Raw genomic sequence first — 72089 nt, 5'->3', positions numbered from 1 at the left:
TAAATGTTTCTAGTATCACGTTTTCTTAGTCGCCTGTACATGTTTTTTGCGGGCATCAGGCAGGTAATGGAATGCACAAGTAGAATCGATTTGTCGTTAGAATTTTTGCTGAGCTGTAATTTCATGAAATTATAATCTTCAGCCGAGAAATAAAATGACCATTTTGAAAAGTAATCACAAATTCCCAATTATACTTTTAAAATGTCTGCTGGAATTTGATGGGGTTTTTTTCTGGATTTATATTGTATCCATATAAATAGTTTTAACTGACAAAGCACACTTCGAATATAGGGAATTTTTAGTAAGGCCATAGTAACGTTAAATAATATCTTAACGGCAATTATATAATTAGAAAGTCTTTAATATCAAGATCAATTTTCACATTATCATAGAACTAGATCTGATACACCTATCTGTATGAAATCATGATAACCTAACTGGAAACCAAACATTATGATGACTACTAACACAGAAAAGCACATGTGGGTCAGTGTATGAATACATAGAAATGCAAGGATAATATGAACCAGAAAATAGCATGAATGCTAGTCAAGTCTGGGGGTGTTTCATAAAGCTGTTCGTAAGATACAAATGACTTTACGCACGATTGGAACATGTTCTTAGGTCATAACTCAATTACATAGGAGTATCACATAGCACAAGAAGGGATCACCAGTCGTGCGTAAAGTCATTCGTATCTTACGAGCAGCTTTATGAAACACCCACCTGGCCCCTTCTAGTCTAGATAGATAGAAACGTGTTTTTAAGAATTAAAAATCGTGAGTTTACTAATATACTCTAGTATTAATATAGCTTAGAAAAATACCCGACATTCATTGGAATTCGGTGCTTATTTTTGTAATTTCCCAGCAATTACACATTCTCTTCCAGAGCCATTCAGTACTCTCTTTTTTATAATTCAAACACCTGCATGACCTGGTGGGTGTTTCATAAAGCTGTTCGTAAGATAAGAACGACTTTAAGAACGACTGGTGATCCTTTCTTGTGGTAAATGGTATACACAAAAACGTTAATTGGCGAGGGTTTTGCGAGTAAGAAAGCATCACCAGTCGTTCTTGAAGTTACTCTTAACTTACGAACAGCTTTATGAAACGGCCCCCTGGGTGGTCATTTTATTGGATTCTGTTTGAGCTCATTTTGAGATCGTTACCACAACTGGCGTTTGTCTTTACCGTAATTTGTCATAAACCTATTCAAATACTTACTACGATCCATCTTGATTACTTCCTCGATGCTCAGGTGATCTCCACCAAAACCCTGAGCAAGTACCCTGAACGAATAACCGTGAAGATGAAAAGGGTGGAGAACTAAAAACCGCTTACCCTCGTCAACTAACACAATCTCAACCGTCTGCAGTGGACATGAAGAGTAAAAAGAAATATTGTACAAAAATGGCGACAAGATAGTTAAATGACAAATGTGGTGACTTGTTTTACCTGATTGCTAAGGAAGCCTAAAATGCTTTTAATCAAGCAACCGGAGAACTAGTAGCTTTAAGTCCTCTCCGAGGGACTTTGTAATAAAGACAAATGCCTCACCAAAGGGCACCATTAGCAATAGTGGTGGTGGTAGTCGTAGTACTGTAGTAGTAGTAGTGATAGTAGTGGTAGTACTAGTAGTAGCAGCAGCAGTAATAGAGTAGTAGAAGTACAAGGAGTAACAGTAGTAGTAGTAGTAGTAGTAGAAGTAGTAGTAGACGTAGTAGTACCAGCAGCATTAATAGTAGTAGTAGTAGTAGTAGTAGTAGTAGTAGTAGTAGTAGTAGTAGTAGTAGTAGTAGTAGTAGTAGTAGTAGTAGTAGTAGTAGTAGTAGTAGTGATAGTAATATAATAGTGGTAGTACGAGTAATAGCAGCAGCAGTAGTAGAGTAGTAGAAGTACAAGGAGTAACAGTAGTGTAGTAGTAGTAGTAGTAGTAGTAGTAGTAGCAGCAGCAGCAGTAACAGTAGTAGTAGTAGTAGTAGTAGTAGTAGTAGTAGTAGTAGTAGCAGCAGTAGCAGCAGTAGTAGTAGTAGTAGTAGTAGTAGTAGTAGTAGTAGTAGTAGTAGTAGTAGTAGTAGTGGCAGTAATAAAAGTAATAGTATACATTCTTGTTATTATCATTTGTGTTGTTGTTGTTGTTGTTGTTGCTGCTGCTGCTTTTGTTATCATTATATCCATCATCATCGTCGTCATAACTGCCGTCGTCTCAGGAAATCGTCATAATATAAACCCATGCTAACCTGATTAATTTTCACTTGAAGAACTTGGGTACAGTGACAGAACTCGGTCTTGCATCTCTCATTCATCTCCTCATCTTCAAAAAGGCAGATATCATCGCCGTCGGTCTCGTCATGGTATTCAGAAAGAAGCGAGTAACTTGGCAGTTTGAACGAACGATCGTTGAGCATTGGGCTGTAAACATCGTCCCAGTAACGTTCATCAGAAAACTATAGGGAAAATTCAGACGTCCAATTACTGACTGAGATTATTAGGATAATAGGGCGTCTTTGCTCCCAGTGTCTGCAATGACCAGGGCCCCGTCTTACAAAGTGTTACGATTGTATGGAAATCCATCAATACCATCTTTTTTCTACAGGAAATCTTCTTAATCAACAAAGAAAATCACACTGAATCTTCAGGAAATGATGAATGTATGAATACACATCATAACTAGACAATAGTTTTAACAAATATGCATTTTAGATGTTGCTGGCCGTCCATGGTTGTGGTTGTTCCGATCAATCGTAATTCTTTGTAAGATAGGGCCCTGAGGTGAATACGGGGTTTTCACTGAGCGCGAGATTAATGTATTGTCATACGACAGAGAGTGTTTATCAAGACCTACTATCTGTCGAAAGTTGGAGAATTGACATTTCGTCCAAAGTTTTGATTGGAGAAGAAATGGTTGCGAAGCTAGGGGAACTTCTACTCGGCTGGAGATGAGAAGGGTGGCAAAACTGGAGAGGGGTGACGAAGCTGAAAAGAAGAGCGATAAAGGTCGTGACGAGAAAAGAAGACGGCGAAGCAGCAGAAGAGGGTGTCAAAGGTCCCAAAGAGGAGGGAAGGATGACGAACGGGAACAGAAGGGTGGCGATGCCGCAGAGGATAAGGGTGGTGGAGCCGCAGTGAAAAGTGTGGCGGAGTATACTGTGATAAGGGTGGTGGAGCCGCAGTGAAAAGTGTGGCGTAATATACAAGGTCAACGATTGCAAAGTTAAAAGTAAAAAGGATGTATATGTAATTAAAAAAAAGAGAGAGATGGATGAAGAACAGAAATAGATGGCATGAGTGGAGTGGGAGGGATAGCAAACAAATGGAGCGTAAATGGTATCTTTACCGGAAAGAAGAGAGAGAAACAACTAAATGACATCATGGAAATACAGCCCTTAAAAAGGGAATGACGAAAAATATGAATGAGAGCTTGCAAGAACAGACAGATAACAAATACGAAAGATTGTTAAGAAAAGAAAATGTTCCAATGATTACGATAAAAATAATCGCATCTCAACCGAAGTGCAATAGTTTATTATAATGATATTGATTATTATAGTTGCATCTATAGTCAAAGTATCTGAGCACATGCATAACAATCAAAGTGAATAAATGGTTTTTAAAAAATTAGTATTCTTTAGTCAAATTAAAGGATGAGTAAGTGGGAAACCTCTGAATAAATTTCACTAACCCAAGCACCTGTACTGATTTGACTTTACTTACTTCATTAAAGTCTCTTTTCATGTAGAAAGTTCGTTTATTCTCTTGCGGTAAGGTTGCATTTTCTAAATAAAATAAAAGTGATGCGTGATAGGACATGACACTCAGCTAAAACGGAAAGACGAAGGCTACATTACATTTTTGTTCATGTTTGGCATGGATTAAAAAGCTAGACCATCAATTGTTATGTGTGACTTAATCAAAGGATAGCTCAGAGGTCCATATGTACAATAAGCGTCAGGGAAATCTTATTCACCAACAATTTGCAAGTACAAAAACTGCTTTGAATTCTTTTGTGATAGTTTGTATCGAATAATTGGCATAAGTTACCACGAAGCATCAGATCCAGTCCAACATTGACAAAATTAAAATTTATTTGAGAGATTACAAAATATCTTAAAACTGAATCTTGATAAACCGTGTGTGTGTGTGTGTGTATCTGGATGCATCAGGGATGTTCGTGTGGGTGCGGGTGTGTGTGTGTGGGTGAGTAGATTTCTTTATGTACTTTTCCTATTTACTCTCTAGATTGCAACTATTTTTTCATCAGTATTCTTGTTTCAATATCTAACATTTAACAAAAGGGGCCCCTTTCACAAGCTCTGCTTCTTTGGGGTCCTAATCCTATCATGTCATGGTTTTTTTTTTGTCAAACTGTGAAAATATGTCTCTTGTTTGAACTCCTGACAAACGATATATTTGCAATATTTGTCAGCTCCGAAACTTGGGACGAAAATGCTTTCGACCTCCCACCGGTTCTTGTCAGACTTGGTTGTTGGGCATTTTTAAAACATTTACTGCTTTCATGAATCTATCGTAACAGAAAAACGAGAAACCCATGTAAAGAAAGATTTTTGTTTCCACGACATAGGGGTCCCCTTACCGATGGCAACCAATTCATTGACAGTAAGGACGTCTGCAGAAGCAGGACTGTTGAATTTCTGGTAGATAATGCCTTCTGGGGTTGGAGAGGGGCTCGATGAAGGGTTCTCCTTGCGAGCGCCGCTGTACCTAATGATTGCCAGACCATGATTTACGACTGGTCCTCCGTACAATTCTTGAAACTTCATCCAGTAATTAAATCCATTCCTCTGTGAGGCATTGAGGACGACATCGTATCTTTTTTGAAAAGGTTCGATAAAACAAATCAATTGAAGAAATAATTGAAGAGAGTTAACGATGAAATATAGGAGTTGCAACTTTTTGATTCCGCGAGATCTGCTTAGATTGAATCGAATACGTTTGAATATTTAACTACTCTTATTCTAATCATCATGTTTTTCTTAAACAAATCTCCCGAAGGACCCCTGTCATAAACAGCATGCCTCCTGAAGAAAGGAGGGAAATTGGCCTCGTCCGGAGGAAGGGTCGGAATAGTGCCCCTCGGAACAAGGTCCTGACAAGCTCCGGTCGGGAGCTTACCACGACCTCGTCCTCTGATTAAGACACTCATTTCTTATGCACAAATATCAAGCTACCACAAATACTCAGAATGTTCAAATTTTCAGGTTCTTAAAGCAGAGGATATCCAAAAATTTGACCTCGCACTTCTGGCTCGCATTTCGACCTTATAACTTATCTTGTTTGTAAGAATAAACCCTAGATGTATTTAAAGGTAAATGCTAGTTTTGGTAACGATATCAAAATGAGTTCGTACAGAATCCAATGAAATGACCACCAAAGTGTCTGTTTCTATAAATAAAAAGCATGTGCCAAAGGATTCTGGAAGAAATTGTGTAATTGCTGAGAAATCAGCAAATAAGCACAGGATTCGGGTAGAGCGTCGGGCCCGACACTCTAAGCAATAATTATACATTGTCCCACGTGCGCTTATCTGTGTTGGGGATCTTCGGTGTGAACATTTTTCAGCGTAGATTTCAAGATTTCACAAAGTTCAGTTAATGTAACTGTACCAGATCTAGATCCTCGATGATATACTGTCAATTATGCCTTGTTTTACAGACTTTCTCATGAAATCAGTGTTTACTGCAACTACTGGAATTTCTCTTTAAGATGTCAGACTTTAGTGGGGACTACCCTCTATTTTTTGTCATCAACTTTTACCGACCCATTGGGAAAAACATGGATGAAAATATTTCTTCATTCCTTCGTACTTTTTTTTTCAATGAAGCAATAATATCATTGTTAAAATGGTTGAATTTACTCGTTCTATTAAATGAATAGTAGAAACGTCAATGTCATATCTTCCTTCTCCCTTGTAAAAAAACAGTTTTGCTCCCATGTTGTAACAATGACTAACCTTTCTCCTTCATAAATGACTAGGGCGTCGACCTCTTGTGGTTGTACATATGCCCCATCGCTGGCAATAATTGTTAGGGTATGGTTTTCTACGGACACCGTGAAGGCTTCACTACTGCTTGCCGTACTTATCAACCGGAAGCGATACCTCTTGCCCTGGATCAGAACGAAAGGTCAAAGTTCAGTGTTTTAAGAACGAGCCATTAGAACTAAACATCACCAGATTTTTCTTAGTAAAATTGTATGTATTATAATTATGTGGAGCGTTGAATGAAACTGCTGCCTTCGAAACAGAGAATTATTGGTTCGAATCTAAGCCATGCGTAAGTTCCTTCCACAAGAAATCGATCAACATTTTGCTTCACTCAAACCAGGTGTGGTAAATTGGTACCTGGCAGAGGTATATTCCTTGAAATGCCACCGCGCTGTGAAAGGCTGCGAGGCTTAAGTGGCCATGGTAACAATATCTAGGTCCTTTGGAAGCGCATAGGGAAATTATGATATAATGCAATATTCGCTATACAAGAGCTGCGTTATCTTTATAATAAAGCAAATAAACGGTATAACGTCCATTTCTTTATTCATTTATTCATATATGAATGAATATATTTATGCATTCATATTTCGTCCGGGAAGTCGATAAAGAAAATTTGTTCAGGTCTTGTAGTTTTTTTAGGGGGCATTTATGTCCTTACACTTAGATGTATAGTGTATATCATTGTATTATTTGTTTACTTTTATGTTTCCTATATTTAATTATTTTCCATACATCTATAGATAACCAGCTACAATGCCGTCAGGTGATAGGATATTTATAAAATTATACACGGCGTATCAAAAAAAACGGGACAGATTTGAAAAGTCTATAAAATTTTTGTTTCAAATTATGATGTCTATATTTTGGTGTTAATAGGTGCTCTAAGGTCTTATCTTTCAAATGCTATTAAAACAAATTTGTTTCGTTCATGCTTGAGCGAACACGGAATATTTTTGTCAGGGGTTACAAAGGAGGCTTGCGCCAAAATGGCATAAAATAATAAATATGATGATCGGACTTCTTGATAATTAGCAGACTTCCTCTTATCCTTTTCATTATCTTTGCCATAATTTTCAAATCATGGGGTCAAAATTCATTTTCAGATCTATTTATTTACTTAAATTGTTCTGTTGTTGTTTCTTTTTAATATGCTCTCTGTTAGCTTTGAATATTCCTTCTTCAAGCTAAAACAATTTTCAACCGAAGTATGGGAGAGCGTGGATTTTTTTTTCAAATCCTTTCATTGTGTGCTACAAAGGTTTTTGAACAGTGCAGCACAGATGGGCGGGGGCTCGGGATGCCCCCCCCCCTCAATTAAAAAAAATGAAGACAAAAAAAGTGGGCAGGAAATAAAAGGAAAGATAGAAAGTAAAATATGATATGATTTTCTGAATATTATGTCAAAATCTATCACAAAGTTTGATATTATGATAAAAAAGTAGGAATATTTGCATGCTCACTTTGCTCGCTCACAACTTTTTAATACATTTTACCCGATCTGCCATATCTAGCTCCTTCAAAATTGACGCAATACACCATTGTCATTGAAAGACATGAATCCCTTCCTGTGTTTCCTGTCAAGCAATTTAACATGATCAAAGAATCAATGACCCCTTGAAAAATAGATTCATGTCTTTTAAAGGTACATAACATAATTTTTTTCATATAATAAAAGGATTTGAATAATCACAAGTTTTTCCAATTAATAATGCAAATCTTCTTGCTTGGGTTGACAAAAAATCTTTTTTTCTCAGTTACTTATGAAGGGAAATTAAAAGGTAAGAGAAGTTTCAATGAAAAAAACAATATAATTCAAGTAAATAAATAAATTTGTAAATAAAATTTGACAGCATAATTCGAAAATTGTGGCACAAATAATCAAAAGGTCCAGAGGAACTCTCCTGATTAGCAAGAAGTCAGATCAACATATTACTTAAATTCTGCAATTCTGGCGCAAGCCTCTTTTTCAACCCCCAACAAAAACGTCCTGTGTTCGCTCAAGCATGAACAAAATTTATTTTTTTTTTAATTGCATTTTAAAGATAAGACCTTAGAGCACCTATTAGCACCAAAATATAGACATCATAATTTCAAACAAAAATTTTATAGACTTTTCAAATCTGTCCCGTTTTTATTTGATACGCACTGTATTACACTGAAACAAACAAATACTAGCATTCTATAAATTATGGGTCGATTTTTTTTTTGGTTGGATTAAAAACAAATACAGAGAAATCAACAGAGCTCAAATATCGCCGTCAAATAAATGAATATTGTCGTTGTTCATTGTACCATCATATGTTTTATTTACAAACATTTATGTATAATACCAAGGCAAGCAGATAATCATCATGACCTTAGAACTTAGAAGGAAGTGGTTGCATAGATAGTTGGGCCTACCAAATTCATGTCTCCTGAGAGAAAGAGGAGATTTTGAATGGTTACCCCGGAATTGGAATATTTATATCTTCCTAAATTGGGCAAAATTCCCTGAGCAAGATGCTGAAATCTCATCAAAATCCGATAAAAAACGAATTATTGAATTTTAAAGTTTAGCAATATTTCGTGCTTGAAAGTCTCCCTTGTATTCTAAGTTGCAGCAATGATTTTCTTACGTTTTAGATCTGTTATAGATCGAATTTTATGAATTAGGCAAAATTGGACTGAATTTATTTTCATATAATAAAAAAATATACGTATGTATAACATTATCAGCTTGCACGTTGCATATTCATGAATACATGCTTAGACTGTATCACTTAAATAATGCAAAGCTTTGAAATGTCATAAACTTATTTTTCCTTGTGTGGGTATATGAAATTGTCAGTATTTTGTTTTTGTCTGGCTTTACCTTATCTGTCAAAGTCATATTATTTCAATCCTGGAGTACCCCCTTACAAAACCGGGTCTTGTCAGAATAGTGTCCCAAAAGGATCCAGATAACTTACTTCTTCTACTTCAAAGACTTCTCTAGGAGTGGCATGTGAGGTACCGTCACTCTCTGCAGTGTACCCGACAAGTTGTGCCTTCCCATTGATAAGAATATGAGGTGGAGTGATCCATTCCCCCGCATGGTGTGACAATACGAACAACTCCACCGCAGTTTCGTGCGACCAGTCGCTTATCATGATAGTATGTTCTGAAAGGTCATAATCGTAGAGGGCACTGTGGGGGTTGTCCTGAGGTTAAAAAATCAAATAATTCATTTATGTAAAACTTTTTTGTATGAGTATGTTTGTATGACAATGTAGGCCTACAACTTAAATAAATTAAAATTCTATGCCCGCTTACCTCTATTATATTATGATGTACTTAATTTTTGACAAGGCAAAAAAGTTCTACAAAAGTGGAAGCAGAAAAGTAGAGACATTAGTTTTAGTACAGATAAAACTGAAGTTAATTTATTTTGTACCCTGAAAACGGGAATGTATGAATACATAAATACACTACACACACACACGCGCGCGCATACATTATTTTTTTATTTAGACGCGCTGTATATATCTATGTTGGCCATATTCCCCCCCCCCCCCTCCTTATTAAATCAATTGCATTTTTATTGGACTGTATTATGTTCGAAGTGTTAATAATTACAGGCTCCCTTTAAAGCAGATCTCAAGCTTGAATGAAACTACCCTGGAAAGGGGAACGAATGACTAAACCATCATCTTCATCACAAACATCAACGTCACAGCACCATCATCATCACATCAATCATCACAATTACCATCATGATAGCACCGGTAGCATCACCACCACCACCATTATCATCATCATCATTTTACCAAGCTTACCGCTTCTGGTTCCCGAACAATGAGAGGACCAAAGAGACCATTAGCCCGCTGAAAACCTGTATGAGAGTGCCACCAGTGGGTGCCCGTCCGATCGGCAATGAAGTCATAAGTGAACGAAGAAAATGGCGTAATTGGGCATTGTGTGATCAGGGTGGCGCCATCCATGTATGGTGTGTTTCGTTGGAGGAGCCCGTGCCAGTGGATCGAAACGCCTTCGGCATCGTCGAGTTCATTGTGTACTTCTACGATGATGCGATCTCCCTTGCAAACCTGGCGTATGACATACATGTAATCAAACACACGTTTGCATGTTTCTGTCTGTCTTATCTTACCAAGTGTGTAATTCGAATCAGGAGATTATTCAAGCTCTGGCTTCCTAAAACAGTACAAACTTCTATATAAGGTTACCTAATGGAAATCGTTTATGCCTTGGTCACATTTGCTCTACGGCGGCCGTACGGCGAGTTGAAAACAGCCGTTTTAACATTTTATGTACGAGCTACATGTAGGTGGTTTGCATAAAAATGAATAAAACGGCTGTTTCGACTCGCCGTACGGCCGCCGTAGAGCAAATGTGACCAAGGTATTAATAGTTAAATCGGAAACAGGTTTGATGGCCCCAAAGAAGTGTTCTTTTTATAGATAACTGGCAACTTAGACAAATTTGATTGTTGAAGTAGTAGCCTATGAGACAAACCACGGTGACCCCCAAAACTTGAAAATGAGATATAACATGTCAAAATTTACCAACAATAACGCACAAAAGTACTTAATTGTATGTTAAAAAAGTGGGTGAGAGCTTCAAAGAATAAGGAGAAAAAAGAAAGATTTTGGGTTCACTCAGTCATGAGATGGGCACAATATGCAATCTCATGTGCACACTATGCAATCTCAGTGAAGCTTCCAAGTAGTCGGGGGAAATGTTGTCAATTATTGTATCTCGTTTTTATCGCATTTTACATCTTCAAATTTTGATTATGTCAAGAAAAACAAATATTTTTAAATTTTAGGATTTCAGAAATATTTAATTATTCCATATTGTGATCCTTACCCGTAAACATTTCAACTAAAATTTATTGTCCATCATTTCCTGAACAATTTCTGTTGTAATGTCTTGTCAAGCTATTTTATATCATTGAGAACAAAAAATAATATGTAATGTGCCACCAATAATTTCCCAATTTTTTTGTTTACATGTCAGCAATTTAATGTACTATTAGGTTCGAGCTGACAGGGTACAAAATCCAAATAAGCAAACCGCCTTTTGCCTCAATATTTCACCACGATATTCTATGATTTTTTTTTATCATAGATTATTTAGTTTAGACGAGAGTTTTTTGTGTTGGAAATGATTGAATAGTATTTGGTTTTCAAATTCAATTAAGTGAATGTATATTAACATGATTTTCATCTGTTGTGACGACTAGTTCAATTCGGAAAGGAATGTCCATGGAAATTATGACATATTTTTTCCCAATTGCTTTTGTTTTTCTTATGTCACATTCATTCTGTTACAGCGACTTATGCTTTAATCATTCCTGAATGGAATAAATTTTAGAGAAAGTTCTTGCTCCCCAATGTACGAAAGTTTAAAAAAAAATGTAATGAAAATGCCTGTCAAGTAACAAGGATAAGAAAAATGTCTTTGTCGAAAATTGGTACGCCCGAAATGCAGTTTCGGCACTGACGAAAAAGTGTAAATATTTCGTTGGTCCAGAGTAGAGGACAAAGCTGCTTTTTTGGTGCATCCATTTCGATAAAGACTTCTTGGTTGGTCTTTGTCATGAATTGAAGTGTATTTGACAACATATTTTTTGTTCTTGAATCCTCCTTCAGTCGCAGAGCAAAACGTCCTATTGTCACAGTCGCACCAACAAAACCGAATGTAATATGAACGATGGATGGCCATCAAAAGACCGTAATAGCTTTGACCGATATGGATTCGGTTTCATTGGTATGACTGCGATCGTGGAGAATTGAGAAAAGGATGCAATTCAAATTCCACCCTCTCTATCTGCCCCCCCCCCCCCCCTCCCTCCTTTTTTTCTCCCACTCTCTCTATCTCTCTCTCTCTCTTTCTCTATATCTCACCTCAATTGCAGGACCAGGAAGCTGGCGATTGGCCACAACGATTGGGCGACGGAAACCATCTGCCGCCACGCACCGTTCGCGTTCACAGTCACTCTGATTGCACGGGCAGTCGAAACAAGCTCTCGACATCGTTGAATACCATTCGATGTCGAAGGTATATCGGCATGTCATCGGTTCCGACGCGACGCATTCTCGGAAGCATTCGTGATGTTCTGAAGTTGAAGAGAATTACATGAAACATAAGGAAGAAAATATAGAGTCAAGGAACTTTTATGGGCACTGTATTATCTTCTAAGAGCCTATCCAAGAGGCAACGGGAAAACAGAGTAATTATGTTAAGTGACACTAAAATGGGCAATCCTTTCGATTATTTAAAGTGATTGGTTAACATTGGTATGACTTGTAAAAAAATTGAGCTAGAAGGTCACACTTGTCACCTGTGTCTGTGATGTGTTACAAAAATGAAACCCAGAAAAAATTTCGTTCGAAAATAATTATTTAGTGCTTCAAAAATTGAATATAAAGTGACCGGAAACACCATCTTAATTTCACACAATACACTTATGTGTACTATTTAGGTGTCTATAAGACGCCTATTTAAAAAAATCAGGGTTTGCCTTGTAGTTTTAGCTTTTCATTCTCAATAATGAATGTTTTCAGGGTTTATTAGTTCTAATACATGCACTTGTACACATGTTTCATCTTGGTTTGAGAAGTTTTTAAATCGGCTGCTCACAAAGTTAAACAATACCTTTAATCTATTCAACATATTTGCAATTCATTTTGTTTATTTCAATTTATGCCATCTATCTTATTTATTAATGTTACATTTTTATTTATTGCGTTTTTATTAATCGGAAAATGAATAAACAAAACAAACAAATAATCTCTGTGATGTGGTTCCTTGATTTGATAGTGGTACTGGCGTTGAGATAGGGAAATTGGGGCCCTTCCCCTCACCACCCCAGAAAAAAAAAGGTTCACGACCAAGAAAAGCATATCAAAAATTAAAAGAAAGAAAAATTGCGATATATTATATTTTTTTCTGAAAATTTGGTGTCCAAGTCAATCAGAAAATAGATCTGTCCAATCAAAAGGTGAAAAAAAATACTTGCTCTCTTTAATTTTTGCGGCCTTATTGAACGTTTGTCCCATCTGCTGTGCCCGGTTCCAATGATTTGTTTGTTCATGAAACCCCTCAAAACAGAACTTAAATGATTTCTTCAAAAACTACTCGCCAAAATTTGTTATGCTATCAATGATCTTGATAGATTTTATGTGTGTCATGAGGAGAGTTGACAAACACGAATATGATTTAATTCACAATAAAGTTGAGTAAATCTATCCAATTGATAACAAACCACCTTATTGGGTAAATTGTTACATACAAGCCCGGGGGGGCCACTTCCATTCACGAGTGGATACCATGCGCGACCGTGGGGTCTCGAAAAGCACCCTAAACACGTAATTTCCATATTCTGAAAATGCACCCCTTAACAAGTATTGGCGTGTGAAACCCTACCCTTAACAAGTATTGAAAACAAAACAACACTCTTGGCAAATATTCCCTGAAATGAACCCCTAAACAAGTACAGGAATGTTTTATTGTTACGGGTCCTTCGGTCGTCGGCTTTACCTTATTTGGTTTAGTACGACCTCACCTTCTACACCTCGCCCAAATCGGACTCTAAACACGTAGTGTTGGGGCAAAAAGGACATCCTTTATAAAACATTTAATTTTGTTTTATCATCCCCGCAAATTCGACCCTAAACACGTAATTTTCCTAGCGAAATAGATACCCTTTTTTCATTATATTTGTGTTTTTGACACCCTTATCACGTTACGTACGTAACGTGCCCTATCGTGAAAAAGACATCCTTTTTACGTGTTTTTTGGTCGCGCATGGTATCCACTCGTCAATGTAAGTGGCCCATACAAGGCGAAACGCATATCCTATTTCTAGAATTCAACGCTAAATTGGGTAATATTCTTACACAGTTTTTGGTATCATTTCACCAAATAAACATACATGTTCCCTTTTCATTTGGGCAAACCTCTTTTCAAAGTGTCCCTACATCGTATCCGTATGAGATGTAATCTTCCCTCTCATCCCTTTATATCCTCTTTCCTCTCCTTGATAAACATTAAGACTTTATTAACATGTACATTGTACGGGACAACTGTCCCTTTTCTAACCTATAGGCCTTACGTATTGACGTCATCGTTCCTCCATCTTAGAGGCTGAATTCATTGCTTTGTATGATATTTGTATTATGGTAATCTGCCGCTGTCGCATTTCTGACAGCATCGTTTGCGCATATTCTTATATCCTCTATCCTCTGAGTAAGGGCAACATTACATTATTGCGTCATTACTATTCCCAAGTAAACAAACATTTAGAAAAGTATGTTATTTTAGCCGTATTGAATTCATGATTATTTGAATAAGTGGAGTTTTATAATCGTTTTGCGCGTTGGGTGGTTGTGTGTGCATGTGAAACTGTGCGTGTGCGTGCACCTAAAAGTGGTATGAGAGTGGTTTTTGCGTTAAAATGTTTATGAAGTTATGTGCAGGTGCATGGGTTTGCGTATGCGTTTGCGTGTGGGTGTGTGTGTGTGTGTAAGTGTGAGTCCCTACGGGCACATGGTGCGTGTGTATATGTTAGTGTGAAGTTATGGAAGTCAAATTTACGGCAAGTGATATTGCAATTATAATTCAAGGTCACACAGAAGACTGTTCATGTTCTGCTTATTGTGTATCCCTTGCAATAACAAAAGCCTCACACATTCCAAAACGTTTTCATCGGCACTCATTTACAGGAGCAGAGGGAGATATATTTGGAACCTTGAACAGATATTTTATAAAGTATTTGTCATTTTAAAGACATAGGTTAGCATTACAAATATTTAAACCCAAAATTCCGACGTATGATTAACGTTGTAATGATTTTTTTTTTAATCAGATTCATGCAAACACTTTCAAGATAGCTCACGCTGATTATATATCATGTATCAATTAGGGATGGTGTTTTCTCCACTTTTTATTTCTTCATTTTTTGAAACACAAAATTGTGATTTTTTTGGGGGGGTCCACACTTTTTACTAGAGCGTTATATCTACAGCATATAGATAAGATAAGATTTATTTTATTTATACACGGCTAAAAAGCCCAAACAGTTCGCAGACTGATTTCCGTTGGGGCCGTGTGGAACATATCACTGGCACGGGTGAGATTTGTATAAATCAAATCAATGTTAGCCAATGCATTGCCAAATTCCCCTCAGCTTGGCCAGGGTGATAGCATCTTCATGCTTTCATCTGTACTTATATTTTTAGTTTGTTATTCGGCTAAGCCTGCAGCAAAACAGAATTGCACAGCTTCACAAGGTCTCAATTTCAACATATTTTTCCAATTTAAATCATTCGCATAGACATTGCTTAAAAAATCCTCTGGCAGCACATATAAGAAATTACATGAAATAATTCAATGTAAGCAAAAATCATTGGAGCTGAGAAAAGTGTGATCCTCCGACGTGTCGAACAACTAGGACGATCAAATAAACATTTGGTTGAACAGAGAAAAAAAGTCGGTAGCCGCAAAAAATCGAAAAACAAAATAATGAAATAAACAAGTCCGTTATTACGAATAATACCGTATTTCGAGGAATAATCCATTCTCCTGGGGGTGAAATGTTCTATAGAATCCTGGTTCCAGGTCAATGGCCTTTTATTTTGGCGTGGGAGGAGTGAGTTTCGCAAGATAAGTCATATGCAGTATGTACAATGACATGCTAGATCGAGTTTTGTTCAAGATAATGTAGCAAACAAATATGTACATGACATTTCATTTCATTCCGTTTATTTTTCTTTTTTTAACGTTTTACTTTTCAACACAATTTCAATCTACATGTAGATATAAGCAATAAAACATACGTGTAGAGACCAGAGGAACGTTTCATGAACATTTTTGTTCGACAAGTTGTCAGATCTGACAACTTTCCTTGATCATGATTGGCTGGGAGACACTGTAACTATGGTATCTGTCGGATAGATCAGGGCTTATCAAATAAAACGTTTGAAAAATCCTTTCATGAAACGCTCCCCATGTCCATCTTTGAATACTAAATAGATGCTCTCTTTCACAATGTAACCTACCTTTCATAGGTGAAGCCTGAGTCGATTGGTTGAAGTTCCGATTTGTAGAATCTAACGTGACGTTTCGTACACAGTGTTCTAGCAAAAAAAAATTAAATGTGAATTTTGTCATGTGCAGAAAAGCCACACTCCTCAAAACATGTAATTTCAATAAGTAATGTTTTCTAGACCCCCCCCCCCCTCTCTTTGCCCCCAGTTTTCTAAATATTTCTGTTCACTTTTTGGACTGCTCAAGTCATGGTGAATTCAGAGCATTCACAAATTGTATATGAACGAGAAAACATTGGGTTACTTATGGCGAATAGTCCCCCCCACCCCCTGTACTACCATCTACTCAGGAACACTGCTCGCATATGAACTTGCGGCAATAAATTAATCTCATTAGAACAGAAAAAGGTTCATTTCAAAATGGTCCAACATATGGGGCGTCGAAAGTATAACCTTGAACTTCAAAGAAGCACTCTGACTCCCAAAAAGCGTACACGCTGCCCTGGAGAGGGATGTGCTGTGTAAGGTGCTGCCAGTGCTTCATATGGTGGAATTCTTGGTATACTATATAATGCAGTGTGCTAGGTGCGGTGTGCGAGTGGTGCGTGTGTGTCACTCTTCCAGCATCTTAAGGGGAAGCAACATTTGTTGAATGATAGGCAACGTTGCCCTCCCGGATGCCAGCTAAAGAGGTTCAAGTTACACCAGCGTTTGGGAGGCTCTTGGGAACATACCAAGCATGTAGCAATTCGCTCTGCAAAAAGGCTGGGTATACTTTAGCTGATGCCCCGTGTGTTGTTAACGTTGTGGACGAGAATTGCTGCTTAGCTTAATCTGATGTGGCATGCTTATGTTAACAAAATTTGTGATGACTCTTGTAGAACATCTCACATTGGCCAAAAAAGATTTCTGTCTTGGAGAGTATCCTAGTGAAGAGTTGACAACATCGTGTTACACTGGATTCTCTGCTCATGAAGGACAAACCTAGCACCCTGACGCTGAAGGTTCTCAATAATGTTTACATCTTTCTGTATTATGTGAGGATTCCGTGCACATGACGCATACTCAAATTTAGATCTGACAAGTTGCTTTTACGCTTAGCCAAGGCACGACGTTTGATTCCAAGAGTACGAGCTGCTTTGGAGGATATCTTCTGTGTATTAGAGTTCCAACTCAGGTTGTCTGTGATGGTCACATCGAGTTATTTACAGGAGGGTGCCGTTTGAACAGGTTGGTCACTGATGGTAGAGTTGCAAGCCGAGGATTGTCATATCAAAGAGATCACATGTGGGCATACTTCTGGACATTGAAGGAATGTCCCACAGCTTTGCCCAGTCCGATGATTTTTGAAGACCTGAGAATTGCGTGGTCATATCTTGTCTCTAACTTGCTATACAACACACATCATCACCGATACAACATCACCAATCAGCGAAGAGTATGATTGGTGATGGGATGCATTCATAAATATTAATGATGTACATCAGGAATAACACCGGCGCAAGTATAGAGCCTTGCGGCACGCCTGAGAAAACACTGGTTCGCGGTGAGGATGTTCCATCATTATGAACTGACTGAGATCTGCCCGATAGGAAAGCTTTCATCCAACCATGTGTTTGACCAGTAATGGATTGTTATACATGTTGGAGCTGATTAAGTGTGTCTGTCTCTCTTGCTGCTATTTTCCAACGGTGGAGGAGGAATAATTTCTTTTCCGTGGCCGGGGAACTGTTTATGGTGTTACACCATTATCAGCACCCCTTGGAAATTAGTTTGGTATGCTGAAATACAGGTAATTGGCCCAAATAACCTTCAGTTCATGTAAAAAAAAATAACCTTCATTTAGGAGCGAAAGCCTTTCGGGGTTGTAAAGGGGTTTTTTACCAAATCAACTCTATTTTGTAGTGAAAACCTATCCTTTTCTTTCTTTTTTGCATGTCAACTTTTTTCTTACTTAAATTATTTTCATTTTGGAATAAAAAAAACTTTTAGTTGGTTGGGGAGGTTTGGGTGTTTGCTTGTTAGCAATCAGCACCACCTCTGTAAAAATCGTTCCCAGGCCTGGGCTCATTCCAAAGGTGATACAATATAATATAATGATTCCACGCCGATTTCCATTGCGGATTTTCTTTCGACTAACTGATGTCTCTTCAAATCAATTACAAACGGGAATGAACAATGTTTTTTCAGTTTCACACAAAGTTCATTTCTTTATTCAGAGTGAATTCACCTTTCGCGCCGTTGCTGTTATTGATAAGGACTGTTAAGGATGAGATACTCCTTTATTTAGAATGACAAATGAAATTTAAACAGGGATGAAATGAGCATTCCATTTATTCATTCTTGGAATCAAAGCCTTTTTATTTTTAGGGGGAGGGTTGTTTGACCTACATCACCTTCGTTTTGGAGGAGTTTGCATTATTTTTGCTGTAATTATGTGTGATGCAACAGATGTGCAAATTTCTCAGGCCTCTTTACACTGAAAATATACCCTGAAATATCGGGGGGAGGGTTAATTCATATGATTATACAAACTATTGTCAGTGATGGAACCTCCCATTGACAGAAATCACCTGGTCCCTGGATATTCTTGATCAAACTGAGAATTCAATGAAGATATGTTGTAAAGTAGTTTGGGTGTTGTAAAACTGTCATATCACATATGTTGATCACTACACGTTATGCGGGAGCATGCGCACATCTTTAGCGATATTAACATTCAAATGCTCATCGCTTTTTTTTCAAACTTGAATTGATTTATTTCTTTGATTTTCTAGGTTCTCAACAGGCTAACCTGTTCCCAGTGTTTCATTGTCCTTTTAAATGATCTGTTTGCGAACCAAATTTTCATTTGGCAGTGCTAAATAGTAGGTAGACGAAGTGAAAATTAGACTATCTGGGCTTTAGACAAATAGCCCAAGTGAGACCATCTGCTAGAAGACCAAGTGGGTTTAGCAATGATGACAGCAGATGATCTGAGAATTAGATCATCTGCCAGTAGGCCAAGTGGGTTTAGCCATACAGATGTTAGATGATCTGAGAATTAGACCATTTGCTCCTTGACCAAGTGGGTGTAACAAGGATGACAGTAGATGATCTCTTCACGGTAGAAGTCACATTAACAAAACCAAATCAAAGCCAAGCACATCGTGATGGTATGTATATATTTTGAAATAATTGTCCATGCATGTATTATTAGTAAGCTAGATTACTGCCATTATCTGCTGTATGGACATCCCACACCTCAAACAGGGCTTCTTTACCGAGTAAAAACACATGTGCACGGCTGATTTGTCATGTTTGTAGTCGACCTAGATTTTACAGGATCACCGGCTTCCAGTTCGCCGACGAATATCTTTCGAGATTGTCTTAATTGTATACAACGAACTAATTTGCAAAATCCCTTGTTTTATTTCTGAGCTATTGCAAAGGAAAGTCCACAAGCACATCCACAACCTCCGCAGTTCTAGTAATACTTTGCTTCTCAAAAAAAACCCACTTGTAAAGCAAGGATTACTGTAGGAGATCGTGCATTGGCCTGCGCAACCCTCAATTATAGTACAATCTGCCAAATAAAATGAGGACTTCTCGTTCAATAGAAACGTTCAAACTAAGACTAATAAAGAGGTGTCTTTGTCGTTAATTTCCAAACATACTTTTTTCCTTCTTTTAACTATGTTTTCCAAGCTTTTCAGGAGCTCTTACAGCGCTGAATGATATATATATATATATATATATATATATATATATATTTATATTTGCTCTTTATAAAGTAATATATCATATATAATGGCTTTAATTGGAAAGGAGTAAGTTTTCTTATTGTGACTAATTGCCTAAGGAAACTGACTCAGAATCGACCGATAAGTAGTCATTGGAAATAACGTAAGAGACTTTGTCAAGCTGGAATCGGTTTCACCTGTATGTATGTAGGATCATCCATTCGGTATTCCCCTTTTATTCCATTTTATTTTCCGTTCTATTTAATCAGGGTGGCCTCATCAGCTTCAAAAAGATGCTGTCCTTGAGGGCCCCCGAGAAGAAGAAAAAATCAATATGAACAATATTTACGAATGAAAAGGGCATATGCATCTATTATTAATAAAGAAAGAGATATATTAAAACACGATCAAATAAAAGATCAAAATTAGATTGCAAAAAAGGTTACTGTAAAGTTAAGACAAGTGGAAAAGTTACGGCAATTGGAAACCGCTAAATACAATTTAACAGGAAAAGGAGGGATGACTGGTAACAGAGCAGTGTTCAATTGATTAAGAAATAATTTGAGTAGAGATAATAATGTTGCCAAATTAGAATATTAATCAATTACTCAATGTTGCATGCATCTCTTGTATTGCAATGCTTATGATTGTTATTTTTTCATTCATTAAATGAGGCACGAAATGAAATAAGGGACATTGTCTGGCGCTGATCTGTCCTAAAGCTGCACTTACGGATGCATAGAGGATGTCTACAACGGAGAAGAATCTTGCCATCCATTGGAAGACGTTATGTATCTGTTGTGTACTCTTTGCAGACGTGTTTCATACGTTCTATGTCCATCGAGCATCCGTCCACTGTGATTTCATGGTAAGCCCATTTTGTCCATTGTCTGGAGCGGATGAAAACGGATGGAGCCAACCGCGAAATATTACTCGTCCGCTGTATCCGTTAACAGTTAAGAATGCGTTTTTTGTCAGTCGGCCAGTGGGACATAGGGCCGATTGCACGAAATGGTCTTTCCAAGGACCGTCTTTCGTGTCGCCCATCTTTTATGATACGCTATAAGCGGGGTGTTTCTGAAATTTATGATAAAGAATTAAATTCGTTAGCTTGCTTTTAAATCAAATTTCATACAATTTCATGATATATTACATCATTTTATAAACAAATATTTTGTTTATTTTAATGGACGAATGAGATATGTTTGCAGATGATTTATTTAAAATGCGTTTCACATGGCGCATCATAAAAGATGGGCGACACGAAAGACGGTCCTTGCAAAGACCCTTTCGTGCAATCGGCCCCAGGCCTCTTAGGATATTCCACTCCGTGGTTCCGATGTACTGAAAAGTCCTCTTGCCGCTATAATCATGTTTTGAGCTCTTTGATCATCAGACATAAGGGAGTATGCCCTCCACGATGAAAGGCGGATACAAGAACATGAAAAATATATTTTCAAATGCCTTTCACGAAAAGGAAAAGTCAGAAGGTCTATCAAAAATTGATGGATCAAAGTAACAGTTTCGTCCTGGACTCTGGACAAACGACATATTTTCAATTTTTCGTCAGCTCCGAAAATTAGGACGAAGCTGTTGTTCCTGTTTACCGATATCATCAAAAGTCACTTTCGAGCTGTTCTTTGTTATTTGACGGACATTTTTAATGTATTTACTATATTTTTTTAATCTGTCGTGCGGTGCGGAGCGCAGGCTCTCTTTTGACAAAACCTCTTTCTGGTTCGGTAACGTTGCAAATAGCCAAAACGAATAACTCATTCAATCATTATTTCAATAGTTCACTGGACATTACAAACATTGGAGCCGTGATATCACCAAAACCGTTTTAGTCAATTAAAAAAAATAGAAGGGATTATGAAAATGAGTATCTGAATATGAGAACAAAGTTTTGAAAATGATCAAAAGCACAATCATGGCAATGCAATTTTTATCTATATAAGTATTTACGCTGTGTAGATTAAGCATAAATAAGATATAACGTGATCGAAAGACAAATTTTAACGATATTGTTGCTGGATTTTTTTTTAATATTCATTCTGACAGAAGCAACATGTTATAACTTACCTTCTGCAAATGCATATGCGAGCAATAAAATGTGACAAACAACTCCGATTAATGAAGCTCTGGCCATTTCTTTTGATTAAGTCCCGTCTTAACTTCAATTGGGTTGATCCATTAACGGGGATAATGTTCAGCAAAGATGAAACCGTTCATTTTCATATGTCAATAAACATTGAGTAAAGACTTGCAGTGTGCCTTGAGAGCGCATGTCAGAGCCTGCTGAAAAAAGAGTTAACCGAGCGAAACGGGTGGATCTTTAGAAACGAAAAATACCAATCACACATGAACAAAGTTCGAATATTACGGTTCACACAACATTTGGGTTATTCTCTTTCCTATTTGTATGTTCCCAGGTTTGTACGCTGGGTTGTCCTTCATTAGGTATGATTAAAAAACTTTCAATCATTTTCCTACATGTTTTAATGCTTACTTTGTAGATGTCTTATTCACGGGCATATTCCCAATGTGCTTCCGCTTTTTTGATTGATCCTTTTTGTGTTATTTTTTTTCTTTCATTTTGTTGATATGTATTGATTTTTCTGTATGTTGTATTAAGTAGCAATCAAAATCCAAAAAAGAAGGATGATAAACCAAAACAAAGAAAATGACGATCAAGAACTTAGTTGGTAGGGTGACGAAACCAGAGAAAGTAGAGTGACGAACAAGACAGTAGAAGGTAGCATTGGCGGCGGAAGCCAATAAATTTAGGGGGTGTCCACCTGAAATTTTGGGATGGACACATGTAAAAAATAGGACAAGCGCCCCAAAAATTTTTGAGAAGCAAAAAAAAAAAAAAAAAAAAAAAAAAAAAAAAGGTTATCAAAACAAAATTTAGGGGGGGACCGTCCCCCCCACCTAAAATTTAGGGGGGGACACGTCCCCCCCGTCCCCCCCGCTTCCGCCGCCTATGGAAGGTAGGGTAACGAAAACAGAGAAAGAGAGTGACGAAGAACATCGGAGAAATGCTAGAGTGATGAAACCAAAGGAAATAAACTGAGGAAAATAAACGAAGGGTGGCGGAACAAGAGAAAATATGGTGACTAACAAGACAATCGAAGATAGGATAACGAAAGCAGAGCAAATAGGGTAATGCAAAAACAGTGGAAGGTAGGGTTACAAAACAGAAATGCGGTTATAAAGAAGACAGTAGAAGATAGGGTGACGAAATTATAAGAAAGTGGGATGACGAACAAGGTAATAGAATGTAGGGTAAGGAAAAAACAAAAGGGAGAGTGACGTAGTAAGAGAAAATGTAACGGAATGCTGGGGCGAGATGGTCGGTGGTCACCTAACCACCTCGCCTGCCCACGTTATAAGAAACGACACACACAGACGTAAATTGTGACTGCAGACGAAAAGTAAATAATGTTGCAAACAAAGTTTATTTCCAAGGTCAACTTCTAATTTGTGACGGCAGTGGCTCAAATGCATACCGTCTGGGCAACTGTTGACCTTCTTCAGCCCCGAATCGACCAAGGTTACATGACGTTAATAACATCCAACATATCTGAATTCAACATAACTACTTTGCCAAAGGGTCCCTTCTTTACTTCATACGTCCCCAAAATGGCGCCAATTGGTGCCCCTTCCATAAACGGCCTATCACTGCGACGCAATGCGTCAAATTTATCATCATCATACTTCCCACAGATTCAACCGGTGAATTAGCGGATTTTTACTTCCAAACTTGATTCATTCGCTTGTCATTGCTCTTCCCTCTATTGTAACTCTCTAATGCACAACCCCCTCCCTCCTCTCTCTCTCTCTCTCTTTTGATGTGTTCAAAGTCTTCGATTTTCTCTCATAGGATAACTGCCCCCACAAAACTTGATATCTTTTTTTTGCAGTATTCCTCAATTTCATCCTCTCCTTGAAACTTTTTGTCCTTTTATGTACTGTATGCACGTGTACATCTTCATATAAATGTTTGTTCTTTCTATTATTATGTTATCATGCCCATAATTTATGTATTTCTCTGCACATTTCTTCATTATCGGAATCGGAAATAAATGAATTAATTGAAATGAGCAAAAAGAAGATGACGAGGAAGATAATTGAAGGTAGGCCGGTGATGAAACAAGAAGAAATATGACGACAGACGAAAAAGACAATAAAACGTAGGGTGATAAAACAAGAGAGGGTGACGAACAAGATATAAGGAATAGGGCGACAAAACCAGAGAATATGAGGCGACGAGTAAGATAAGAAAAGGGTATGGAGAAGGAAGCATCGAAAAGAGAATGACGAATAAGACTGTGTATGGTAGGGTAACGAAAGCAGTGAAAAGAGAGTGACGAATAAGTCGAAGCTAGAATAAACAGGGTGACGAAAAAGACGGTACAGAAAAGATGTTGTCTAAGTCAGAGATATGCGGAGTGGCAAAGCTAGAAGACAAAGATTAAGAGCCATACGAATATAAACAAAGACGAAGAAGAAGAAGGAAAGGAAACTCAATAAGAGAATGGGGGAAAGATAAATAAAAGGGAAAATAAATTTGTTCTGAGGACATATAAGATAACGAAGTAGTTATTTCTTTCAAAAAATAGCGATATTCTTGAGCGATAACAGCTGCAATGGTTATTCATATAGATACGGCATACAACGACAATAATTCATATTTTGTATGTCATTTATTCTTAAACAAAGGCATTCGGATTTGTTTATTGTGGCAAATAGGTATAACGAATTATAAAGATAATGATTATAGGTTTGAAGTTTATCAAACAAATATTACATCGTCACCCAATGTATTTAATAATCATTATCATAAAGTATATCAAACAATTTAAAAATTATCATTATATACAGACAATGACCGACTCTTAATCTTAAAATAACACATGATCTATTAAAAAAAGCCATGAATTATTTTTAAGGGAGATATTTACGCTACATAAATCCGTCTTATGACGGGAAAGGACAAAATGCATTGTTACCCTCCAAAGATAATTAAAAACAAAACAGCAATATTACAAACGCATAAAATGCCAACGAGTAGAAACTAAAACATTTCATTGAACTTCTACTAGCAAGTAGTATATCATTGTATTTCTAGATCCCTTGCCTAGCTTACTCGATAAAACGCATAGCCTGAAACATCTGGTATTAAACCAATTATGTAATCTATAACAAAGGAATCTATTACGTTTCCCACATGACATATAAACGCAAAATATATATATATTTCAGTTACCAATTTGAAACCACATAACTTATAAGTTGATTTATAGTACTATGCAACGTAAAAAGATGTACACGTTTTGTATTTGAATACTGCATTGCTAAAATATCAAAACAATGATACTTCAGAAGATCATAAGTCGGTGATAATGACGATTTCGTGGTGTTTGTAGGTCGATATCTATCGGTGCATTGTTGATCAATATTGTTTCTTAAACGAACATTCCAATATACCTCCCAACTTATTTTATTTAAAATGAAATTACTAGTACCTCTTCGTTTCTAAAATGCAAAAAAGGCTAATCTCGTCTCTAACTACATTCCTCCCAGTGTGATACTTGAAATCAATCTATTAGAATAAACGGTACATCACAATATAGTGCATTATAGTGAACTGAACATCTTTTTAGACATTTTTTCTCTTTCTCCAAAGGGTGTAAAAAAAAATCCACTGTCAAAATATGCAAATCTTACTCCAAATACAGTAAGATGAACTGTGCATCTGTTAAGACATTTCCTCACCAAAGGAGGTTATAAGCTATTGTGGCCCTGATGGGATATCGCAAATAGACCAAACCGCGAATATTCACGAAATTTGCGACGTCGTGAATTTCGTCGCCAATTTGGTCGTGAATATTCGCGATTTGGTCTATTTGCAATGTCCCTTCAGGGCCACCATAATAAACATCATCCACTCTCAAAAGATGCAGATCTTACTCCAAAAAGTGTGAGATCGTCTCACTCTAAGAGAAGTTTGATTAAGGATCAGAATGGCCCCTTTTACATTTAGACATTATTTCTAACTTTGATGTTTATTTCCCGGGTGCCATTTAATAACCAAAGCGGATGTATCAAACTAAATTTTTATTTTGATATGATTAATCAATTGTATCTCTCCATGGTGCATCTTGGCCCTTTTTCCCTCCATTCGCGGTCGACGATGACGGGGCACTTGGCTCCTGACGACGACAGATGGCGTCGATGATGAGGACAATGACGAGGAGACCGAGGATGCCGACGACCACGGATAGGCCGATAACGGTAGACAGAGGGTACATGTTTGCAGGTGGTGGTGATGGTGAAGGTGGTGGTCGTGTTGGTCTGGTTGGTGGTGGTGGTCTTTCAGGGGGTTCGAAGTTGCCACACCTTGGAAAGTTGTCGGGTAATGGCGGTAGGTCAGATTGGTAGCCAGCACGGACAACAATAGCGAGACCGGTCTGTGAAAGTGATTAATAATACCACGACAACTTGAATTTATCATTTGTTCCTTTCATTCTCTTTTTTGTAAGGAGCATCTTAATGTCAGCATTCGAAATACTTGATAGAACGTTATTTCTGATGTCAATGCTAAAGAGAAAATGAGGACAATGTCGTTGGTAAGTTGCAAATTTGCCATCGGAGCAATGGTCCCCAGAGCCAATTTCATGGAAGAAACAAAGTTTACATGTTAAATGTGTGAACTGCATCCTTTAACAGACTTGATAGGAGCTTTTAAAGCATAAATTGTATTTATTGGTATCATGTGCTGGTAAAAACTGTATTTCTATTGGCACTCTATAAATATGATTTCTATTTTTAGTATCATCACAATCCTAGAGGGGATGCCTTCAACGAAAGACTTACATGAAGATGGAACTCGTTGTGGCAATGAAGGAACCACCAGCCAGGATTATCAGCAATAAACTGGATTACAGTGTAACCAGCGTTGGTCGTGATGACGGTGTCCTTCTCGGGTGGGTTGTTGAAATTTCTTTTGATTGTTCCATCTAGTAATACAATGATACTTGATCGAATCAAAATGAGGCATGCAAAACTTGATTAAGTTATTCCTAAATCAAAGACATAACGTTTCATGGGTGAGATCACGGGCAATGATATGGGATTAGGATCATAGCCCCCCCCCCCCAAAAAAGACCCCAAAAAGGGGAGAAAGGGAAAGAAAGTGAAAGACAAGAGGTGAAATGTAATATTATCTTCTGAATACTATGCCAAAATCTATCACGAGATTCGATTTCCATATTTAAATTGCCAATTTGTTTGTTAATGAAAAATTGCCTCATGTTTTATGTTTGACCACCTCAACATTTTTGGTTCAGTGCGCTACTTGGTGAAAGTCTTTCGCGAATGAAAAAATGACAGATCTGACAACTCTTCTTGGTTTCTACGGGCTAGAAGCACCGCTTGTGATACTTACTACGGTCCATGGCGATTACTTCGTCTACTCCAAGGCGATCACCGCCGAACCCTTGGGCCAGAACTCTGAACGTGAAACCGTGCAGATGAAATGGATGTACAGCTAAATACAGGTCACCTTCGTCAACTAGAACGATCTCAATCGTCTGCAAAGTGGACATGGTGAGAACGGAAGAATGAATATTAGAAAGTTACGATTAAACAGTCCTGTCTTAACTTTTGGTTGGTATTTGTTGAAGGGTAAGGAATAACAGCAGGTTTCATTGTAACTCTCATTAACTCTATAACCATGATAACATAAGATTTTCCCATCGAAGCTTGGCATATAATCTTTATTGCCATTGGATTGTCATGGTAGTGGTAAAGGTGGAGAGGTTTAATTGAGCCTATTTTCAGACTATCGTGACACTCTAACGTTTTACGATGTTCCGATTCAACAATCCCCAGGCGTAAATCCCACATGAATGATGCGAATATTTGAATGGACTCAGACTTATACTGAAGATGTGTAACTCTAAAGAAACCTCATCACTTTCCACTAACTATACCAAGTACGCAGTCTCATTTTTTCGGGGTTTTTTTTTCGTTTTTCTTTTCTTTGAAGCATTATTCCCAATAATAATCAGTTTTTCTCAAGGCCTGTGGAAGACCAATAATCAGTTTTGTTTATTAGTTTTCATCATGAAAGAATACATGTATTTCAGAGTACATGGATAATAGTTATGACAGTGATCATGGTACTTTTATGGATAATAATATTGATAATATTAATTTTACCACTGTTGTTGTTCATGTTGTCATTAGTTTTATTACTGTTGGTTTTGCTGCTGCCATAGTTATCATTATTCAATGCTATCAATTATTATACAATTATCATTGTTAAATATCATTATCAATATCATAGACCTGTTACTATCCGTCATCATGATGCTGTTTAATCCTTTTATAATTATAAACAATATTATGATTATCATCTACATTCTAATCGTCGTCACAGTTATCATCATAATATTAATCCTTACTAACCTCATTCATTTCCACTTGAAGAACCTGGGTACAGCGACAGAACTCTGTCTTGCATCTCTCATTCATCTCCTCATCTTCAAAAAGGCAGATATCACCGCCGTCGGTCTCGTCACGGTACTCGGAAAGAAGCGAGTAACTTGGCAGTTTGAACGCTCGGTCGTTGAGCAGTGGGTTGTATTCGTCGTCCCAGTAACGTTCATCAGCAAACTGCAGGGAAGATTCGGGCATTCGAGTAAATTTGCAACAGGGAGTTTTCGCACAGAAACGCAGGAGGAATTCAATAGTACAGTAAATTTATTGAAAATGCCAGTCAAATGACAATGAACAGTTCGGTTGCCTTGTCGAAAATTTCGGAACAGCAGTTCCATCCAAGATTTCGGGGGGAAAATTGAAAAATTGCAAATATGTCGTTTGCCCAGACTCCAGGACGACACTGTAGCTAAGATTCATTAACAAAGACTGATTGGTTTCTCTTTGTAAAATTTCAAAAATGAAAGTTTTTTAAAAACGATGATAACAAGAAGAAAAACCGTATGCTGGTATTTCTTAGGCAGATGCAATGAAGAGAAAGAAGAATTAAGCAAAAATGTGAAAATACAAGAGTAAAATTTTTTGAATGAGGAACCATAAGATACTTTCCATTATCCCCACCACCCGTACTGATATACATTCATTGCTATGTACTTACATCATTAAAGTCTGTAGTCATGTAGAATGTACGTTTATTCTCTTGTGGAAGTGTCGCATTTTCTATAATAAAAATATATTAAAACGGTATAGAACATCAAAATTATTTCAAATGGATATACTCAGGCTACGTTACTTAGCCTTAGGGACGTTCGACATCATTCGTACCGTTTAACTTATTTGGAGGAATGTAGAAAGCCAACAACATATACCACATTTACAGAGATTAATTGGGAGGGCATCTAACATTGATGCATGTGAAGATATTCCTTTCTTTAAATACAGATTTATTTGATGGTTCTCTGTCGACCTATCGCCATAGTCTCTCTGCATAAGACATGTAAAATATGAGTTAATTATTTCACATTTAGCAATTTTCTCTTCATCGGCCATGTGATTTCCTGAGGTTTATTTTTTTCTTTTGAGGAAAAGACGATCATCCGCCATATCTGTTTCGGTTTCTGTTTATGGTAACTCCCGTAGGAACTCGGCAGGACAGCTTTTTCTCTTAAACACCAACCTGGTACATATTTTATGCCTAGGTTAATCAGTCATGGTGGCTGACGTTATAGACGACACATATTACTCTCGGGTCTTTTTATCAAAGTAGAGACAATGGCAGAGTGGGGATTCGAACTCACAACCTAGCGATTATGAGACCAATGCTCTAACCATTGGACCACAAGACCCGTGTGTAGAAAATTCGATTTGGATTTGTCCCCGTCCCTATACATACCCCTACCCCCTTCCCACACGTTTCGCTCTTTAAAACTATCAAACTATCCTATTTACATATTTTTATTGAATGTCCTGTTGTGAAACCTATTTGGGATGAAATAATGAAAGCTATTATAAAGGAAACCAAAAAGCATGATTTACAGAATGCTTCAAAATTTGAAAAGATGTTCGGTTATATTGATGATAAATTCCTTACGCATTCGTTTCTTTTGCTTAAGTATTGTATTTTATATTTGTAAATTTCAGAACAAACCACCAACTTTTGATGGTTATAAAGCATATTTGACCTTTAACAAGGATATTGAATATCGTATTGCCAAGAAAAATAATGAACTTACGAGCCATTTTCGGAAATGGAGATTTAAGTTGCAAAATATTCTATCATCAATTTTTGTAACTGAAAAAATCTTAAGATGCCTTCTGAGGATCGAATTTTGTTAATTTTTAATAATAGGTGAATCCCTTGATTTTTATCCCTTTGTTATTACATTCTGACCTTTACTATACTATATAGGGGATGAGGAATACTTAGAAGAGACTGCTTTTACTACATGTTTATCAACTAATATCTGTTGATAAGCTGTACTTGTTTCTAATGTAAACTAATAATGTGTATGCTGCTTTCTTTCTTTTCTTATTTATTTATTCTTTTATATTTTGAATTACTTGTATTAATTATATGTGATTTGTTATACAAAATTATAAAATTATGAAAACCCAATAAAAACTTTAAAAATATCCAGTAACTCAAGACGAGAGAAATCCTCTCAACTCGTGCAACGAAAGATTACTGTCAACACCATAGTATATAGAGTACCTTACCGACGGCAACGAGTTCATTGACTGTAATGACGTCTTCGGAAGCAGGCGAGTTGAATTTCTGGTATATCACTCCCTCTCGATTAGAAGAGGGATTCAATGAGGGGTTCTCCTCGGGGGCACCGCGGTACCGTACGATTGCCAATCCCTGGTTGTCGACTCTACCTCGACCCAACTCTTGAAACTTCATCCAGTAGTTACATCCGTTCGTTTGTGCTGCGTTGAGTATGACGTCATATCTTTTTTTAAAAAGGTAGATAAATCATAAAGGTTAGAGATATAGTTATGCTGGCGTCCAGGGGATATGGCATTTGCCCCGACAGAATCGATTCGGTGGAATATCTCTAACTTATTAAGACTCTTGTTCTAGTCATCAAGGAAAATGGCGGCGCGTTTCGTGCGGATGTGATTTCCGTAGCGAGCAATTTCAGACAGGAATTATAACCGGTGACGAATCAAAGTGACATTAAAATTGTTGATTTTTAGCGATCTTTTTCTTCTGTGACACTCTGCTATACATCTATTTATTTACTGGAGCTATTTTTACGTACAATCATGGAATCTGCTTCACCTCTTTCGAAGAAGTTTAAGTTAAACGACGAGCATGTGGACGTAGCGAAACCTCTTCGTGACTGCCCCGGGATTGCCGGGGACACTGCAGCCAACATCTCCTCAGCCAAGAGGGGCATTCTGCCATGCAGCTCGCCAACGCCCGCACCGCCCGGTGAGTTATCAACGAGTGAGCAGGCACCACAGTGGTTTATTAAGTTTTTCTCAGACTTTGAGGATAGACAGGATGCACGCATAGAGTCTATTCTCGATAGAAAGTTAGGAGATCTTACCTCAAAGGTCACCGAACACGAGGAGAAGATCGAAGGTCTGGGTTTTGAGGTTGACAATCTGAAAGCGTCTCTCAATTCATTGAAAGAAGAGAATGGGAAACTGGAGCAGAAGATTGACGATCTGGAGAACCGCTCCCGTAGAAACAATCTGGTGATTTTTGGTATTCAGGAATCCAACAAGGAGAACTGCAAACAGAAGGTAGCAGATTTCCTGAGGTTCGCAAATGTGCCGGAAGGAGTCATCCAAGACATCCAGAGATGTCATCGTACGCCTACTTACCTCCCACAGCCCCAGGGAAATGTCAATTCATCAAGACATCCTAGGAGGATCCACCTAGGTTTTGCTTCTTACATGCTTAAAGAGAATGCACGGAAAGCTTGCATCGACAAGTTAAAGATGACCAAGTCAGTCTACAACGAGCAGAAGGTTTTCGTCGCAGAGGACCTGTCACACCGTGTGCTCCAGCTGAGGAAGAACAAGGCAGTCTCATTCAAGCGGCTGAAAGACGAAGGCAAAAAGCCATTCTTTGTTTTTCCTGATAAACTCTGCTACAGGGATGCGGACGGGAAGCTGATCAACGTATAACTGAACATTAAATACTACACACACTATAAGATTCCAGTTGTATTATCCAGTTTTTGTCACATTTGTTATGAAGAACTTCAACGCTGATATGAATTATTTACATGTAAACATGTATTGTGGGCAGTTTTGGCCTTACAATTTTTTGGTACTGTAGGCCTAATACTATTTCGCTTAAAAATATTTTTGTTTGTTGGTTTTTTTTACAGTAAATTTTTTGGTTAGGTTTATCTGTTCGGATTGGCCTAGAAATGTTTCTTCCTTTTGTGAAGTGAATGTTTGAAATGATTTAGATTTTATCAGATGGTCATCTGTTATACAGTATTGATTCGAAAGCTTCAGAGGTATTTTTTATGCTTGCATATGTATATACTATTGCGGTTCGAATGTCACAGTATGCATTGCTGTTCAAATGTTACAGTATACAGTTGGTAAGTCAGGTATTTTTTAAAAGAAAATCTATTTCCTGTTTGGGATTGCTATATCCCCTGTTGTTTGCATTTTTGGTTTTGGCTGTGATGTGATTTGAGGCCATCTCCTTCGATTTAGTGCAACCCATTTTTTTTTGTTTTTTGGTACTGTAATTATCTTTATTCATGTTAATTTTTCCAATTTATTTTATGTTGTGGCAGAATGTTTTTTTCATTAGGAGTAGTGTGCTCAATGCAGTTTTCTTGTCAATTTGTTTTCACAGTGGAGTTCAACATACATGTACATGTAGTATTCAAATATCTTGGCTTTTAGTATTTGTGTTTAATCCAGATCCTACACCATGGCTTTAAAGTTGCATACTTTTAATTGTCGTGGATTGCAAGATTTTCATAAAAGAAAGAAGATTTTTCACTATTTGAAAAGTTTGGGTTCAGATATTATCTTCCTACAAGAAACACATTCAGATAAAAAAGATGATATGTTATGGAAAACTCAGTGGGGCGAACTGGCTTTTTTTTCAAGTTTTAATTCTGCCAGTAGGGGAGTAGCAATCCTTATTAGAAAAACTGTCTCTGTTCAGGTTCATTCTGTATTCAGTGACCCTGATGGGTGATTTATTATATTAAAGGCATGTTTAAATGAATTACAGTTGACTTTAGTTAACATATATGCACCAAATAAGGATGACCCAGACTTCTTGTTAAAAGTTTTTGCTGAAATAGATAAATCAAGCAGTCCCTTCCTAATCATAGGTGGAGACTTCAACTTAGTAACTAGTCCACTTGACTACCAGGGTACAAGACCACAGCATTCAAACAAAAATTCTAGTGAAATGCTCTCTATTTTAATGGAAGATATTGGACTAATTGATGTGTGGAGACACTTTCATCCTAACTTACGACAGTATACTCGTCACCAAAAATCCCCGAGGGCTTTATCCAGACTTGATTTTATTTTAGTTTCTAGTAACTTTATAGATAATTGTGTCAGTTCTAAAATAATTCCTGGAATACAATCTGATCATTCTATGGTACAAATTTTATTTAATGACAATCAACCCAAAAGGGGCAGAGGTTTTTGGAAAATGAATTGTCACTACCTTCATCACGATGATGATTTTGTTAAATTAATCAAGGATACAATCAATGATTTCAAAGAAAATCATAAAAATTCTGACTGTAATCCAAACATATTGTGGGACTCCCTAAAGTGTGTTATTACAGGTGTTAGTATGGAATATTCATCTAGGAAGAAGAAAGAAAGAAATAATGAAAAAAATAAGTTACTGCTTGACATTGATAAGATTAGACTTCAAATTTCCAATAATGTTCCATCTCCCAATGATGATTTTCTTTTGACAAAGTTTGAAGAACTTGAAGAAAAATTGAATAAAATTTATGATTTTGAGACAAAAGGGTTAATTACACGTTCCAGGGCTAGATGGGTAGAGGAAGGAGAGAAAAGCACTAAATATTTCTGTAATCTAGAGAACAGGGGCTGGCATAAGAAAAATATTTCTAGGCTTAAAGACTCTAATGGTAGCCTAGTAACTGACCCAGTTGGGATTTTAGGAGAAATCCAAAATTTTTATAGTAAGCTATACTCTTTTCAGGATGATGCTAGAGGATTAATTGATGAAAAGGAAATTAATGATTCTCTCTTTGATAAAATCAATATTCCACAATTATCTGAAGACCAGAAATCATTTTTAGACACCCCTCTTACAATACAAGAACTGTATAATGTCATTAAGTCCATGAGTATGAATAAAACCCCTGGTTTTGATGGTATACCTGTTGAGTTTTACATGGTATTTTGGCCTGACATAAGCGATTTACTTTTAAAATCTCTGAATTTCTCTTTACAAAATGGTATTTTGTCCCCTTCACAAAGGAATGGAATAATCACTCTCCTCCCTAAAAAAGATAAGGACCCTCTCCTCATTAATAATTATCGACCTATTACGCTATTGACAACTGACTATAAAATTGTGGCGAAATGCTTTGCAAACCGTCTTAAGCATTGTTTACAAGATCTTATCCACATCGATCAGTCAGGTTTTCTGAAAGGTAGGAATATTGGTCACAACATTCGATTAATTTTAGACATAATTGAGTACACTGAAACAAATAGTATTCCTGGATCTATACTGTTACTAGATATTGAGAAAGCTTTTGATAGTGTCTCCCACAATTTTCTATTTCTAACCCTAGAAAAGTTCAATTTTAGCAAAGATTTTATAGACTCAATAAAGACATTATATGCTGGTCGCCAGTCATATGTTTTGAATAATGGCTTCCTTACAGAACGCATCCCTATGGAAAGAGGAATTTTTCAGGGGTGTCCTATCTCTCCATATTTATTTTTACTTGTTATAGAGATCATGTCCCTTTCCGTTCGACAAAATAATTTGATTAAGGGTATCCTGGTAAAAAATCAAGAAGTCAAGATCTCCCTGTTTGCTGATGACTCTGTTTGTTTTTTGGATGGCACAGACAGTTCGTTTTCTCAACTTTTTGAAACCTTACGTAAATTTGGTAAATTTTCAGGGTGTAAAATAAATTTTAGCAAAACTGAAGCTGTTTGGATAGGTTCAAAAAAGGGAAATCAAGTTTTCCCTTATGCAGATCGTGGTATTTCGTGGAAGAACTCTCAATTTAAGTGTCTTGGAATTACTTTTTGTCTGAATGTTTCCTTAATTTATGATCTGAACTACAAGGAGAAATTGAAAAAATTGGAGCAAACTTTAGACTGCTGGAGAATGAGAAACCTTTCATTAATTGGCAGAGTTTGTGTTATCAAAACCCTCGTGTTACCACAATTAATATATCTATTTTCGGTTCTCTCTATTAAATTACCCTGTTCCTTTTTTAAAACATTGAATAAATTGTTTTTTAAGTTTATTTGGAATGGAGGTAAAGATAGAATACAGAGAAAGATAATGTGTAATGATTATATTCAAGGAGGTCTCAAGATGGTTGACCCCCTTTCCTTCGCAACTGCTCAAAAACTTGTTTGGGTGAAATTATTACTAGATGATGATTTTGATGCTCCATGGAAACATATTGAAGTGTCGTGTTTGGAAAAGTTTAACCAAAATGTTCAATTTCTGTGGGAAACTCATGCTCCTGAGAGTGTATTAAATTCCTTGGGTAATATTCAACTAGCTGAATCTTTAAGAAGTTGGTACATTTTTAGAGAAGAAGCTACTATTGAATTTTATGACAAAAGGTTTTCTGAATTAGGCGCTTGTCAAATTCTGTGGTATAATAGATCAATTCGGTCTAAATCTAAATCTCATTTATTCTATCCATGTTGGTATAGTAAAAATGTTTTGACAGTATCTGATTTATTTGATCCACCTCTACCTGGCCATAAATTATTTGAAGAACTTATATTAGATTTTGATATCCCTGCTACAGACAGGAGGAAATTTAATTTTTTAATTAAAAATATACCAGAAGAGTGGATGAAGAATTTTGATCCTGATATGGTTGGTGTCCATGAAACAATTGTCCATAAGCTAGTAAACACTAAAAAAGTCCCCAGAAATACTTACAAATTATTGCTTGGTTCTCACACTCCAAACAAAAGATATGCTTTTTGGAATGAAAATTTACCTGTACCAGTTGGTATTGACTGGGGAAAGGTCCACAATACTAATTTCTTGTGCACTATTGATACCAAATTAAGGTCATTTTACTTCAAGATTTTCCACAAAGCAATTGCATTAAACGATTTTCTTTATAAGATTAAACGAAAAGATTCACCTAATTGCTCCCTATGTAATAAAAAGGAGGAAACAATGGTCCACCTTTTTTGTGAATGTGAAATGGTTACCCCAGTTTGGCAGAACCTTCTTGCTATAATTTCTCAGAAAAACAAATCTGTCATTATTGTAACCAACTTTGAAAAACTATTTGGAATCTGTAATGACAAATTCATTTCATATTTATTTTTGTTATTGAAATACCACATTTTCATTTGCAAATTCAAGAACCATCTTCCCAATTCATCAGCTTTCAGGTCCCTTGTTAAAAAACAGAAAGAAGTTGAATTTTACTTGGCAAAGAAGAAAAACAAACTAACTGCTCACTTTAAGAAATGGCGCTTTGAGATTTAATTTTTCCCTTGCAATCCCCTGTGTAAACCTAAAATTAATACGTATTCTGCTTAAAAGTGTCTTTTTATTTCAGTTTTTGTATAAAATGCCACATCTAATGTTTGCCTATTCCCATGATACTGATAGTGCTGCATGTATATGTTCATTTACAATGTGATACTTGTATGTACTGCTATTATGTAAACTCTCGTTTACCTCAAGGGCGAACTCCGAGCGTTTGCGCGTGACCTCCTGACCTACAATTCCCACCTTTGTTTTCGGTCGGTGAACAATTTTTAGAATGTACACATGTATTTGTAGACTTCGCATACTGAATGGGCTGGACTGAACGGGGTCGAGTGGAGGAGCGATTTTTTGGTTTACTGTATGTTGTTGGTGCGGTGTACTTAGAAGTGATGAAAAATTGTAATGCCTCGGGGGGGGGGGGGTTGAAAGGAGAAAGTGTGAGAGAGAGAGAGAGACAGTTGGGGGGGGGGGTGCCTGGGTGTTGGCGGTGGAAGGCAATTTGTATTTTTACATGAATCGCCCTGCCGTTCGACTTTGTTTATTCCGGCCATAGCTGCGCGTTGTTTACCTGTTTTTTGTAGGTCTTCGATGTCAGTGAAATAGTGACTTTCTGGAGGTTTGTAAACTAAGGTCTGTACACTGGCCATCCTTTTCTGTCTCGGAACTTCGCTTTTGATCAATGCACCATTTTGCTATTATTCTGCCTTGATTTTGTTTTCTAATCATGTAAAAATTGTTTGTATATATTGTGATCCTCGATGATTTTCCAATAAAAATATAATTAAAAAAAAAAAAAAAAAAAAGACTCTTGTTCTAGTCATCAAGTCATTCCCACAAAAAACCACTTCAACACTTTCATTAACAGCATGTCTCCTAAAGAATGGAGAGATAGAAATTATCCTCCATCCAAAGAGAAGGAGCGGACATAATTAAGGCAGCACCGAAATCCCTTATAACCGCCCTTTCACACGGTAAAAACTCAGGCTAACGGTGAAAAATAAGGCTAACTACGAAATTTTAGCACATGTGAAACCAAACTAGAACATGATCAGAATCACAAATCACAAATGATGATTCTAAAGACGAGTTGCAATCATTATTACAATGATTATTCAATGCACGTGTTAAAACTTACTTAGTGTAGGCGGATTTTTTTTTTTCAAGAAGCATTAATCTTGTTTAGTATGGTTGAATTTAATCCTTCTCGTTAATCATGTTGAAATAGAACCGTCATTGTCAAATCTCCCTTCCTAACTTGTAAAATAATGATTAGTATTGTTTTAGTTCCATAAAAATACAAGACGTTTTTCTGTTAATGTCAGTTCCTGATGATGATCTGAAATAAAAGGTCGAAAACTAAATTTGAAACTCGCGAATTATGGCTCTACTCGGAGTTTTCTTCTTGTCATTTTATTCAATGATATGTGGCAATACTGGAGTATTGATTTCGATTGTAGCAATGGCTCACCTTTCTCCTCCGTAAATAACTAGGGCGTCGACCTCTTGTGGTTGTACATATGCCCCATCGCTGGCAATGATTGTTAGGGTATGGTTGTCTACAGAAACGGTGAAGGCTTCACCACTGGTTGCCGTGCTGATCAACCGGAAACGATAGCTCTTGCCCTGGATCAGAATGAAACGTCAAACTTCAGTGTCCAAAAACTAACTGTTCAAACTAAACATCAACATATGTATAGTAGTAAGTGATTTTCAACTAGATCCAGAAAGGGTATGATGTGTACTGTACGAAATCATATAGCCATTCAAAAATGGTACATATCTCATGGCATTATATTTACATAATATTAGGAGCATGATTCAGAAAACGGTGAAGGCTTCCTCACTGGTTGCCGTGCTGATCAACCGGAGACGATAGCTCTTGCCCTCACCATAATGTAATGTAATCTGGATTTTAGAATTGTCAAACAATGGACCCGTTTGAATTCAGATAAGATGTTCTGGGAATATTTTCTCTTTTCATGGTAATTGGCCTGATGGTTGAAGGGAGTGGCTGATAATGAATTCAAATCAATTATACGAGTCTATTTGGTCCAAAACTGCCTCCTGATCATTACTGACCAATCAGTCTTGATAATTAAATTGTTAGGAATTTTGTTTAAAAGAGTGTACTGACCAAAAGAAACAAAAACACGGAGAAAAGGAACAGCAAACGGATCCATTGATTGCAATGGTATTTATATTGATTTAGAATTCAAACGATTTTGTTGGTAATCCGGAATTTTATGAAACTAAACAATGTAATTGCTAAAGCATGTAGCGATTTCTTACTTAGTACTCATGCAAAGTTGGACAACTGCTTTTCAATCTTAACTTAAAATGACTTGCATTACTGCAGGGTACGGAACATTTTAAATATGTTGCATTTCGCTTGTGTCGTCAAAGAGCTTGGTAGTCTTCTCATAGCAATTAATTCATTATATATCTGTCCTTCTTTGAGACGCAAAGGTCAAATGCCTTTTTCTTTTTTAAAAAGAGAGTTGGTCAGCTGACTTAAAAAAAAAAAAAAAGTCGGTCAACGGATTTCTAACATACATGTAGTTCATCATATTAAGAGAGTCCCCTTGATGTAATTCAAAATTTTAGGATTGTAAAATAAACAACAGATCGGTCTGCCTGGGAAGTCAGATAAAATTTTCAGGGAATATTTTCTCTTTTTATGACAATTGACCTGATGGATGAAGGGAGTGGTTGTTAACTGATGAATGCACTTCTCCAATTATATGAGTCTGTTTGAACCAATGAATAACAAACAACATTGTTTAAAGAATGCACTGGCTCAGTAGCTTTCTCATGGTGTTTAATTCGTTTTAACAATAGGTATCTGACTTTCATTTAGACACAAATGTTAATTTGCCCTCTAATGAATGTAACGGTCAACTGACTTTCTGACAAACTTTAACATACATAAAAAAAATTTCTTTGATGAAATCTGGATTTTGGAATTGTCAAACAATGGACCGGTTTTGAATTCAGATAAGATGTTCTGGGAATATTTTCTCTTTTCATGGTAATTGGCCTGATTGTTGAAGGGAGTGGCTGATAATGAATTCAAATCAATTATACGAGTCTATTTGGTCCAAAACTGCCTCCTGATTATTTCTGATCAATTAGTCTTGATATTTAAATTGTTAGGACTTTTGTTTAAAAGAATGCACAGATAAAAAAAAAAAGCAGAGAAAAAGAACAGTTTGGCGGACAGATCCATTGATTGAAAGGGTCTTTATATTGATATCGAATTCAAACGATTTTGTTTGTGGAATTTTATGAAACTAAACAATGTAATTGCTAAAGCATAGCGATTTCTTATTAAGTACTCATTAAGTGGACATTATTGTAAGTCAGTTTAGATGTGAAAGGAGATATTTTCCCCCTTTTCTTGATGGGCGGAATGTTGTGTTACCAGGTGTGTTTCTGAAAGTTAAGACTTTTGCTCAAGTATAACAAGTTCCTATTTGTAATCAAAATCTTTTCGACAACTTTTTTTTTTTTTTTTTTTTTCAATCTGAATGAACTGCATTTTGTTGAATACGGACACTTAGGATTGTGGCCTAGTCCCAAAAGCTTAGTAGCTTTCTCATGGTAATTATGTTTATCAATGGCCTATCTTGGGATACTCTTTCATCGCACATAATACTGGCCGATGTGATAGGAGTTTTTGCTTATTGAGGGAGACCGTCAATGCCGTCGAAGACTCAGAGATAACAGACACCAGAAAAGGCCGCTTTAAACTGTATAGTCAGGCAGGCTCACTACCTTATTTTATTCAATCTGTAAAGACAGAAAACGGAAAAGCATCATGTCCAATGATTTGACACAAAGAATTATCTGTTGTCATTACATACCAGAAATACTTCTTTTCTTCTTTAAAACAACTTGAAATATAAATATAAATATTCATCTGTATATAGTGGATGATGTAAACAAATGCTTAAACCTCATCTATATAATAAAAAAACGGTTTATAATTAATCCACATAATCTTTAAAACGTCTTGAAAAGAGACTAGAAATAAACCTCATTTGCATATGTATTTGCATTAAGTCTTAGTCAAATGCTTCATAAATTTCCAATAAATCAGCTTCCCGTTTACAATATCATATTTCTTAACTTATTATTAAATAACACAATTAACAAACAAATATATCCGTTATTAATTTCAGTTATATCATGAGCCTAATGATAACTTGCCAAAAAGCTTTATTAACCAGATAAATAGTTAAGCCCGACTAAATTTATAAGAAACCCTTTAAAAACATTCGATATATATTCTCAACTTAACAGGCATCCTTCTTAGCTAGCGTTTGCAAACTAATATTAAAAACACAAAAGAAAGGCAACGGGTGACCCTGAACTGACCTTGCATAAATTAAAGCTTCGTTTGTTTGACAAAACTACTGAACTAAAAGTTCCTAAAAATCGGATAATTACTCAAACTGTCATTGTACAACCTTTTAAATGTGCCTTTATACACCTCACCTATCTTTGGTAGAATTAAAACGAAAACAAACGTCAATCAATACATGAGACCACGCCCATATGCCTGCCCTAACGAATCTCGCCTATGACGTCATCACGCCGCTAAATTCAACATTTGTTCCCTTCAAAAACTCAAATATTCATACGACTCTCATATTACTTTTCCTGAATTAATCTATCAAGCTTATGTCTTTATAACGTTCAAATATACTCTTAAAACTTCACACTTCGGCTCATAAAGTACAACTACCTTGCCGAATCGAGTGCGCACCGTAACTCAAGTTCATTTCACATCCATTTACTGTACATTACACAGACACGCATACTGCGAGCGTTTATTACACGCCGCACGTGTTTATTACAGTTCAAGAATCTCTACACTATCTTAAACGTACTTTTTCTTAATACTCTGTGGAAATTATCTTTATATCTTATTACTTATATAATATATAGTATTTTAATCATCAAACTTACTTCTTGGGCGGCATTTCCTGGCCAACTTGATACAAATTAAGAGACTTTCGTCCCTCGAACGTCAGTGCTTGACAAAATCAAAATGGCATCTAAATTTACATATTCATGAGCAGAATCGGCAAAAGATAAACAAAAACTTCATGGTAGCACGAAAGTGACAAAATCGAACTTGAAAAATACAAGGAGCAAAAATCGACAAATTACAAAATATAGTTTCAAGGTTTGCTCTGCAAACCATCCTCCCCCCGCCAACTATAGCGGAAAACAGGTCAATATCCCTTCACTGTAAAAGAACAATGTTTAACAAACTTGATGAAAAATATTCACTTCAAAATTGTACTTGTCACAAATATATCCCAAGCTTCCAATTTTGAGCTTTTTAACAACTGTGCGTTAATAAAATTTTTGCTTGTACAAAATTCAACATGTTCAAACGTATCACAAAATTCACAAATTACCTCGTTTAGCGAGATAATAGAGCCAACATAATTGGATTAACTCCCTTTTTACTCATCGTCATACCCTTCTGTTGGATAGATTACAACAATCTTCGAGATTGGTCTCTTATACTCACAACCTTTAGATTTGACCTTTACTGTTCGAACCTTCCCATCAGTTCCAGGGTACACCTGGATGATTCTACCCAATGTCCACTTTCCTCGAACTGCATTATGGTCAGCCAGAATAACCACGTCATCGATTCGGACATTGCGTCTGTCATTGTTCCATTTTCGACGCGGAACCAGTAGTGGAAAGACGTCACGCATCCAACTCTTCCAGTAAGCGTCGACGATTCGCTGGACAAATTCGAAGCGATGTCTTGGGTTCTTCGTCTCTCTGAAGGGACCTTGAGGAACCGCGCTCGAAGATCTTCCAAGGAGTAGATCGTTTGGACACAGATATGTCCCATCATCAGGATCATTTGGTGCTCTTCCAATGGGTCGCTGGTTGACGAGATTAGCGACCTCTTGGAGACAGGTGTGCAGCTCGAAGGGTGTGAGCAGTTGATCCCCGATAGCTTTCTTCAGGGCAATCTTGCAGCTCTTCACTAGCGCCTCAGCACACCCATTGTGATGTGGTGCAGATGGAGTTGTGAACTTCCACGTCGTTCCTCTCTCAGCGCAGAAATCTCTTAACTCCTCAGAGCTCCAACCTTGCACCATCTCACGTAACTCTCTTTCAGTACCGACGAACTGTGTGCCGTTGTCGCTCAGTATGAATGCAGGTTGACCCCTCATGGCGAAAAACCTCCGTAGCACCTGCATGAACTCCATGGACGTGCAATCAACAGCCACTTCAAGATGTATGGCTCTTGTATTCAGGCAGGAGAAGAGGACCCCATAGTGCTTGGCGGTCTTGTTCCTCCCTACCTTAACTGATATTGGGCCGAAATAGTCCACAGATGAGAAGTAAAATGGTGGTGTAAACGGGGCAACTCTCTCATCTGGTAGATCAGACATGACTTGTGACTCCACCTGATGCTCCATGCGTCGACACATCACGCACCTATACTTCACAGTCTTTGCCAGCTTGTGAATCTGCAGGATCCAGTATTGGCGTCTTATCTTTGCTGCTGTAGCTGCCACACCACCATGTCCTAGCTGATGCATATGTCTTGTGATCAGCGTTGATATCCATGCACGATATGGCAGCAAAGCTGGATGTCTTTGCTCATAAGATATCTGAGCCTTGTCTAGCCGTCCACCGACTCTGATAATTCCCTCTTTGTCTACAAACGGGCTTAGTGTCTTGAAGTCTCCATTCTTTACCCGTTGATGCAAGGTACTCTGGGCTTCCTTAATCAAAAAGCGTTCAGCTTTCTGCAACTGGGCTGTCGATAAGCATCTTTCATCAGGATCGACATTGTCATCAGACCTTATCCAACGTGCAGCTTTCAGTTTATCGACGAACTTCAAGACATAGGCTGTCACCCGGATTAGTTTTCTCCAGCTTGAGAATTTCTTGACATCTATCACATCATTTTGTTTGGCTGAGATGTGATTGACCTTGCGTCGTTCTGATTCAACCTCTGTTTCTGTGTCTGGAACAGCCTTTTCTGACGGCCATTCCTCTTTAGGTCTGTACAGGAACGCAGGTCCTTGCTTCAATCTTTCTGAGAGCTTCTTTACTGGCAAACCTCTAGAGACGTCATCAGCTGGGTTAAGCTCTCCTGGGACATACTTCCATTGTGCAGGGTTGGTATGGCTTTGGATTTCACCAATCCTTGCTGCAACGAATGGCTTGAATCTCCTACCCTCACTTCGAATCCAAGATAGGGCGATCATGCTATCAGTCATGAAGATGACACTCTCAGGCTGCAGCCTCAGTTCTTTCATGACAGTTGTGTAGACTCTTGCAGCCATCACTGCCGCCTGAAGCTCTAGTCTAGGTACAGTAATCTTCTTCAGAGGAGCGACTCGAGATTTGGCTAGTACAAATCTAACAGCATATTTACCATCTTCTAGTTTCCACTGCAAATATACGCAGACTCCAAATGCTACCTCAGACGCATCTGCAAATATGCATAGTGTGGGTTGACCGATAGCCATCGGTGGAGTAAGACATCTCTCGTATTTGACGTTATTTAAGTCCTGCATCTCTTTCAAGAATGTCACCCACCACTTCTGTTGATCGGAAGGTAACAGTTCATCCCAATCATATCCTCTCTGCCACAGCTGCTGCATTCCAATTTTTGCACGAACTAGTACGGGAGCGGCAAAGCCTATTGGATCGAATATTCGTGCAATTCTGCTCAGGACCTTTCTCTTGGTAAGCAGACTCTCTTCATTTTTCCCATCATTAGGAGAACTGGGAACTGTCTCCTTTACTTTGTAGAAGAACATGTCTTGCTGGTTATCCCATGCTATTCCCAGCACTTTGTCTTCCAGGGCAGCTTCAAGGATTCTGGTTTCCCCTTCCTTTTTACTTTCTCCTTTCAATGCTTCATTGCTGGTCCAGCCTTTGACTTTGAAGCCACCTTCCTGAAGTACCTGGTCAATTTCACTTGTAAGCTGCTCTGCTTCACTCACTTCTCTAACTGAGTCACAAATGTCGTCCATGTAGACACTCTCCTTCAACACTTGTGCTGCTTTCGGATGTGTAGCTTCTGCTGCTTCCGCTGTCATTCTCAATGCCAGCTGGGCCATAGCTGGCGCTGGCTTGTCTCCAAACGTAACCACTTTCATAATGTAAACATCTGGCTTTCTATCGGTCTGCATGTCTCGCCACAGGTACCGGTGTACATTCATATCTCTCTCAGGAATCGAGACCCTGTGGTACATCTTAGAAATGTCTCCGCAGAATCCAACTTCATTCATCCGGAATCTCAGCAGCACCCCCAAAAGATCATTCAGGAGGTCTGGACCCTTGAACCAATAGTCATTTAAGCAATGACCGTGATATGATGATGATGAATTGAATACGATGCGTACAGGTGTGCTTCTCTTCTCAGGTCGCAGAACAGCATGGTGGGATATGTAGTGAATAGGACCCTCATACTGATCTACTTCATTCTCTGTTAACTTACGAGCAAATCCATTCTCTACCAGTTCTTTCATCTGTTTACTATAGGCATCTGCATGGTCCTGGTTTCGTGCAAGCCTTTTCTCTGTTGAACACAGTACCTTCTCTGCTTGTGCTCGATTGTCAGGAAGTAGGTTGGGATCTTTTCTCCAAGGATAAGCAATCTCCCATTTATTTCCAACCTTTTTGCTAGACTCTCTGATGATCTGCTCTTCTTCCTTCTCCTGCTTACTCAAGGGACTTGGCTCGCAATGACAGGAGCTGGACTGCACTCCCATGGATTCTGAGCTCCAGAAATCAGTCAAGTCGATAGGAGATGTCAACTTCACATGCAGCACATTCATCCTGTCACTGCTTTTCTTGGGAGCACCAAAGATAACCCAGCCCAGTGGAGATTTACGAGCTGCTAATTGTCCCTTCTGTCTTGACTTACCCATATGCATCTTTGGGTAGTCTATGCCAATGAGAAGATGAACTGACCCACTTCCTCTTCGTAGATCACCGGACTTCAGATTAAACAGCTTGGCCATTGCATCTATCTTCACCTCTGCAATGTTCTCACTAATACATGGTAATGCCACTGCTGTCACCGAATGGATGGCATTAGTAGAGAGAGACTTCACTTTCAGTTGATGTTGTTTGGTTTCCATCTGCTCTTGCTCTCCACCGACCTTGGTAATGGTGATGCTGATGTTGCTTCCCTTCAGCTTCAGTTCCTCAGCAACAGACTTCTTGATTAGACTTACTTGTGCTCCAGAGTCCAAGAGCACATTTCCCTCACAGACTGCTCCTCGCTGCCCCAAGATCTCAGCTGTGACAATAGGCAGCAGTGCTTCCGAGTTACCCGCAAAGGCAACATCTACATTTCCACCTCTGACTTCTGTTGATGCGTGTAGGAGGGGATGGTGGAAGTATTTACATGGTTCCCCAGCACTTGTTTCACTGCACCTACGTCTTCGTTTGCAGTTGGACATTCTGTGTTCTTTCCCAGCCTTCTTCAAACAGCTGAAACATGCATGGTTGGTCTTGACTAGTTGAAGCCTATCTATCTGTGACATGGCTAAGAACTTCTTGCACTGATCCAACCAATGTGACGAAGTCTCGCAGATCCAACACTTGTGAAAAGGCTGGAATTTGGTTTCTTCATTCGGTACTGCCTTTCCTACTATATGAACACCACCTGACTTACTATCACTTCTTACTGGGGCCGACGCTCTCATTCTGGACTTCAGTTCGATTGTAAGCCAGGTGAGGAACAAATCGAAGCTTGCCTTGCCACATGTTTCTTGGTGTCTAAACCAAACCAGTCGGTCTTCCGGGCTAAGCTTTTTTTCCATTATGGCAAGCATGTGGCTGTTGTCTAGGTTCCCTGGTTGGTTTATCTCCTTTAAGGTGTTGTAACTCCTTCGAACAAGGTGAACGAATTCACAGAACCTGTCAGATTCTCCCGTCTTTAATGGTCTGACCTTGGAAATATCATTGATGATGGCGTCAGCTACAAACCGCTCATCCCCGTAAATCATATCTAGTTGCTCCCAGGCTGCGGTATAGTCTTGTCCTATCCCTTTAACCAACTGCAAGGGCTTGCTCTGAAGACAAGAGCGCAGAATCATGAGGGCATCTCTATCATCGTACTGATTTCCAACAGCATGGAGAAAATCAGCCTTGAAGATACAGTAATCTCGGATGTTGCCATCGAAGCTTGGCAGTTTAGGCCTCTCCATCTTATAAGCAGATCCTTTCATTCTCCTCCCTGCATCAGCAGGCTGACCTGCCTCTCTGGGTGACTCATCTTGCTGTTCATCGGCTGACAACGTTGCTTCTAAACTCTGATAATACCTGGCCGATGCACCTTGCTGATGTTCCTGGGGTTGCGTTACTTCCCTGAAACTTTCATCAACCTTGCAATAGTCCCTTTCGATGATCTGTAGCTTCATGAACGAATTATGGCACTCGTCCATCCACAACTCTTCCTTTTCGAATTCGTCGTCATCTTCTACCACTTCGGTATAACTAGCATGCTTATTCTGAAGATCATCAAAGGCACCAGCATACTGTTCAAACATCTCCTGTACTTCTGGTACAGGTCTCTGATCATTGATCAGGCTCTGAAGGGCCTTTCCATACCTGGACAACTTGGCTTTTGCCCCTCTCCTCTGCAGGCGCAGAGACTTGACTTTCTCAACTGACATATCTTTTGAAGACTTCTGATCCCTGATGTGAAGAGTCGTCAGATCCAGACAGCAGACTTCTCGTGGTGACCTTCAGACCTCTCCCAGATCATAGAAATTGAAGAAATTGAATTAATGGATCGTCGAAGACTCAGAGATAACAGACACCAGAAAAGGCCGCTTTAAACTGTATAGTCAGGCAGGCTCACTACCTTATTTTATTCAATCTGTAAAGACAGAAAACGGAAAAGCATCATAAACATATGTCCAATGATTTGACACAAAGAATTATCTGTTGTCATTACATACCAGAAATACTTCTTTTCTTCTTTAAAACAACTTGAAATATAAATATTCATCTGTATATAGTGGATGATGTAAACAAATACTAAAACCTCATCTATATAAGAAAAAACGGTTTATAATTAATCCACATAATCTTTAAAACGTCTTGAAAAGAGACTAGAAATAAACCTCATTTGCATATGTATTTGCATTAAGTCTTAGTCAAATGCTTCATAAATTTCCAATAAATCAGCTTTCCGTTTACAATATCATATTTCTTAACTTATTATTAAATAACACAATTAACAAACAAATATATCCGTTATTAATTTCAGTTATATCATGAGCCTAATGATAACTTGCCAAAAAGCTTTATTAACCAGATAAATAGTTAAGCCCGACTAAATTTATAAGAAACCCTTTAAAAACATTCGATATATATTCTCAACTTAACAGGCATCCTTCTTAGCTAGCGTTTGCAAACTAATATTAAAAACACAAAAGAAAGGCAACGGGTGACCCTGAACTGACCTTGCATAAATTAAAGCTTCGTTTGTTTGACAAAACTACTGAACTAAAAGTTCCTAAAAATCGGATAATTACTCAAACTGTCATTGTACAACCTTTTAAATGTGCCTTTATACACCTCACCTATCTTTGGTAGAATTAAAACGAAAACAAACGTCAATCAATACATGAGACCACGCCCATATGCCTGCCCTAACGAATCTCGCCTATGACGTCATCACGCCGCTAAATTCAACATTTGTTCCCTTCAAAAACTCAAATATTCATACGACTCTCATATTACTTTTCCTGAATTAATCTATCAAGCTTATGTCTTTATAACGTTCAAATATACTCTTAAAACTTCACACTTCGGCTCATAAAGTACAACTACCTTGCCGAATCGAGTGCGCACCGTAACTCAAGTTCATTTCACATCCATTTACTGTACATTACACAGACACGCATACTGCGAGCGTTTATTACACGCCGCACGTGTTTATTACAGTTCAAGAATCTCTACACTATCTTAAACGTACTTTTTCTTAATACTCTGTGGAAATTATCTTTATATCTTATTACTTATATAATATATAGTATTTTAATCATCAAACTTACTTCTTGGGCGGCATTTCCTGGCCAACTTGATACAAATTAAGAGACTTTCGTCCCTCGAACGTCAGTGCTTGACAAAATCAAAATGGCATCTAAATTTACATATTCATGAGCAGAATCGGCAAAAGATCTTCTTCTTCTTATATTGGTTTGAGTGGCGATTAGTCATGTTTGACTATTGTCGCCATTTACTCTATTAATAAAAATCTCACTTCTCACATAATAAAATTATTACCAATAATAATTTATACATATGTGAAATATTTTTCATGTGCATCCTTCTAATATGAAAAAGGGATGATTATGGTACAGTTTGCCGTAACTCTAATCAAAATGGCATATAAACAAATCTTCGCCAAAAACAAACCGCTAGCTTCAGCTCAGTTCCAACTAGTTGATAAACAAAAACTTCAGTTCCAACTAGTAGATAAACAAAAACTTCATGGTAGCACGAAAGTGACAAAATCGAACTTGAAAAATACAAGGAGCAAAAATCGACAAATTACATAATATAGTTTCAAGGTTTGCTCTGCAAACCACTTAGTAGCTTTCTCATGGTAATTATGTTTATCAATGGCCTATCTTGGGATACTCTTTCATCGCACATAATACTGGCCGATGTGATAGGAGTTTTTGCTTATTGAGGGAGACCGTCAATGCCTAAACAGACTCTATATCTATTTTGACCAAGTCTACCTCCTGATTGTGTGTTGTCAGCTGTTTTCGCACGACACGGGCAGGGGGTGTGGAGGGGGGGGGGTGGGTTGGTTACATAGTACCACCACCACCCCCTCCACCACCTCCCTCACCAGTCGCTTTCTGCGAACACGGCTGATATTCAATCCTTGATGTTATGTTTGTATTTCAGACTCAGGATTTCAAGGAAAGAAGATGTTTATGTACTGAATGTAGATTGGAAACTATTGTATACATACTTGGCTCTATATCTTATTGATATTATCACAACAAGCTTGTTGATTTAGAAATAGAGATATCTTAATGATGATGAGCTACAGTTCATTCTGATTTTTTTTTTAAATCAAAATTCTGTTATATATAGCACATATTCATGAGTTTAAGTAGTTTGACGTATGAACTCATGGTTACCCTTGTTTACAGTGTAATGTTTGTGCAGTAACAATGCGGGACTATATAGCTTGAGCATTGTCTTTTTTTTTTTAATGTATATGTGTGTATGTGTAACTATAGATTAGAAATATTTCAAACCCTATTAAGCATGGTGAAATTTGGGCGGGATTTGGTTCTGCTTGCAAGGTCCAGTTAGCTGTCACTCAGGAAGTCACTTTCTGCAGTAGACAGTTTTCGTTTTTTTTTTATTATTAATTTTTATATATATTTATTTTTTTCTTTTATTTTCCCCCTCGGTTGAAGGGCTGTGAGGTTGATTTATTTTAGGATGGTGAATAATGTATTAAATGTATTTTCATGCCATTTCCTCACACTTAATGTAAAAGGAATACGAGACAAAACAAAACGAGGAAAAATCTTTAGTTGGTGTAAGACGAAATCCGTTGACATAGCATGCTTACAAGAAACATATAGTTCGCCAGATATTGAGGATAAATGGCAATCAGAGTGGGGTGGGAAATGTATCTTTAGTCATGGTACGCACCATGGAAGAGGAGTTCTTGTGTTAATAGACAGTAAGATAGACATTGAAATTGGCAATACCTGGGTAGATGAAAATGGTAGATATGTTTTAATTAAATGCAAGATACAAGGACAGAAGTTGCTATTTGGAAGTGTATATTTTCCCACGGGAAATAACGAAAATGACCAAATACAATTTTTAAGTGATTTAGGTCAATTATTATTAAGGAATAATTTAGAGGGAAGTTCAGTAGTACTTGGTGGTGACTTTAATGTTATTAGAGACACCAATTTAGATTATTTTGGACATGTATCAAAAAAAGATTCAAAATTCAGTAAAAAATTACAAGAGTTTATGGACATTTTTTTATTAATTGATATCTGGAGAAATAAAAATAAAGACAAAAAACAATATACGTATAAACAGCTAAATCCATTCATGCAGAGTCGCTTAGATTATTGGATTATATCAGAGAACTTGGAACGGATAACATCCAACTGTGATATCGTTCCCTCTATAGCTCCAGACCATGCTGCAGTTAATCTAGTTTTCCATAAAAGATCACAGTCAAAAAATAACAAAAGATCTTATTGGAAATTCAATAATAGTCTTTTAAACGATAATGATTATGTTCAGAAAATGAGAGAAAAAATTAAGTCTTTAAAGAAGAAATTGTCAGTGGAAATTAAAGATAAAAGAGTATTGTGGGATTTTATGAAAATGGAAATAAGGAAATTTACTATTAAAATATCAAGAGAAAGGGCGAAGGAAAGAAAAGAAAAAATTGAAAAACTGGAGGAAGAGATAAAGAACTTAGAGAGTCTATTGTCGATTGATAGTGGACATCAGAAAGACATTTTTGAAAATATAAGAACTAAGAAGCAACAACTAAGTTCACTTTACGATTATGTTAATGAAGGTTTGAAAGTCCGTTCAAGGTCCTCATGGTATGAAAGTGGAGAAAAGAATACAGCATTTTTTAAACAGTTAATACAATCAAATAGGAAAAACAGTATAATACAAAAATTAATTATAGATGGAAATATCACTACTAACGAAAAGGAAATTATTGAAGGAATAAAATCATTCTACAGGCAACTATATAAGGAAACAGATATTATAGAAGACAACACTTTAAATTTCTTTCCTGGTAACCTACCAAAATTAAATGATACATCACAAAATTTATGTGAAGGAACAATCGTTGAAAGAGAATGTGTAGAGATATTGAAAGGTATGACACTCAACAAATCTCCAGGAAATGATGGTTTAAGTGTAGAATTTTATCAGAAATTTTGGTCAGTAATTGGAGATTTAGTACTTGCATCTTTTAATGAGGCTCTGCGATTGGGAGAATTATCAGCCTCTCAAAGACAAGCAGTTATTACCTTGATACACAAAGACGGCAAAGATCCAGAATTTATTAAAAACTACAGACCGATTTCGTTACTAAACGTAGATTACAAAATTTTATCTAAGGTACTTTCAAAGAGAATACAAGAAGTTTTACCGGAAATTGTAGGTTTTGATCAGCTGGGCTATGTTGGGGAAAGAAATATTGGAGAAGCAATCCGAATAATAGATGATATGATCTTTCATACTTCTTTCTATAGAGAAAGGGCTTTTTTGGTAGCCATTGACTTCGAAAAAGCGTTTGATTCTGTGTCACATTTATTTTTACATAAGGTACTAAAATCATTTAATTTTGGACCAAGGTTTCGCAAATGGGTAAATATTTTTTATACTAATACTGAAAGTTGTGTTATAAATGGATGCGCATCGACAGGTTACATTAAGGTTGGAAGAGGAGTAAGGCAGGGAGAGATCCTCTTTCTCCATATCTGTTTGTTTTGTGTATTGAAATTTTAGCTCACATGATTAGGAATAATCATCAGGTAAAAGGGATCCGTTTTGGAAATACAGAATTAAAACAAGTTTTGTACGCAGATGATATAACGCTTTTTATTAAAGACTTACCTTCATTTAAGGAGACTGAACGCATTTTTGAAGCATTCTATAAAATATCAGGATTAAAGATAAACAACGGCAAGACGTTTATATTACTTTTAGGCCCACAGTTTGCCACTCATAACTTTCCTTTTGGGAAGCAAGTCGATATCGTTAAGATATTAGGAATTTATTTTTCGATACACGAAGATATCAAGGAAAAAATGAACTACAAAGAAATACTAAGTAAAATTAAAAAATTATTTAATTGGTGGAAGCAACGCGATTTAACATTAATGGGAAAAATTCAATTAATGAAAGTATATGGCTATTCCAAATTGATATATTTATCATCATTGATGCCAGTTCCAGAGTGGGTACATAGTGAGATTGAAGAAATAAGTTTTGATTTTTTATGGAAAGGTAGAAACAAAATAAAAAATACCATAATAACTTTAGACTATTCGCAAGGGGGGCTCAAAATGATGAATTTCAGACTGTTTGTGAAAGCACAGAGAATAATGTGGATAAAAAGGCTTGTTACAGGAAAACAAGGTATTAATTGGAAAAAATACTTCAAATATTTGATGAGACCAATGGGAGGTAATTTGATTTTTTATTGTAACTATTGGGACAAGAGTGTGAATATTAAGCTACCTACCTTCTATCGAAGTTTAATAGAAACATGGACGGATATGAAAAATTATGTTAAAGCAGAAGAGAATTACAAGGGAAATGAAATTTTGTACAACAATAAATATATTCAGCTGGATGGCAAAACATTATTTGATGAAAATTTGTTTTTGAAAAATATATATCGACTTCACCATATTTGTGATGAAAAAGGGTTATTGAAAAAGGATGCTTATTTTATTTTAAAGGGTTTAAGTAAAGAAGAAATTACAAAAATTTGAAAAATATATTCAATAATTCCTCATGAATGGAAAAGAAACGTTCAGCCGGAAAGGAAGTCTATCCACTGTGGCCTCAGCCTAGAAATAGTATTTACAAAGAAAGTTTATAAATTTGAAGAAATAAATGCAAAAATGGTTTATAGAAGTCAAATTAGCAATAATGTAGAAATTAGCTCTGCTTTTTATAACTTAATGGAAGTTTATAATATAACAGTTAAGGAAGTGGAAAAGATTTTTGTTCGACCAAGGTTGTGCACATTAGTTTGCAAATTGAGAGAGTTTCAGTTTAAATTATTGTATAGAATAGTCTATACGAACCATCATCTACACAGATTCAAACTTAAGATAAATGGGTTGTGTTCATATTGTAATACTTCAGAAGAAACATACCAACATGTATTTTTTGAATGTAATATAATTAAAAGACTGTGGGAGAAATGTGCTGATAAATTAAACTTACCGTTTCTTAGGAGAATATCTTGGAAACAAATTCATATTGGAATAAATGGGACTAATGTAAAAACAGAACAATTATTAAACCACATTATGATTTTGATAAAATTCATGATCTTCCATGGTAGGGAAAAGGGGTTACCTCCAAATGTAAATGAAATTAGAGATAAATTAATTGAAAATAGAAAAGAAGAGAAACGGCTTGCAACGGAAAGGGGAACCTTGGCATTTCATTTAAGAAAATGGGAGCACTTTGACGAATCAGCCTCACAGTCTTCCACCACTTAGGTTTTTTTTTTTTTTTTTTTTTTTTTTTATTACCATTATTATTATTCTTTATTTGTAGTTTATGGGGGTAGGGGGGTTAAGTGTAGCTAAGGGTCTGGTTTTAAGTTGTGTGTATGTTTTTTTATTAATATAACTTCCTCATTAATCAGTTTGATTGAAGAGTATGGAGAATTTTGAGTTTTATATACAGATTATAAGTTTATTTCCGTAATTTAGATTTTTGCTGTTGTACCCGGATTCTGTTCTGTATTTATCCCTTCGTGATTATAAGTTGTTAAAAAAAATTTGAGCAGATTAATTTTAAGTTTACATTTGAAATTCATATATATTCCTTTTCTCACCATGTTAAAATGTTAATGTGTTAACTTGAAACAATTAAGTTTTAATGTCATGTTATATATATATATATATTTTTTTTTACATGTGATATGAGGAAGAAATAAATATGATTTAAAACAAAAAAATAATAAAGACCTTCCGGAGGAAGACCTTAAAGATGCGGGGCTTGTCAGCACAATGTCCCAAAGACCATCAGTCTACTTACTTCTTCTACTTCAAAGACCTCCCTAGGTGTGGCATGGGAGGTGCCGTCGCTCTCTGCAGTGTACCCGATAAGCTGAGCCTTCCCATTGATGAGAACAGAAGGTGGATTGACCATTTCATCCACGTGGTGTTCCAGTACGAACAAGTCAACGGCAGTTTCGTGCGACCAGTCGCTTATCATCACAGTGTGTTCTGATAAGTCATAGTCGTAGAGGGCGCTGTGTGGGTTGTCCTAAAGTTACAAAGGGAGCAGACATTGACATTTCTCAGAGAAATCTTCAACAGTAAAAATGGCAAATAAAACTTCACGCCTCGAAATGCTGTGTGCCTTACATTGTCATTTTAATGGGTTCCAATGGAGTTTCTGGTCTTCATATTCACGATAATAGCCTAACAAACAGTGCGTCACCATAATAACTCACCATCACCATTATGCTCACTATGATAATAATAATAGGGATAATATTCCTTATTTACCAAGGATAGGCACCCAAGCTCTAATGGACTGTCCTCCCAGCGGGCCTATATATATCTTAATGATATTTGCATCTTTCTCCTACAACAGAATCTAAAGCGACAAGCGCCTGACAAGAAGGCAGGAGGTCCCATTTCCTTTCTTTAGTATAACTCAGCCCGGGATCGAACCCACGAGTGTCATTATCATCGTCACCGTCATCATTAGTATTACCGTCATCACCATCACACCATCATCAACATCATATCTGTCACCATCACGGCACCATCACAATAACAGCATCAACACTATCACCATCATCAACATCATGGAGCGTCGTGGCCCAGTGGATTACTCTCCGGACTTTGAAACAGAGGGTCGTGGGTTCAAATCCCAGCCATGGCGTAATTTCCTTCAGCAAGGAATTCATCCACAGTGTGCTGCACTTGACCCAGGTGAGGTAAATGGGTACCGGCAGGAAGTAATTCCTTAAAAAGCTGTGTGAACCTGAATAGGTAGCCTAGCTTAGCTGAGTAATAATAATAGCAGGGCCCGCTGGGAGAACAGTTTTCGAGACTGAAGTGGCTACCATGGGTAGATATGCCATTTGTATTATTATTATTATTATCATCATCACTATCATCATCGTCATAATCATCATCCTCATATTACCAAGCTTACCTCTTCCGGTTCCCTGACAACGAGGGGACCGAAGAGTCCATCTGACCGCTGAAAACCTGCATGAGAGTGCCACCACTGGGTGCCAGTCCGATCGGCAGTGAAGTCATAGGTGAAGGATGAGAAAGGTGTAATGGGACATTGGGTGATCAGGGTGGCGCCGTCCATGTATGGTGTTTTCCGTTGGAGAAGGCCGTGCCAGTGGATCGATACACCTTCGCCATCGTCGAGCTCGTTGTTGACTTCGACGATGATACGATCTCCCTTGCATACCTGACAAACGATAACACATGTAATCAATTATGGACATGTGTCAATTTTGGTGCCTGCTATCTCTGGTGAAGTATGCAATTCGAATCGCAGCGACAATTCAAACTCGATCTTCTTTCTTCATACATTCATCCCTGCCTTTTAAGCCCGGAGGGGCCACTTACATTGACGAGTGGATACCATGCGCGACCAAAAAAAACACGAAAAAGGGATGTCTTTTTTCACGACAGAGCACGTTACCCTTTTTTCATCCCCGCAAATTAGACCCTTAACACGTAATTTTCCTAGCGAAATAAATACCCTTTTTTCATTATTTTTGTATTTTTGGCACCCTTATCACGTTACGTACGTAACGTGATAAGGGTGCCAAAAATACAAAAATAATGAAAAAAGGGTATTATCATCATCGTCATAATCATCATCTTCATAGGTCACGTCACGTACGTAACGTGATAAGGGTGCCAAAAATACAAAAATAATGAAAAAAGGGTATTTATTTCGCTAGGAAAATTACGTGTTTTGGGTCTAATTTGCGGGGATGATAAAACAAAATTAATTTTTTTTGTATATAGGATGTCATTTGCCCCAACACTTCGTGTTTAGAGTCCGATTTGCGCGAGGTGTAGAAGTGGGGTCGTACTAAACCAAATAAGGTAAAGCCGACGACCGAAGGAATCGTAACAATAAAACATTCCTGTACTTGTTTAGGGGTTCATTTCAGGGAATATTTGCCAAGAGTATCGTTTTTGTTTCCAATACTTGTTAAGGGTAGGGTTTCTCACTCCAATACTTGTTAAGGGGTTCGTTTTCAGAATATGGAAATTACGTGTTTAGGGTGCTTTTCGAGACCCCTTGGTCGCGCATGGTATCCACTCGTGAATGGAAGTGGCCCCCGGGCTTTTAAGGCCACCCAAGCGAAACTGAAAGCGTGGCTAATGTAGAAAAATGGCCTTTTATAGCAAAGTCCCTTACAATTTCGATGACCACCAAAATGACAAAGACATGTTTTCATTATGGACGGGTGGCCACCGAGACAGGTTTACTGTAGAAGTAGTAGTAGTAGTAGTAGTAGTAGTAGTAGTAGTAGTAGTAGTAGTAGTAGAAGTAGTAGTAGTAGTAGTAGTAGTAGTAGTAGTAGTAGTAGTAGTAGTAGTAGTAGTAGTAGTAGTAGTAGTAGTAGTAGTAGTGGTAGTAAAAGTAGTAGTAGTAGTAGTAGTAGTAGTAGTAGTAGTAGTAGTAGTAGTAGTAGTAGTAGTAGTAGTAATGGTAGTAGAAGTAGAAGTAGTAGTAGTAGTAGTAGTAGTAGTAGTAGTAGTAGTAGTAGTAGTAGTAGTAGTAGTAGTATAGTATACATAAAGTATCTCTCTCTTTCTCTATGTCTCACCTCAATTGCTGGACCAGGAAGTTGGCGATTGGCCACAACGATTGGACGACGGAATCCATCAGCCGCCACGCACCGTTCGCGTTCGCAGTCACTCTGATTGCAAGGGCAGTCGAAACAAGCTCTCGACATCGTTGAATACCATTCGATGTTGAAGGTATATCGGCATGTCATCGGTTCCGACGCGACGCATTCTCGGAAGCATTCGTGGGGCTCTGATGGTGGAAGGAACGATAAAACAATACGAGAAAGAACGTATCCGTTAAAATTGTTTCATTTAAAAATGAAAATGTCTATTTCCTTTTGGGATGATGGAACTTCATGACTTAAAGGGACACAATTTGGCAAAGGGAACATCAAGATTCATTAACTAGACACTTCAGGCAATTAAAAAATGGTTAAAAAGTATATCATGATGGTGCACGGGAACCCCCATTTCCGACTAGACTATTTGGCATTATGGAACTTCATGATTTTGCAATGTATTATTTTGACCAAAACTACAAGCCGTATTTGTTTCTGTTATGTTATTGGTTCTCTTTATCCATTTCTCATTGCTCATGTGAAGGTGAAACACGAGCATATCATTTTATTCCTGTACAATGTACATGTTGTATGTTTATGATGTAATTTTTCACTCTCTTTCGAATTCCCTCATTCCTCATGGAAAGAACAATAAAACCTATTTTAGATGTAATGAAATAATTGATATTTGTGATGATTAAATTGATGTGATAATGAGAATTGTTCATGTTTTCCTAAGTAGATGAGATGTTGAAAAGATTCATGTTTTAATTGGTGGTAGTTACATTTATGTTCACTTTATTTACATTACATTGTATGTGAGTGTGCAATTTTATAGTGTCGGTGGGTTGGCGTGAGAATATGTTTGTGCGCATGCAGTGTGCAGAATGAATTTGAGAGTTGGTGTGTGTGTGTGTGTGTGTGAGGGTGTGTGTGAAGATGGGGTGCGTGAGTGCATGGGGGCTGCTATTAAAGGGGAAAAGGTCACATTCACATAATTATAATATGTCAAAATCTTTTTCAAAATTATATTTTCATCATAAAAAGACCAAATTACCGCTCCCTTGCAAGTTTTTTTTTTAAAGTTTGCCCCTTAGAATTATGCCATTGTGAGTGTCCGTGTGAGCGAGTGTTCATATTACTTTTTGCGTGGTGGTGGGTGCAGATGTGCGTGAGCTAGTTTCGGTGTGTAGTTAAGTCAAAAAAATATTCCAAATGATGATTATTGTTCATGTTCCGCACGTGTGCACTCCTTCCAGTAAAAATCGCTTCACAAATTCCACCATGTTTTCGTCGCCGCACATTGTGGTTGCGGAGGAGATGATTGGAGCCTTGACATGCTTGAAGAGTTACCTGTCTTTTTTCGACATTGTGGTTTTTGCCAAATTTCCTTGATAATGTATTCATATCATCGTATTTTGTCAAACTCCTGTCCACCAACACCCACACAGAGACACACACTTTTTTCCAACACGTGTGTGTACACGCACGCGCAAACATTAATTAAAGAACCTCCAATCATATCAGGCGTCTGATTATTCTCAACACATTTCAGATTCGATTGTGGGACAAATGCCAAAAGCAAATCATCAGCACTCTCTAAATTATACAAAAAAGTCAGTTGTACTTTATCGCTTTTGTAGAGTATTAGATTTGGAAGAAGATATTTTCGCTATATTTCAACCAAATTAAATTCAATAGTATTGCGTGCATAATACAAGTGAAAGATTGAGTATTATTAGTTTGATATAGAAAAGGGGGACTATTTGGAAACCATGCTCTGCTCGTAAACGAACTTTTAAAATGGACCCTGCTAAACATGAAATCATGCTTCCACCACATCGTCCCACTAACAGGGGCCCAAATTACTCTATATAAGTATTTTCCCTCCTACCCTTAAAGGAGAATGAAACCATTGGAACAAGATAGCTTGAGTGAAAACAGAAAAATCAAAGAAACAGATCAACAAAAGTTTGAGAAAAATCGGACAAATAAGAAAGTTACGAGCATTTGAATATTGCGATCACTATTACTATGGAGATAGCAAATTGGCAATGCGACAAAGATGTGTGATGTCACTTGTGAAGAACTCTCCCCATTACTTTAGTATATATTTCACTTGATTTGATTTGATTTTATTTTATTTATTTCTGCATTCACATCAATATCATAATTACAAAATACATATATACAATATTTACAAAGGTAATACATGATTATAACAAAATAATAGTCGCATAGTATGAATATTGTAAATAAATATTAACAAAAAATGATGTGTTGTATATTTTTTCAAAACAAGATTATAAATGAATGCAGGAGACCGCCATCGTGAGCGATTAGGCTTGATGATGATGGAGGCCTCATAAAAGGTGCGTAATAGTTCTTCATTGATCAAGTGGGTGCTGTGCAGGTGTAGGTGCAGGTGCGGCAGAGAGCAGTTGAGATATTAAGTTTAAGAGGGGGCTGCGTAAGATGTAATAATGTTACGTTTAATATTAGCTTTCAAGGAGTAGATTGTTGAACATGATTTGATATTGTCTGGAAGATTGTTCCAAATATCGGGACCGTAATGTCGAATGGATTTGTGGGTTATTAATAATTTGGGGTTAGTGAGGTGGAGGTTTCCAGATATGCGGGTTGGGTAGGAATGGACAGACCTGTTGAATCTAAACATATTATTAAAAGACTGAGGAAGTTGATTATTAAAATACTTAAGCATAAATATAGCAATTTGAATTTAAATATAGCAATTTGAATTGCCTCTTTTATCACATCTATCCATAGATCATGTGTTCTTTCTACATGAGGGCATGTAATACATATTTTTTAAGAATACATCATGGAGAAACAGTTTGTATCATCATAAGAAAAAGCAAAAAGAGACATTTTGAGGGTATTTCATAGTCCACCAAAGGGAAAGTTGTTCATCAGTGACATCACACATCCTTGTCGCATTGCCAATGGGAGGATCTCCATAGCATTAGTGATTGCAATATTCAAATGCTCATAACTTTCTCATTATCTGTCCGATTTTTCTCAAACTTTCTTTATTCTTATTCTTTGATTTTTCTGTTTCTACACAAGCATATTTGTTCCAAAGTTTTCATTCCCCTTTAATAATGCCTCAATCATTCTCCTTGCATGATAGATTGAAATATATTACCATTTTCACGTATTCATGGTTGAAATGTGTACCCTTTTGTGCTGGTTGCTGAAAGCGTGAGAGAGCGAAGAGCTTAGAATAGGAAGATGAACTAATCGAACAATGAAACATAGGTGAACTTTGAGTTGAACAGAGACAAAAAAAAGTCGGACAGAAGCCGCAGGATGCGGAATAACAGAAAAATGTCATAACAAATAAGTTTTTACGAATAATGTCATATTCTTTTATGAATTTGGAGTGGTGTCGATAATCAATTTTACTGAGGATTGAAAGATTGTTTAGAACATGGTCCCACGTCAATGATCTTTCGGCGTGGGAGAAATAGGGTAACACAGGGGTATCCAGAAATGACAATATGTTTCACAATGAAAAACAATATCTATCTTTAAAGTACAGTACTTCTAAGCATTTTTAAGTAATTGTAAAAACGGTAATCTGTTTTGTTCAACGTGGCATATCTCGTGTTTTGAAGAGTTTAAAATTAGATTTTTTTCTAACCAATATTAGCTATCAGGACAAAAAAAAATTGACAGTAACAGTGATAATAATAATAATAATAATGATAATACTGATGATGATGATAATAGATGATAACGAAAATAATATTAACAATAATTTTGATGATAATAATGATAAAATAACAATAACAGTAATAATGATAAATGATAAAGCAATAGAATAATAATGATTATAATGATAATTATAATGATAATAATTATTATTATTATCATTATTATCATTACTATTGTTTTATTATTATTATAGGTGGATGCATAGCCAGTACGTTTTTATCCCAAATGAAGGGTGGCCAGACTGACTTGTTTTCAGGTCAATCTTATACTGGTCAATCTGACTCAGACATTTTTCAGGATTTAACCTACCATTGACAGGAGGAACCAAGGTCAGTTGGTCGAAGGAACCTTCTGCAGAATCCAAAGTGGTGTTCCGTACACATGATTGCTCTAAACAAAAACAAAAGAAACGATTGTCAATGCCGATAAACATGTTAAAATCTTATTCAATTTGTAGGATCCTGTCACAGAAAAGACGTATTCCTTAAAACATACGATAGGGCAGTTCAATAAATGAAGATCTCACTTGCAAAAGGGGTTAGGTCCATTTTTCATCAAATTTAATTTTAATGTCTCAATGTATAGATTTTTAATAGCTCTATAAAATGATACGAAAGGAAGGTTGAAATTCCTATTGAAAAGTGAACTAATATGGAAAAGAAAAATCACTTTTTTTCAAAAGGGGCTAGGTCTATATCAGTTTAGTTGCAAAAGGGGTTAGGTCCACACAGATTTTTTCTGGAAAAGAATATCATAAAAAATATGAAGACAGATAGATTTCTTTCATACTCAGTTTCATGTTCTTTTGCAACAAAACTCTTCTGAATTACTCATTCGTCAAAAGGGGTTAGGTCCATTTTTCATATATTTTATTGTTTTCTGTCTCTAAACCTATATTTAGTCACTCTGATGATACGAAAGAAAATATGAAATTCAAATGAAAACGTGAAAGAAAGTGGCAAATAAAAATCACTTTTTTAATAAAAAGTGATTGTATTCATTTTAGTTTACTTGCAAAAGGATTGAGATCCACAATGATAATTTTTTTAAAAATATATAGAAAAAAATGAAGACAGTTAGATTTCTTTTATAGCCAATATTATGCTCACATGATAAGGTAGTACATCATGAAGATCTAGTTTCTCATAAGAATATTGCAATAAGTGAGAATAAATAGCGTGTTTTTTCTCGGAATGGTCCAAAGTGGACCTAATCCCTTTTGCAACTAAACTCTTCAAATAATCAACCTGTTATACATCACCATCCCCCCCCCCCGCCTTCTTCTCCCATTTTTTCTAAACATTTCTAGTCGCTTTACGGTCTGCCTAAGTCATGAAAATTTGAGGGCAACTAAATATATTATATAAGCTATAAAAGTTTGGGCGAATAGCCCCATTCCCCATCCACTTCGGCACAATACCAAAAATGGAAAGGGCGGCATTTGAGTAAGTACGTTCAAGAAACACTTAGATCCTTTTTAGGTGGCCCCCATATCCAAATTAAAATATAAGATATAGTGAGGGACATCATCGATTCTCTCATTTGCATGTGACTAAATTCTGCATATAGCTATTTCGTGAAAAATAAGCGAAACTTTCAATTGACATAACTTTTTTATTTTACATCCGATTCTGATGAAGTTTTCAGCATTATGCTTGTTTCATTCGTCTGTGTTGATTCAAATCAACATTCTTTTTTTAGTTGTACTTGACCTTTAACATTTATTCCTGCTTCTTGATATTATGAAATGTTAAAAGCGCCACTGAGTATTTCCATACAGAAGAGGAGAGGATCATTTCTTCACCCGCTCTCCCTCAATCCAAAGGGGGAAAAAATATAATAAGTTGATTCAACACTAATTACCATCGCGGATTTTCCCTTCAACTGATAGAAATACTGGGCCCCGTCTTACAAAGATTTACGACTGATTCGATCAATCTTAATTATGGACGGCCAGCAATTGATTTCTTGAAAGTTTGGTATAATCTCCTTTGTTTACAAAGAACATTTTGCAAATTTCATGTAGAAAACAATTATGACACTGATGGATTTCCATATAGAGTTACGATTGATTGGATCAATCGTAACTCTTTGTAAGGCTGAGCCATGGGGCCCGTCTTACAAAGAATTGCGATTGATCCGATCAATCCCAAGTTTGGAAAGCCAGCAAAGTCAACATATAAAATGCATGTTTGCTCAATTTTTTTTCTAGATATGAATGTATATCCATAAATTCAATGATTTCTTGACAGTTCAGTGTGTTTTCCATTCTTTGCAAAGGACATTTTGTACATTTCCTGTAGAAGAAATTATGACACTGATGGATTTCCATAGAGTTAAGATTGATTGAATCAATTGTAACTCTTTGTAAAACCGGTCCCTGGTGTCTCGTCAAATCAAATACAGACAAGCGCAACAATAGACGAAATGTTTTTCAGTTTCATACCAAGTTCATTTCATTGTGCAGAGGAAATTCACCCATTGCCCCATTGCCTCTATGGATAGGGATGAGATATTCCTTTATTCGAATTACACAAAAAACACATCAATGTTAAACAAGGGTGACACAAACACCTCCTATACTATTAAAGAGTTTGGGTATGGCGGTAATGGTTTGTTCAAGGATAACCCATCCTTCAGATGAACTTTTGAATCGTTTATAAAAGTATCAACAGCGGATATTAGTGTGGATCGTTGTGGCCCAGTGGATTAGTCTCCGGACTTTGAAACAGAGGGTCGTGGGTTCAAATCCCAGCCATGGCGTAGTTTCCATCAGCAAGAAATTTATCCACATTGTGCTGCACTCAACCCAGGTGAGGTAAATGGGTACCTGGCAGGAATTTTTTCCTTGAAATGCCATCGCGCTGTAAAAGGCTGCGAGGCTAAAGCCAGGGTAATAATATCCAAGTCCTTTGGAAGCGCATAGAGACGTTATTTATAATGTGTTATGCGCTATACAAGAACTGTCTATTATTATTATTATTATATTCGTATTTCCCATCGCCAATATTTAAAAAACGCACATACTGTTGGGGGTTATTAAATCAGTTCCAATATTTCATGTGATTTGAGATATGAGATTCGAGAATTTATTCATTTCCTCTCACAAAACACAGCAAAATGCAATCGAAGTAAAAATGCATCGTCAAATGTCCCACACTACTATGCCAATCATGAAGAACTTGTGAGAGACAAATTTGGTTTTTTTTTATAGATCATATAACTGAGAATATAGTTTCATTCATTTTTAAGAAAACCAACGAATGCCTGATAAACATCTTGTGCTTGCCCGCATTACGACAACAAATCATATCATGTTGATATTGAAGAGTAATTACACTCAGGATGTTTTTGTTTTATGTTTTGATATCAATTTTCTTAGTTTCTTGTTGAAATTAAAAATTCTTAGGAATCGCTTGGATCTTGCCATTCACACCGTGTGACGTAATGCGACATGTGATCGGGTAGAAGTCTCATATTTTATTCTTCTCCGTCAAAACCCTATTAACTGAACAATGCTGCAATCATTATGAGTACCTTGATAGAGTTACTGCTTCATTGTAGTGACAACAAAAAGTGCATCTCGTTTTATGCTCCATGATATCAATGTCACCATTGGTCTCTCTCTCTCCCCCTCGCTTCCTCCCCCCCCCCTCCCGTTCTTCCTCTCTCTCTCTCTCTCTCTCTCACTCACTCCCTCTTTCTTTCTCTTTATCTGTCTGTATCTCATTCTTTCTCTATCATTAAGTATTAGTCCCTTGATTCCCTCTCCACTTGGTCTAACACCGCTTAGAATATAAGTCTAGCTGAACAAGAATTTTATTTGAAGAAGTGCACATAATAAGAAAACGAAGTCGAAATTGGGCTTTAGACAGTTAGATCAGGTGAGTATTAGACCACCACAAAGGAACGAGACCGACTCTAAATCGACCAATCGGGTTGGTCATTTGACATCACGTGAACGCTTTTGGGGATCTTTAATTTGTTTTGTTGGGATGAATGCAGCATCAGCAATCAGGTATAATGTTCCAAGGCTATGATCAGTAGTCAATGACGAATCAACTTCCTAGGTCGGTAGTACAACCACAGCAATAATAATAATAATAATATAGTTATATTTACCCAGTGTAGCCACTTTAGTTTCGAAAACTGTTCTACCAGCTGACCCTGCTATTTTTATTACCCCGGCTTTAGCTGAGCTGCCTAGGCGCTCAAGCATTAAAGGATTTTTTTTTCCTACCGGGTACCCATTCACCTCACCTGGGTTGAGTGCAACACAATGTGGATGAGTTTCTTGCTGAAGGAAATTACGCCATGGCTGGGATTCGAACCCACGACCCTCTGTTTCAAATTCAGAAGACTAATCCACTGGGCCACAACGCTCCGCAATCACCGTAGAACATTTTTTTTTACCAATGGATTGGATAGACTATACAATGTACAATTCATCATGAAAATCAAGCATACGATTAATAGCCAACATTTTTGTTACGCGACATTGGTTCAGTAACATTGCAAAGAGTCAAAATGAATGAATTCATCAATTATTTCTTGAATAGTTGACTGAACATTTCTTACATTGGCGCCGTGATGCCACCAAAACCTACAATATCACATAAAAGACAATTAGATCAGACCTCGAAAAATACATAATCCACAGTTCATAGGCGGGTCAAAAACCTCAAATTCAATTCAGTTCAAGTAAACATCTATTTTTCTTCCTATTGAGATTTCATTGATTTTTGATATTGAGTAAACAAATCATAGAGTACAAAACAATGAATGTAAATGCTTAAATTGTGCCTGTGATGTGGAAGAAGGCTTAAAACCGAAAAAGCAGGGACTTGTGTCGGGATGCATCTGTAAAAATGTATTACTAGATAATAGGTAAAAAAAATAATAATCGAGGGGGCACAAGAGAGTATGTCAATTTCGTTCAGGATTCAGATTTAGATTTTGATTTATTTATTTCCGTTCAACAATTTTTTTCAAAATACAATTAAAGTAACAATACATATTTAATATGATAGATAGTACAGACAAATCAATGAAATTTCGTAACAAATGTTGAATATAAATTAAACAAAAGTGGAATGCCTCTGGCCGTCTCACCTGCATAGCAGCAGTGCTGACTTTGAATACTACTCTAACTCGCACAAGATGTTCAGTGATACATGGTTACTCTTATGTCCACTTTTTATGAACTAGACCAATAAACTTACAGAGGTATGATGGTTATTCAACAAAAAACCCCAACATGGCCAAAGTTCATTGACCTTACATGACCTTTGACCTTGATCATGTGACCTGAAACTCGAACAGGATGTTCAGTGATACTTGATTACTCTTAAGTACAAGTTTCATGAATCAGATCCATAAACTTTCAAAGTTATGATGGTAATTCAACAGATACACCCAATTCGGCCAAAGTTCATTGACCTTTGACCTTGGTCATGTGACCTAAAACGCGCACAGGATGTTCAATGATACTTGATTACTCTAATGTCCAAGTTTAATGAACTAGACCAATAAACTTTCAAAGTTATGATGGTAATTCAACAAATACCCCGATTCGGCCAAAGTTCATTGACCCTAAATGACCTTTGACCTTAATCATGAGACCTGAAACTTGCACAAAATTTTCAGTGATGCTTGATTACTATTATGTCCAAGTTTCATGAATCAGATCCATAAACTTTCAAAGTTATGATGGGAATTCAACAGATATCCCCAATTCGGCCAAAGTTCATTGACCCTAAATGACCTTTGACCTTGGTCATGTGACGTGAAACTCATGCAGTATGTTCAGGGATACTTGGTTAACCTTATGTCAAGGTTTCATGAACTAGGTCCATATATTTTCTAAGTTATGATGACATTTCAAAAACTTAACCTCAGGTTAAGATTTCGATGTTGATTCCTCCAACATGGTCTAAGTTAATTGACCCTAAATGACCTTTGACCTTGGTCATGTGACATGAAACTCTAATAGGATGTTCAGTAATACTTGATTAACCTTATGGCCAAGTTTCATGAACTAGGTCCATATACTTTCCAAGTTATGACGTCATTTCGAAAACTTAACCTCAGGTTAAGATTTGATGTTGACGCCGCCGCCGCCACCGCCGTCGCCGTCGGAAAAGCGGCGCCTATAGTCTCACTTTGCTTCGCAGATGAGACAAAAACTACAATTTGTTGCAGTAAAAAACTAATTTTATCAATGAAAAGAGACAAGAAATGAACGGAGGGACTTACCAAGAAAAGCAAAAGCTTGTAGAGAAGGCAAGCCCCTAAACTTAGATTCAATACTAATTATAAACAAACTATATATACAACTATATACAGAGATTTAATGACAAGCAATAAGAAAAGTTTTTTTCCTCCAAAATATATGAACCACCCCCCCCCCGCAAAATTTTACACACAGATAGAAAAAATGAACCCCCTTAAAGAAAAGAACGCAATTAATAAATAAAAAAAATAAAGGCTCCCCCTTTAAATATAGGATATAATGACTAACGGTCAAGTCTATTCCAGTGAAAAAAAAGGTAATTTGAATGAATAGACTCAAACAAATCAAACAAGTATAACGTTGACAATTGCATTATAGTTAGATGTAAAATAATTCAGAAGTGGTTTCTCTACTACAGACCATCTCCACACACTAAACCAATTACTGTATTAGAGAAGACTTGCGAATACAGACAAACCTTGTGCGTGGCATTTGCAGCCTTCACACAAGCTTTTGATAGTGTAGAATTTCAGGCAGTAATAACAGCATTACAAGTACAAGGTGTGCACCATAGTTACATTAAACTCATTCAGGAACTGCAACCATTCACCTGCACAAAGACAGTTATGAATTCCCCATTAACAGAGGAGTGCGACAGGGAGATACCTTTTCACCCAAACTGTTCAACGCTGCACTGGAGGAAATAATACGTAAAATAGACTGGGAAAGTACAGGGCTAAACATTGATGATGAGTGTCTCCACCACCTGAGATCTGCCGATGATATCATTCTAATCACTGATGATGGCCTCAAGCTAGACAATATGCTTAACGATCTCAACACTGAAAGTAACAAAGTAGGCCTGAAGATCAACATGAAAAAGAAGAAAGTAATGTTCAACAAATTTGCTACGGAGCAAAGAATCATAATGGATAATTCTGAAGTCGAGAGCGTAGATCATTATATCTACCTTGGGCAACACGTCAGAATGGATCATGAACAACTGGAAGAAGTTAAACGGAGGACAAGAGCTGGATGGATCGCTTTTGGGAATTCAATGACATTATGCGGAGCAATATGCCAATTTGCCTTAAATGAAAAGTCTTTAATCAATGTGTTATACCGGCAATGACCTATGGTTCTGAAACCTGGTCTGTAACAAGAAAATGGAACAGAAATTAAAAACCACTCAACACAGTATGGAACGTATAATGCTAGGGATATCAAAACGTGACAGGAAAACCATACAATGGATTAGGAGCCAGACTAAAGTAATAGACATAATCAAAGCAATTAAATCAATGAGATGGAGATGAGCTGGTCACCTTGCAAGATCACATGATAATAGGTGGACCAAACGCATCACAGAATCGAAACCATGGCTAGGATCACGAAATCGGGGTAGACAAAAATTGAGATGGAGTGACGAGCTCACTAAATTCATTGGCATAAATTGTATTGGATCGGCACAAGACAAGCACCTTTGGCACCAACTTGAGGAGTCCTTCGCCCTGCAGTGGGTTGAACATGGATGATATGATGATGATGATGATGATGATGATGATGATGATAAGTAATCATCGAATCTCTTATCTGCCTATCACTCTAATGTGCATGATTTTGTGAAAATAAATATTAAGATACCATATTTTTTTTGTTTTGCTTTACATCTGAATTTTGAAAGTCAATTTAGCAATATACTTGTTTAATTTCTCTCCATTTGTCTCATTCAACTTCTTTGGAGTGGACTTCACCATATTGCTAGCAGCTTCCAATGCAAGGACTGTATGGAAATAATGCTACTAGTGCAAAAAAAATAAAGACGGGTTATTGCTTGTCACTGAATAATCTATATTCAGGGGCGAATCTAGATTTTTTTAAGGAGGGGGTTTGGCCGAGATATTTGGCAAACAAAGGGTTTCAATACCCAATGAATGTCATTTTGGTGCAGGGATTTTTTTATAAGCAAAAAAGAAAAGAGTTCACTATAAAATGAAGGTTGTTTGGAATAGGCTCCAAAATGCAGGCCATATCTATTTCTATTTTTTACTTGGTAGCCCCAGAGGGGCTTAAATCCTTTACCACCCCCCCCCCCCCCCGATCCGCCACTGATATGAAACTCTTTTTGAAAATTTCTTCCTGCATCGTTTTATCCCCGACGTCAGACTGAGGTGGGTGAGCTGTTGACCAAGTTGTTTTCAGAGTGTTTACAGATCGACCCATAAACGGTAAAAACGCTGATTAACTGTTTGTATAAAATATTGTCTACTATGCGAACTTTACAATAGTTGTTTAAAAGTTTACACAAGGTTTTTTTTTTCATATCTTAAACAACGAAATGTACTTTAATATTGAATTTTCAATAAGTTATACAGGTCTTGGTGTAAATGTAAACATTGCTATTCGGATTCATATAACGCGATCACAATATTCGCACATAAAACGATCAGACATCACAGCCCAAACATCTGGAATGATTTGCCCAATGATATAAAACTCACTGCATCTATCTTTTCTTTTAAAACTTCATTGAAAAACATCTTTTATCGAATTATTCTTAGTATCACACCTGCATGTTCACCCACTTGCACTCACACGCACACTTCATTTCTTCTTTTTTCTTCTTTCTCCTTTTCTGATGATTTGTGACGTAACATTTTCTTCCAGACCCGGACCTATAAAACATTAGGTTTCCATGTAGCGCTTTTCCCCCTTTGGCTGCTATTGCTCAAGCATTTTTTCTTATATAGTTTGCCACTGCATTTGACTTTTTTCATTACTTTGTCTTATCCTTTAATTGTATTCATGTCTAAATTTTGTTATGATCTAATATAAATCTGTCACATTACAATGTACTTTCATGTCATATTACGATTACGTTTTATGTATTGTAAAATTTATTTTGACTTTACAATAAATGCAGAAACTCCTCCTGCAAAAAAAATATACAATATCCTTTCCAAAAAAGTACATTTTTCTTTTTCTCAAAATAAATCCGGTAAAAGATCAATTATGAAAATTGTGAACCTGAATAGATTTCCAATGAAATAAATATTGATGCTGGATTTTTGGTTTGATTCGTTCTGACAGACACAACATTATCAATGAACAACTTGATCAATTAAGAAAGACATTTATGTACCATCTTTACGAGGCCGCCATCATTTTCAAGCTTAACCGCTCACGATGGCGGTCTCCTGCATTCCTTTAGACTGTTATTTTCTTTTAATTGAATATTGCTTCTTGTTGATATTTATTCTTCATTGCTTTTTTATGACTATTGCTTTATTGTTTTGTAAAGCTTTAATGTATCACCTAGATGTTATGTTGCATATTTATCTTGAATGCAGAAATAAAATAAAATCAATCAATTATAACTTACCTTGTGCTGAGACGAGCAGTAAAACATGACAGAGAAATAGGGCAATTAACACTCGCGCCATATTGTCCGATCAAATCCTATCAAGACTTCAATCGAGTTGATCCATCGACGAGGGAAATGTTCCCCAAAATGAAATAAAAACACTGAGAAAAGACTGCTCTGCTGCAGTCTGTCTCGAGTGCGCAAGTCAGAACCCGTTGAAAAAAAAGTTTACCAAGCGTAACGGGGGTGGATCTGTTATAATGAAGTTAAATAATTGAGTGCAGTTTTCTACGAAAATTTGCTCCGCCTCCTTTCTTTCAATTCACAGCACACAGTCACAAACGGACATACATATGTAACATTTATGTGGTTACAAAAATTGTTTCTCTGTTTATTTTGTTTTGATTTAAATGTATGATTGGGCCTTGATGACAGATATTTTAATAATTTCTCCGACACGCTTCAACCGTTCATTATCTATTATATGCATTAATTTCGGTTTGACAAGCCTACAACATAATTGGCTTTGCTTTGATATGTTTTGCTTATTACGTTTCCGCTATTTTGTCGTTTTGTTTGTTTGTTTGTATTGAATTGATATTGTTTATATAAGCATCAAGCGCCCCCTCTCTCTCTCTCTCTCTCTCTCTCCCTCTCTATCTTTTGTGTATATATATATGTGTGTGTGTGTGTGTGTGTGTGTGTGTGAGAGAGAGAGAGATAGAGAGTTGGGTGTGTGAGGGTGTGTGTGTGCATCTGATTCACCATCATCTTTAATTATTACATTGTTATTACTATTTGAGGGTAAGTTCGGTAATGCAGGCAGTGCAGAACAACATTTTACTCCACACTTCCAGCATGTCCAGCTATTGTGTAAAACCATGCATGTTGTCTATATCATTGTTACCAATAGGGCCTCATGGCAACCCGCAGAAACTAAGCCTCCGCCCCCTTACCCCCCCCCCTACCCCCTGGCCTCGAGCCAATAGCTCTAAAGTCAAATAGAAAATTGTATGAATAAAGACAAAATAATACCCCAAAACGAATCAAATAATCGGTCGTGGTCCTTGCACTTCTCGTCTGAGTAGAATAACGAAATATTTGATAACAATCTATGATCTATGTCATGTATTCATACCATTCCCGATAACAAAGTATATACACATTGGGACACAATACGTTTCCCGGTAAAATTTAAAAAAAAAAGAGCAAACAGACTCCCTTTTGAGTTAAAATTAGATTTTTGTCCGGAAAAAAAGAGACTTAGGGACGAAAAGTTAACAAGATTTTCCCTGATATAGGACGATAAAAAAGCTAAATATTCGTCATTAGCCTTATTTTCTCTGGAATCATCATTCAAATCACGAATTTTTACCGTATGAAAGGGCGGATATTGTAAACAATCTAGTGCCCAGAAGGAAAAACCAGTTCCACTGAACCAGTTAGACCAGTATAATTTCACTGGTAACTCTTGATATTGGAATGTCGGTTAGCTGGTCTAACTGGTCAAGTTAAAAATTATTTTTTTGGAATTTTATACTGGTCTTATACTGGTCTTCGTACTGGATCAGTTTATTACATGCATTTGGTTTGTTATATACCCTCTCCAGTGAAATGTGATGGAAAAGATGGTTAGTAAGTTAATTTTTCTGC

The 72089-nt window shown here is 37.0% G+C and overlaps 2 protein-coding genes across 2 annotated transcripts in view; both read right to left on the bottom strand.

Annotated features, from left to right (window-relative positions):
- The window catches only part of LOC121420754 (laccase-1-like), a 15174-nt gene extending 3109 nt beyond the window's left edge, over window positions 1-12065 (bottom strand). The window contains exons 1-8 of the mRNA XM_041615399.1: window positions 11895-12065; window positions 9804-10073; window positions 8958-9188; window positions 5974-6128; window positions 4597-4832; window positions 3717-3778; window positions 2243-2449; window positions 1227-1371 (exon numbers count right to left, since the gene is read on the bottom strand). Coding sequence (XP_041471333.1) covers window positions 1227-1371; window positions 2243-2449; window positions 3717-3778; window positions 4597-4832; window positions 5974-6128; window positions 8958-9188; window positions 9804-10073; window positions 11895-12065 — 1477 coding nt within the window. The remainder of the gene's footprint in view (window positions 1-1226; window positions 1372-2242; window positions 2450-3716; window positions 3779-4596; window positions 4833-5973; window positions 6129-8957; window positions 9189-9803; window positions 10074-11894) is intronic.
- Window positions 12066-25116: 13051 nt separating this feature from the next.
- LOC121420147 (laccase-1-like) lies at window positions 25117-70563 on the bottom strand. The gene is made up of 12 exons (XM_041614686.1): window positions 70455-70563; window positions 61150-61230; window positions 57082-57293; window positions 55431-55700; window positions 54297-54527; window positions 37936-38090; window positions 30485-30720; window positions 28926-28987; window positions 28238-28444; window positions 27213-27357; window positions 26642-26784; window positions 25117-26235 (listed from the first exon to the last, which is right to left on the bottom strand). The coding sequence occupies exons 1-12, from the start codon at window positions 70513-70515 to the stop codon at window positions 25897-25899; spliced, it is 2142 nt and encodes a 713-aa protein (XP_041470620.1). The 5' UTR covers window positions 70516-70563; the 3' UTR covers window positions 25117-25896.
- Window positions 70564-72089: the final 1526 nt, after the last annotated feature.

The sequence above is a fragment of the Lytechinus variegatus genome, chromosome 8 (assembly GCF_018143015.1).
Source record: "Lytechinus variegatus isolate NC3 chromosome 8, Lvar_3.0, whole genome shotgun sequence".
NCBI classification, from domain to species: domain Eukaryota; kingdom Metazoa; phylum Echinodermata; class Echinoidea; order Temnopleuroida; family Toxopneustidae; genus Lytechinus; species Lytechinus variegatus.
This window is presented reverse-complemented; position numbering and strand designations above follow the sequence as displayed.

Excerpts from the sequence above, each read along its gene's own strand:
- LOC121420147 (XM_041614686.1), bottom strand. The coding sequence starts at position 70,515 with ATGGCGCGAGTGTTAATTGCCCTATTTCTCTGTCATGTTTTACTGCTC. Across the intron at positions 57,294-61,149 it reads CTTGGTTCCTCCTGTCAATG|AGCCCCACGAATGCTTCCGA; the intron begins GTAGGTTAAATC and ends TTCCACCATCAG. Across the intron at positions 30,721-37,935 it reads GTTATTTACGGAGGAGAAAG|ATATGACGTCATACTCAACG; the intron begins GTGAGCCATTGC and ends TTTTAAAAAAAG.